The sequence below is a fragment of the Nelumbo nucifera genome, chromosome 1, assembly GCF_055504915.1.
Source record: "Nelumbo nucifera cultivar China Antique chromosome 1, China Antique-T2T, whole genome shotgun sequence".
NCBI lineage: Eukaryota > Viridiplantae > Streptophyta > Magnoliopsida > Proteales > Nelumbonaceae > Nelumbo > Nelumbo nucifera.
The window spans coordinates 176,500,400-176,556,590 of NC_142649.1; the positions used below are offsets into that span (position 1 = coordinate 176,500,400).

The 56,191-nt window shown below is 34.7% G+C and overlaps 4 protein-coding genes, 1 long non-coding RNA gene and 1 other non-coding gene across 9 annotated transcripts; 2 read left to right on the forward strand and 4 right to left on the reverse strand.

Moving 5' to 3' along the window:
• The first annotated feature begins 514 nt into the window (after nt 1–514).
• LOC104587262 (multicopper oxidase LPR1 homolog 1-like) lies at nt 515–6,304 on the forward strand. The gene is made up of 4 exons (XM_010244800.3): nt 515–647; nt 2,053–2,289; nt 4,417–5,883; nt 6,005–6,304. Exons 2-4 carry the CDS (start codon nt 2,071–2,073, stop codon nt 6,056–6,058), a joined length of 1,740 nt encoding a protein of 579 aa, XP_010243102.2. The 5' UTR covers nt 515–647; nt 2,053–2,070; the 3' UTR covers nt 6,059–6,304.
• A 1,983-nt stretch (nt 6,305–8,287) lies between these two features.
• On the reverse strand, nt 8,288–13,169 carry LOC104587261 (uncharacterized). Its single transcript, XR_733565.3, has 3 exons — nt 12,977–13,169; nt 9,773–10,319; nt 8,288–8,926 (listed from the first exon to the last, which is right to left on the reverse strand). It is a non-coding gene; the product is annotated as an uncharacterized LOC104587261 (long non-coding RNA).
• Nucleotides 13,170–24,002: 10,833 nt separating this feature from the next.
• LOC104587260 (small ribosomal subunit protein eS4x-like) lies at nt 24,003–28,594 on the forward strand. Its single transcript, XM_010244799.3, has 5 exons — nt 24,003–24,117; nt 26,187–26,264; nt 26,345–26,525; nt 27,725–27,822; nt 27,906–28,594. The coding sequence occupies exons 1-5, from the start codon at nt 24,115–24,117 to the stop codon at nt 28,338–28,340; spliced, it is 795 nt and encodes a 264-aa protein (XP_010243101.1). The 5' UTR covers nt 24,003–24,114; the 3' UTR covers nt 28,341–28,594.
• A 1,997-nt stretch (nt 28,595–30,591) lies between these two features.
• LOC104587259 (protein NRT1/ PTR FAMILY 8.3-like) lies at nt 30,592–34,094 on the reverse strand. Of its 2 annotated transcripts, none has more exons than XM_088895381.1 (6): nt 33,892–34,094; nt 33,480–33,567; nt 32,522–32,739; nt 31,723–32,280; nt 30,779–31,581; nt 30,592–30,637 (listed from the first exon to the last, which is right to left on the reverse strand). In XM_088895381.1, the coding sequence occupies exons 1-4, from the start codon at nt 33,958–33,960 to the stop codon at nt 32,218–32,220; spliced, it is 438 nt and encodes a 145-aa protein (XP_088751507.1). In that variant the 5' UTR covers nt 33,961–34,094; the 3' UTR covers nt 30,592–30,637; nt 30,779–31,581; nt 31,723–32,217. The 2 variants fall into 2 exon arrangements, with proteins under 2 accessions (XP_088751507.1, XP_088751506.1); XM_088895380.1 differs by having other exon boundaries at nt 33,892–34,069.
• Nucleotides 34,095–45,942: 11,848 nt separating this feature from the next.
• LOC104587257 (protein NRT1/ PTR FAMILY 8.3-like) lies at nt 45,943–50,143 on the reverse strand. Of its 3 annotated transcripts, XM_010244794.3 has the most exons (6): nt 49,905–50,143; nt 49,776–49,822; nt 49,488–49,593; nt 47,951–48,167; nt 47,146–47,702; nt 45,943–46,974 (listed from the first exon to the last, which is right to left on the reverse strand). In XM_010244794.3, the coding sequence occupies exons 4-6, from the start codon at nt 48,158–48,160 to the stop codon at nt 46,290–46,292; spliced, it is 1,452 nt and encodes a 483-aa protein (XP_010243096.1). In that variant the 5' UTR covers nt 48,161–48,167; nt 49,488–49,593; nt 49,776–49,822; nt 49,905–50,143; the 3' UTR covers nt 45,943–46,289. The 3 variants fall into 3 exon arrangements, with proteins under 3 accessions (XP_010243096.1, XP_010243097.1, XP_010243095.1); XM_010244795.3 differs by lacking the exon at nt 49,776–49,822 and having other exon boundaries at nt 47,811–48,167; nt 49,905–50,138; XM_010244793.3 differs by lacking the exon at nt 49,776–49,822 and having other exon boundaries at nt 49,905–50,137.
• Nucleotides 50,144–53,145: 3,002 nt separating this feature from the next.
• On the reverse strand, nt 53,146–53,218 carry TRNAA-UGC (transfer RNA alanine (anticodon UGC)). The gene has a single exon. It is a non-coding gene; the product is annotated as a tRNA-Ala (tRNA).
• Nucleotides 53,219–56,191: the final 2,973 nt, after the last annotated feature.

Genomic DNA, 56,191 nt, shown 5'->3' on the forward strand with positions numbered 1-56,191 from the left:
ATGGAGAGAACATGCTTCGTTAATAGAAGGAAAACTGACTAGAGCTCCCTTGGTTGTCAACTCCATTAATTGAGAATTGATATTTTTTCAGAGGAAAGATTTTGAAAACTGAACCTAATTTTCAATTTCTTTTGTATTAAAAAACTAATAATGTACGATCAATGCTGCTATCCAATAATCAATGACCAATTCAACCCAAGAAATAAAACAATAATAACTCTAGGCATGTAAACAAATTAAAACTCTCATGTCTTAATTTCTTGTCTTGATGTTGATTCCTTGTCTTGACCAAATTAATATCTCTTAATTATCATTTATTATAACAAAATCAAAGCAAAACAAGCATTTGTTCTAGTGATAACCCAGAGGATCCAATGTGGGGGTGCAGCTGTTTACTCATTATTAAATTTCAACTAGATTATATTATCATCAAATCAAGTAGCCTCAGGATCAGCACTGGATCATGCTATGTCAGATTCCTCAACTCTTTAAGTCTCGATCTCAACTCTCAACCAAGGGAACTCAGAAACCAGGTGCCAATTGCATATTTACAGGCTTACAGCTAGTATAAATATATCTGGTTTGATGCAATTAGCCTTGTGCTCACCACACGCCTCATCTTCTTTCCCCTTCCACTGACTACAGAGGTATGTTTGATAGTGATAATCTTTCACTTTTCATTGTCTTTCACTTACTGTCTTAATTTTCTAGACTCTGGTTACAGAAAATTGTGACAACTGAGAAGAAAGAAACTAGGCTGTGTGAATTCCCTCCGAGGAGTTTCAACCATGAAAATTAGGGGGGAGACGAGGAGACTCCTCCTCATGGACTAGAAGAACCAACTTTCATTGTGTCCGGCCCTCGTTCAAATTGCTAATTGCCCACTTGCTCGGCAGCTCGGGCTCAGTAGTACGGCCAAATAGGGTTTTTCCGGCATTCCTGACTCCTGAACCACCAACTTTCATTCTGTGCTGGCAGTTAGGCATCTGCCGGCCGGTTTCTTGTAGTGAAAGTGAGTTGGGGGAATTGGGATCTCCTCCCAATAAACATTCTTCCACCATGTTCTTTGTCCGCATGTGATGTCTCGGTCTCACCATTTAATAGGGATCTGCTATCAATAAAACGCTTCCAATACTGTCTCAAATAGGATATTGCAGTTTGTCATTCATAAGAATATTTTCGATCCCTATGGACAACCATAATGACTTGTTGGGAATTTGTCACAGTAGTTGTGGACTCTACAATTTTGGGTCAAGTTGGGTTGAGAATTTGTCAAATTTTCAGTAAATTAAGGTTATGTTTGGTTTGAGGGAAAAAGTAGAGAAAGGTAGAGAAATTTATATAAATTTTGTATAGGTTTCACTTAGACTTGACAAAAAGTTGACCCAATCCATGAATCCGATCCGACCCAACATGAAAAAATAAGGTTAGGGTCTCATATATTAGCTACTTGAATGTGAGAATGACCCGACCCGATCTAACCCGGAAAAAATTGGGTTGGGCCATGAGTCAATCCGCTGACCCGATTGTCAAGTCTAACTGAGACTCTTTATGCATTGTTAGAAGTTTCCACTCTTTAATATTTTCTATTTACTATTTACTCTTTATTGTTTACTCTTTAAATTATTAAACGTTCATGTTTTTTTTTATTTTAAGGTTAAATTCTTTAATTTTGGCATTTTTCATGTAATTTTTCTTTATTTTTTTTAAATTTCAGTTGTTTTTTTTTTGAGATGACCCGAATTGACCCATGGGTCAACCCTAACCCAAACATTTAGGATTAGGATCTAGCATTTGACAACCCAACCCAAAATCAACCCGAAGTCTTTTGACCCAACCCGGACCCGACCCACCCAACCCAATTGCCAAGTCACTTTCACTACCTTTTTCCTACTTTTTCCTTCAAACCAAACAGAGCCTAAAGCTTAATTCAAGCTTCGTATGGTTGAAGTTCTTCAAATCGTGCAACCTAACTTGAAATTAAAATTAATTAAGCTGTATTTATTAATTGATACTAGACGACTAATCATTTTATCTTGTGCCATTACACAGACAGATCAAGGTAGAAGGATGAAGGAGGGTACGTTGTTTTTTGTTGTATGCTTAATTTTTGTGATATCTTTCAAGGCTCACGCACAGATATCACAAGTGGTTCCGAGCCGAGTAGCTGCGGATCTAGAGTTGTTTGCCGATGAACTCCCCCGAATGCCCAAGCTCCTCGGTTATTCCATGGGATATGGCGAATTTAAGCCCCGCCATCTCACCATCGGAATGTATGACAAACAATGGGTATGAAAATTTCAAATTAAAATATTTTTCTTTAAACCAATTTAGGGTTCTGTTTGGATAAGTTTTTGTTACTTTTGAGCTTTGGATTGTGAAAAATAAAATTGAACGAAAAATTATCTTCAGGATCTCTTTTAAAAACCTAACAATTTGAAGTTCGCGCATCTTTAAGCCTCAAAACACCAAACCTAATTGGCTTTGTGTTTTTAAGCTTTGAACTTTATCCAAATACAACCTTATTTTATTTTCAATATTTATTACTTTTCCAGCATCAAATTTCTTTCTAATCACTTTTTTTTTTATCTTCATCAAAATGATTTTTAATCACTCTTTGTAATGTTAATTTGAACTATATCAGTAATTTGTAGGGTTGCAAATAAATCGGATAGGGTTCAGTAAAGGGGTATATCCGATCTAATCAGATAAAAAATTCAACTGATCCAAATCTGATAAGACTTTGTCCGATTTTAAAGATTATGATTTGAATTCAAATATCTTATCGGATTACTAATTCAAATCCGATTCAATTTGAATTGTAATCAAAAAACTTGGTGATATAATACTTCATAAATTCATAATTAATAATTAATAGATCAGATTGGGTCATGGCGGATTGAATTGGGTACATTTGAATTCAATCCGTTAACTAAAGGGATTGACTTTTCCAACTTGATCTGATTTGTTAGGGTCAAGGGAGATCCAGGTTTAGTTCTTACTAGATTGAATTTGGATTTAAATCAGATTTAATTTGACTTATTTGCAACCCTAGTAATTCAGTAAGTATGGCTGATTTAGTAAAGAAAACTTGCATCACTAACCAGTCCCAATTATTCATCGGGATAATCAAGTCTAACCTAATTAGGCTATATTATATTGGCATCTATCTATGTTAATAACAACATAAAGCTTCATTTTTATAATATAATCCTAATAAAAATGACAAAAAAATAAGAAATTATCTATATGTTAATAAATCAAGTGTTTTCAATCAAAATTATATTCTATATTGATTATCAAGTTTACCTCTTTAGACATAGAATATAACAAAAATTACTAAAAAGATGGGAAACCTTTATATATTGTTAACTCGATAATTGGTTTAAAACAAATAAGAACAAAAAACTGGAACAAAATCACATAACCAGAACCAATATACTGGTTCGGTTGGGGTAGAACCAACTCATTTTATAGCCCTACACTAGACTTATTTATGGGTCGGGTAGCCTGATAGGCTAGCCAAGTTCAGCCCATTCTTTTTCAAAAAAAAATCCCGACTTGATAACATTTTATAAATAAAATACTGTGGTGGTTTTGAAATCATTTTAGGCTCATGTTCCTCTGCTCTTTTCTCACTCCATAATCCATTTCAATATTTTTGAATTTTGAAATTGTTTAATATAAATAAATCAGTTTTGCTATTAAGTAAAAAGAACTTCTTGCCCAATTTCCAGACTAGACTTTAGGCTTTATACGAGGGCTAGGGTCAGGCCTGAAACATGTTCTATTAATATAGAGGCAAAGTCGATCCTGAACCCAGCCCGTGAATAGGTAGTCTACCTGACACAAAATAACACTTTTTTAATCAAAACAACAATTAAGGTGGTGTTCGGCTTCGATGTCGTTTTTTGAGAAAATAACGCCACATTAGAAAAAGTGGTGCTTCAGAAAATGGCCCGTTATTTGGTATCATTTTTTCAAAAAAAAAAAAAATTTACTTCATACCACACTTTAAAAATCCGGAAAGTGTAGTATGAAGAAACACCAAATTCGATGTTTTTTCAGAAAACAGCCCATTACTGTCAGCGGTGCAATAATATTGCATCAATGTGGCATTATCTTGGATGTTGGATAATATGACCACTGCTGAGAACGGTTCTACAGCATTGGTACCAAACAAAACCAATACAGTTTTCCCAGAAAACAGTTTATGTGACAGCTCCGCTTCCAAACAAATACAACGCAGACATACCCAGCACTGTTTTCATGTTCCTAGCATCGATGCCAAATACCTGCTAAATATATAGATGGTCCGGTTCCTTTTAAGTGATCTGGTTTTTTAGATATCCGGTCTGTTCGGCTGATTCCTTTTGTACAAGCTCATGTTTCATTTTCCCATACTTACTCGCACAGAAATTCCACCGCGATTTACTTGCATCGACGGTGTTCGCGTACGGGACATGCCGAGAGACAGCAACAGTGCCGGGTCCCACAATTGAGGCACTCCAAGGAATACCAACATACGTGACGTGGACAAATCACCTCCCTCAAAGCCACATACTCCCATGGGATCGAACCATTCCTGTAGCCAATTTCTCCAGTGGGGTTCCTGCTGTGGTCCATCTACACGGTGGGGTCCAGGATCCACTAAGCGACGGCCATGCCTTTGCCTGGTTCACCAACGATTTCAACCTCACCGGAAAGACCTGGACAAAACCAACCTACACCTACCCCAACGTCCAGCACGCAGGAAACCTCTGGTACCACGATCATGCCGTCGGTTTGACACGTCTCAACCTCCTAGCGGGCCTGATCGGTGGTTACGTCATCCGCAACCCTACGCTAGAAGCAACTCTGAACCTCCCATCTGGACGGGAGTTTGACCGCCTCTTGTTCCTCTTTGATAAGAGCTTCTATTCAAACGGATCCATTTATATGGATCCGGTTGGTAATAACCCGGATATTCACCCACAGTGGAACCCGGAATATTTCGGGGACGCCATTATCGTCAACGGCAAGGCCTGGCCTTATCTCAACGTCCAGAGGCGGAAATACCGTTTCAGGATCGTCAACGCTGCAAACGCACGTTATTTCAGGCTCTCATTGACCAACAATCTTACCTTTGTCCATGTCGGATCCGATTCATCCTACCTCTCCGCACCCGTTGAAACCAGCACCGTATTTCTATCCGTATCCGAGATTGCTGATGTGATCATCGATTTCACACATTGTATTGGCACCGAATCGGTTATGACTAACGACGCACCATACCCGTACCCGACCGGTACACTCATATCCGGGGGTCTTGGATTCGTAATGAAGTTCAACGTTTCAGCGGGAAGTCCAGTCCGACCCGATACATCGACGATCCCCACAACCTTAGTGAATTATGTGCCGGCAACACTACCTGTGAATGTAACAACAAGAACAATCGCACTGTACGAGTACTACAAGAACAATAGTGATACAACGAAACCCACCCATCTCTACATAAACGGGTTAAGCCCGGATGATCCGGTAACAGAGACCCCCAAAACGGGTAGCACCGAGCTGTGGCAGGTGATCAACTTGACTCCTGATAATCACCCACTGCATCTGCACTTGGCTTCAATCCAGATGATCAATTCGACGGCGTTGGCGAACTCCTCGGCGTTCACGGAGTGTATGAAGGCTTTGGGTGATCCAAACAAGTGCGATCTGAAAGGCAATTTAACAGATACAGTTATCTTCACACCCCCTGAAGAGCAGACATGGAAATCCGCACTGAAGCTGGAGCCTGGATACGTGACTTATGTGATCGCCAAATTTAATCTGGTTGAGACTGGTGCCCCATATCCGTTTGATGCTACTGCTGAACCCGGATATTATTACCATTGTCATGTGAGCCTCTAACAGACTAACACTCTGCATCACCCAGTTTCAGCACTTGGGTTGGGCTTTACTGGGTAGCAAGCAAGCCCACAAAGATTGACTAAATTTGTTTTGTTTTTTGTTTATGCAGATTCTGGACCATGAAGACAATGCTATGATCCGACCATTGAAGCTGGTTCCATGAAGAAAATACAGGTGCAAAATTAAAATGAATAACTGGACATTGCTCCAGTATGTGTTGAGCTAGAGTTGATTTCATGTGCATTTCTATTTCTGTTTTGTGTATCATTTCAAAATCTGGTTTTGAAATCTCGGGCTGAAATAAGACATGTTGATGTATAAATTGTTCTGGGTGTAAACCATTTATAGCCTTGTTTGGAAATAAAATATGGTCTCTAACCAGATGTTCTGGTGGTTTGAACTTTCAAAAGGATACAAGGAATTGAATTGATCACTAATTGGACGTGAATGAGAACTGATCACGAACAGGCAGGCTCAACCCGGCTTGACTTCAAATCTAGGTTATTGTTAACAGTGCGGAGCCAAGGGGATTAGGGAATTCATGGTCTTCCATATTACCCAAAACCCCCCAATTAGGGGGTGTTCTATTTTTGAATTTTGAGAGGGGAAAAGTTGGTTCCCATTGACCAAGAATCTCATGTTTTTTTTTTCAGATTAATATGAGGACTAGGGAAAGTTTATTTTCTTGGATATTATTTATCTGGATAAGTGATACCCATCTTCTAGGTGGGTAAATAACTTTCCCACCTGGGGGAAGTTGCCAATACTTGAATGGGACAAAAACGCCCCTTTTAATAATGAACTATATGGTTAAAATGGTCATTGCCTTATTTACTTGGAAAATAAAAGAACAATGCACTTACCTGGCTAAATGTTTCCTAGGAAAAACTTACCCAAGTAATTGTGTTTACTCAGATAAATAACTTGCCGAAAAGCGAACAGGGCCTTATATTATTCCCCCATCCATGTATATTCTCCCCTCCTTGATCCATGTTAGGTTTTGGCCCCCCCCAAAGAAAATTCCCGGTTCCACCCCTGATGGTTGAAGATTTGAACAACCCAAAGGCCCTAAACTTTTTCTATCTTTCTATTTATATGTATAAATATCATATAAATATGTATATATATACCCGTGAATGTATGCATCTAATGATTCACACAAATTTAAGTTTTGTAGGCAAACATTTTCAAATATAAAACTCCTAAAAAGCATCAAACTATGCCCTTTTGCTGTAACATTGTTAAGGTGAGTTAACTTTAACCCCTTAATATTAAGAAGATTTTACTAAAAATAAGTCAATAAGTGATTGGATTGGGTTAGAATTGACTGATCTAACCTGACCTCACATCCGTGTGAGAAAAGAAGAAAGAGAGTAGGAACTAGGAAAGACGAATTACATGTTAGATATTGATTAGGGACAATTCCTTATTAAACAGAAGGATTAGTGACAAGGTGACGTGGGTTTGATAGGGATGAAATAAAGTATACCACAAAAGTACAAGAAAACATGGCTCAACTAATGTACTGCAATACAAGACAATAAGACATGCGTATTATATTTGTGGCTGATCTCAAGGGTTGACTTGTGTGGACCTACTGCTTTAAAAAACAAAAATTGAAAGATTTTTGGGTTGAATCCGATCTGCATAGCTCAGATCCAGCCCCTCAAACTGGACACATTTAGCTTGATCTCAAGTCTGGATTGGTTTTGGGTTCATCAAGGTGGGCTCAGTAGGCCTAATAGGTCCAATGCTTAAAAACATTGTTCTTAATTTATTTAGCATAAGTAATTTCAACTATCAAAAAAGAATAATGTTATTTTGTATGCATTGGTCGAGTTTGGGTTGGGTTTGAGGAGGCTTTGAGCTACTAAGGGCTATGCCTAGGCTCAGCCAAAAAAGTAAAAAAATTAAAAGGCTTTAGGCCCACACCATCCTGAGGATTGAAAGTCGAAGCCCAATCTATCTTAAATTTAGAGCTGGCTATGGGTTCGAATTGGGCCCACTCAAATTCCACCCCTACTACTGTTCTTTACGCCTTTCAGTGGTTTTAATCCAAAAGTCAAGATAGAAATTTAATAGATTGTAAGAATTTTGCCCACCCACAGTGTAATTGTAAGAGGCTAAGGCTGCACTTGCCATTATGAACTTTGGACTTTGAACTGCCAAAAGGGATAAGTCCTTGAAATTAAGGAATGTCAAATGCCAATAAACTTGTTACTTAAGACTGAGTTTTGTTGCAATGCAATTTTATTTGCACTAATACAAATGCATGTAAGTGCAAATGAAAAGAATGTAAATTCTGATTTCATTTTGTTCTGGGTTTTATTTTATTTTGCTTCAAGTCCTATTTTACTTCATTTTTACTGAAATCAAACAAAATATAGTAAAATTTGGAACAAAAATAAATTAAAATTTGAACCCAAACCATTTAAACTACCATAATTTTGCATCAGTGAAAATAAATTTGCATTGCAACCAAATGCAGCCTAAATGGCAAATGCCATAGTCCATCCTGTTCCACGCGACTGCATCATAGAAAGAAGCTAATAGTAGGTGCAATGGTTGAGTATTATTGTTCATGTTGATCGCCTCCCACAGCTTATTACAACCATATTCCAACCACAACTTCTGCTCTTTTCTCATTCATATATAGACTGTAGATAGACGTGTCTTTCTCTTTGCATTTGCTTTTGCACTCGTACAATGCCGTCTGCTCTATTATTATTGTTTCCAGTGCAACAGTATATTGGATTCATTTGGATGTTGCTGCCGAGTTCCCTCCCTCTGGGGGCTTACTTTGCATCGTTGATCAACAAGGATTCTGTAGTATTGTAAATTGAAAGGCAATGATCGCATCAGCAACCTCGGACGGTAATAAGAGTATAAGACTAATGGATGGATCATAGGGAGATGAGACGACTCAGATGCCACATAAACAAACAAACTCTCCACTGTTGGTTCCTGAAATCCTTGGAGCTTGGCCCGTCACCATTCATTATAGGTTGGGAGACTGACGTACACAAAACCACTGGTCAAAGAGAAACAAGTATATATAATTTTTTTTTCTTTTGATAAGCCAAAAAGCAATTAATTTATCTCATAATCTCATAATGTGTATGTATAGAAAATGCGTTTGAACCATTTTTAAGCAAGAGAATTGAAATTTTTAGGATCTACTCTTTCTTTTCTAATAGTTATTACTCTCTATTTTTTTTTTTAGTAAAGCCCTATTTATTTATACTGAAATGCCCATTTCATCTCCATTTTGAGGGATGGTATTGGGTCGGTTTTGGCATGGTCTGGTCCACCCTGGATTCGACTCAACCCAATCCAACTAATTGGATAGGAATCCAAATCCAACCCACCCCAACCTATGAACAGTACCACTATCAAGTGCCCATTTGATTCACGGGAATAGGGGGATCTGGGATCGGTCATTTCAATTCCAATTATTATTTCATTTCCAACTATTTGGTTGGATGGAATCAGAATTCTATTCTCAGTCTTGTTGGAATGGAATGGCATTCTACCATTTGATCAGGTCGGGAATGGTCATTCCCTCTCCCTCTCTTTGGAATAAAATTCTATTTCAATTTATTCCAATTTTAATTCCGATTCCTGTCTTGAACCAAACAGATTATGGGAATAGATTATTCTGATTCTAAAAACCAAACTCACATTATGTTAGTGGGTCAGATTAGGTGTAGAGCAGGCTCAATCCAAATCCAAAACCCTATTAAAGACTGCTCTGAAGCCGGGTCGGGTCAATGCAGGCTTACCACTTAACCCGATCCACTAATATTCCTACCCATTTGATGATGACATATCAGGGTAAAAGAAAGCCATTACCATGAACAGTGAGACCTAGGCATACCTTCACGTTGAAATTAACACGGATTTTCCACATCTCAATCGTGGAATCTGAGTCGTCCGTCCTCTACACTACCACCATCCATGTATCTCCATTATTGAGATCGATATATAACACAGAAATAAAAATACTGCTATCACCATCCGAGATTGCTGATGTGATCATTGACTTTGCAAACTGCAATACTACAGTCTCTATTGACCAACGATGCTAAGTTTTTGCGCCCAACATGGCAACCAGGAGAAGGGAGCTCGACTGAAGAATCATAATGAATCCCATTGTTGCACCAGGAATACTTCTAGTGTACTACTTGGCCAGACAGATTGAGACTCTCCCTTGCCAACTGCTAAAGGTGCAGCTAGCCCACACATCTGACATCTCTCTATATGAATGGGAAAAGAGCGAATACTCTGATGATGGAGACAACAATATATGGAAAGCACTCAAAGTGTGGAAGGTGATCAACTTGACTAACAATACCCACTCATTGCACCTAATCTTGGCTTCAACTGACAAATCAGTGCATGAGTTTGTGAATCCAGACTATAACCTGCATGAGAGAAAACAATAACCATTAATTAACTAAGGTTTGAGCTTAATTAATTAAAAAGCTAACTATAAACTGCAGATAAATTGAGCATAAAGTAAGCAGTACAGCAAGATATAAAATTGATAGTATTATACCCATGTACACGTCATATGCATTGTTAGACATTATTAAAAGAGATTTCCATTCATGAATTTCTAATTAAAGATCTAGACCACTGAATTCATACCTCAACACCAGTAAATTAATCTTAAAAATCTAAGTGATTTATAAGGGCTTCAAGAATGAAAGTGAAGCTCCTCTCCAACAACCCCGTCATCATCGAGGGCGATTCTAAGCTAGTTATCTCGTGTTTGAAACGCCTCTCCAATCCTCCATAGCGCTTAAGGAACATCATCCAGGAATGCTTAGAGCTAAAGAAGTGATTGCTTAGAGCTAAAGAAGTGATTAAATGAGAATATTTACTACAAGTATGTTTACAGGGAGGCTAATCAGCTGCAGATTGGTTAGCAAACTATGAGCTCTCAATGACTAATGGGTGGATTGATTTTGGTCTGAACAACATTCCTCCTGGTTTAGTTTGCATTTGTTTAAGTGTCTTCTGGGGGAGTGCTACCCCTCGGCTTATGTAGCACACCAAGTTTTTTTATCAAAAAAAAAGAATGAAAGTGATGCAATAAATGATATACCAAATTAACACAAAGACCTAGGTTATCAAAATGGTCCATTCTTAAGATGACTGCATTAACTTGAACCATTCAACTGATGTATTGAGGTTCAGCTAATCTAGACTACAAAAAAAAAAAAATGTACTAAATCTAGGCCACCAAAGTGATCACCCAAGATCAATGAATTAATCTTAGCCATCCAAGTGATGTACCGAAAGTTCAACTAATTTGAGCTGTCCGAACAATGTACCAAATCAACCCAAAATATAATCTCTACAAATTGGAGAATTAATCTTAACCATTCAAGCAATATATGAAACTTTCAACTTATCTTGGCCATTCAAGTAAAGCACCAAAATTTAGATAAAGAGATATACAAAACAAAGATTTGGATCATCAAAATAGCCTTTTAAGATCGATAAGTAAATCTCAGCCATATGAATTTTATGATTTCAAACCATCATCCGGCAAAGATTTTAGGTCTAGTTTTAGTAAAATCCAGAAAATTGTCAAAAACCATTTCACCTAATTGGTTGGGCTGTTGACCCATTCAATCCAATGACTAGGTCACAGGTTGCATACTAAATGTGAATGTAAACTTCGGGAAACCATAACTTTGTGCTCAGATGTGTGATTGAGGTAAGCTTTTTTTTTGGTAACTATTCAAGATCTATGTGTCTTAAGGTGCAATAGGTGCCTTGCCCCACTATTTTTGTGAAAAAAAAAAACCTTTTTTGACATTAATTGGAATTTTCAATATTTTTATAAATAAAAAATAAAATAAAATTTAAAATAATATATATTTTATCTAAAATATAATTATACATTATTTATTGACAAAATACATGTTTATGCACACATACTGATGTGGTATGGTCTGACCCATTCCGACCCAAATGATTGAACCAATGACTCATAACCAAAAAGCAAAACGGTTTAACCTCTATGTCAATTTTTAAAACATTGAATGAAAGTAGTCTTCATATGATAAATGAATCAATCTCAACCGTCCAAGTGACACCAAGATTTCAATCAATCTAAGCTGTTCAATTGATGTACCAAATCAATCCAAAAATCAAGAGCATCAAAATGTTAATATAGAAATCGATGTACTAGTATAACCAAAGATCTAGTAGTTTTTCAATGGTATCCATGATAAATCAATGGACCTTAAACACCTGAGAATATATTATCCCCAACAATAACCAACATTAGACATCACTCAATCTATATTTGTGTTTTTTAAAAGCATAAAAATAAAAATGATGTATGGTCAATTAGGTAGAAAGGGGGCTAAATGTCATAAAAAATAATATAGGGATCTAAGTGTCACACTCATAAGGGTTTTTCTGTAGTAACCTATTCATATAATATTAAGATAAAAAAAAAATTGTCGTACACTCTTCTTAATTTTGAAAATTTGTAGCGTTAATGTACCATATGCCTTGTGAATATTCGCACCTAATAATGTGTATACGAATATACAAATATATATAGTACTGAACAGATCCTAATAATCGAACAAGATTCATGTAGCCGAGCCCATATACTTGGGAAAAGGCTTTGTTTGGTTGAGTAATAAATAAAACACAAATTCATTTATGATGTAATGAAACAGCATGAATGTACAGTCTGGTCTAAAAGGTGACTAAGGAACAGCCCCCATTTGAAAATCACATCTGGTTCTGTTTAATTGCTGGAGCCCAGCCATTTGATCCAAAGACCAAGGTGCTTAACCCAAGTTCAACCCATTCCAGGCTAAAATCGAATTAAGCTGTGGGTTGTAGTTTGTGATGATATTGTCAGATCTGGATTCTTACGGGTTGAACGATTAACTAAATCAAACTGCTTCCTTATTTACAGAGACCCCATTTGATTATTTTCCCCCAATAATAGATCTTACCCTCAGAAATTCAAAAATCAAATGGGATTCTGTGATAACGGAACCCAGAAGCTCATTAAACATAAAAGGGGAGATGAATCCAAGCTTACCTAGTCTTCATTTGAAGCAGAAAATGCTCAGATGGATAAGATACGGGCTCTTCTTCAACCTCTAACTATCAAGTAGGTTCAATGCTCCTAGGGAAATGCATTAGTCGAGCAACAATGGTGAATGTATAGCTCAAACAATGCTCTAAATCAAGGTAAATCGAGGGTTTATGGGTGAATAGAAGATCAGAAGTGCAACAAGCAAGGCAAATTCTCCTCCCTTTATATTGTTTGAGAGAGAGAGAGAGAGAGAGAGAGAGAGAGCGCACTTGTAGTTACTAATTAGTACCGTTCAAGTTGTATTGTTGTACTATCGGATTGGTTGTAAATGGTAGCTTTGTACTATTGTACTGATGAGAGTTAGTGGGAGTGCAATCTTCTACAACTGCTACTGCTTAAATTGTACTATCCACATCCACAGTAGACTGTGAGAGATAGGAGCACCTCGATCTCAAATTTGAGATGGATTCCCTGGCTGGTATTAAAAAAGACCCCACATCGTTCCATGATTTTTGTTTAACTTGTTGTAATTTAGGCACGCTATTTCCTTTTTTTTTAATTTATTCCGAGCAATAATGTACTGTAATGCAGGGTTTGAGCTACGATCTATCTGCTAGTAATGTACTAGCATTTATGTGAAGGGATTGTATGAAATTGAGGCTGCTTTTGGAATTGATGTAAATCAAGAATGACTAAAAGTTTACATTAATTCGGTTTTGTTAGTGTTTGGAATAAGTGTAAATGAAGATTGATGTAAAATTTCAATCTGTTTTAGATTTATTGGCACTTGAATGAAGTAGAATTTCACATCATAAATCAATGTAAAACTTCATCAAGCATAAAGTTTTACATCCATTATCGATGTGAATACTACATTATTTAATTGATTTACAGTTATAAAATTTTATATCGAATTTAAACAAAGCAAAGCCTGAGGAACTGTTTGATAATGGCTGAAGCAACTGAACTTAATAAATCATTGCATTGCCTTTTAGTGGATAAGTTATTTATTTAAATAATAAACTTAAGAATATAGTAATCAATCTACCATCTTCATCTAAACCCTTATTCCAACTATATGGATTTGACTATAGAATCATGTTTTGCTATTCATATATCTTTAGTGCCATATTCATTATTATTAAGTCACGAACTCCTAAACCATTTCTTACTATTTTAATTCATATCATTTTTTACGTTTCTCCCTTTTAATCCTACCTTCTAATTATTTATTGATTAAAAAGTTGAAAAAATTATATATATATAAATATATATATATATATATATATATATATATATATATAATTTCGTTATTACTAGCAATCATGGTAGATTGGGTAACATGAGTAACAAAAAGAGAGTTCCCATTTGATTATGTGCTGGATCAACCACAAATGACTACTTTTGTTTCCTTTTTTTTGTCTTAAAATCAAACATGGGCATGGCTCAGATGAAAATGCAACTTGGGCGTGTAGTGTAGGGTGGGCTTAGAAGCCTTAGTTGTAAAACAGACAAGGCCAAGGGCTGCCCATCCCAAGATTTTAAAAATCGAACTGGACATAGAACCATTCTAGGGACCAGTTCTTAGGTTGAACGGATGATCCGTTCTGACTTAAAAAATAAATAAAATAAAAATGGCCAAAACCATTGTTTGGATCGATAAGTCAACTAAATCAATGATTTTTTGCCAAAAGGCTGTTTTAGGATAAAATAGAACCAATTACTTGACCTATTCTTGAATCAACCGGTCCGGCCATCCGGCCTGATCCAGTTTTCAAAACCATGGCCCATCCATAAAGCCTAAGTAGTAGTACAACCCCAGCTTCAAATGTCAATTTGAGAGGGCTTTCATGTTTTCTGCTTTTAGCTTAGCAAAGTGGGGTTCATCCAGAGTGTCGATTAGCAATGTTTGGTGAAAAAATGCAAACAATCCAAACTGACTATCTTCAACCACCATGACTTTTTTTGAAGCTTCTTCTAATGGTTTCTTCAAAGCATGCATGCAACTCAACCAAATCTTGAATCCTTCCAAATGGTTGGCTCAGGCCCAACCTACAGCCCCAAGAATTCCACCCCAACCAGTGAGGTTCAGACTGGGCTAGCCCAAATGCTAGACCCTAATTTTAATCCCGACTCCTGAATTGTCTCTAATGCATTCTATTTCTAGTTTAAAAGTGGTGCAGTTTTTTTTTTTTTTTTTGCCTTGCTGTGCCCTCAACACAAGCCAACTTTCCAATGCAGCATAGATAATCAATCAGTTGACGCATATTTGAGGAGTTGAACTAATATTTGTGTAACTAATCCAAGATGGGATCCGGCTCATGGGTCCTGAGCCTTTACTGGTCCAAAACGTTTTATGGATCCTTAAGCCCATGACCTAGTCTTTCATCTTCAAGTCAATGAATTAGATATTAGTTGGGATTTGGGTCTGCTTGAAGCTCTATAGTCTATCGGTCTACCCATGGCCATCGGCCACCGGGTGGTTGAGACTTGAGAGTACGTTAACGTCACTGCAAATTGGGGACAAAAATGGAAATTAATGGGGGCGGAATTGGTCAATTTGTTGAACCGTCAACCAATTGTAGTGGTAGTACCAAACAGTACGATTACAAATTTACAATACAAGTCTACGAAGATTTCTAGAGCCACGGTTCGGTCCGCAAGGTTGCAAAAGTTTGTCTTTATTAGTTTATAAATTTATTTAATTTTTTTGGGTTTGATTATGATATGGAAAAGATATGATATCAGAAAAATAACTGACCAATAAATTGGAATCATAAACGTGGTAGCAAATCAGGTGTCATTTATCAAAATTTATGGGTCGGTTTTGATTGATCAAAACTCTTTTCATATCATATCTTTCCCGTATCATAGATTTTCCCAATTTTTTTATAAGCCATTAGACTAATTTCATTCATCAACAATAATTTTCATAAGTGTTGGATATTATATTTATAATTACCACAATTATTGGAACTGTGTTTATGGGTTTCGGGAATGATCCTCCGGTAGGAATGGAAATAGGCGGGTTTGGGGCCGAGACAATACTCCCCCTCCCAAATTTTCAACCCCAAGTTTTAAATTAGCCCCCATCTTTGACCTTGATCCCCATAGCCTACATCCCTGATCTTCGACTAAGATGGGTTCTCCATCGGACACCTGAATCCCTGATCTTTTTTAATTAAAAGTTTGTTTTTAATCCCAAATCTACGTAGCATGTAATTTTTACACAAATTAGGCTTGAATTTTTTGTCATTAGGCTGAATTCATATATTAGTTTTGTGTGTTTTTTTTCATGTTAGACCAACTGACCCACATATATATATATATAAAACCTTGGTTAGGTCAATCTAACCTTGGTCCTGGCCTAATCCCAATCCTAATGCATCAAATTTTATTACAGGATTGGGCCTGGGTTGAAAAAATCGGGCTTTACCTCGGAATCAACCTGGGCTCGGGCCTTCGTCCCAATACTAAGGATCGGGCTAGGGTTGAGCTTAAATCCATCCTAAGCCGCCCTGATTACCCTTGCACTAGGGCTGTCAATGGATCAGTTATGTCTGATTGACCAAACTGATTGTGCTAGATTTGATTCCATGATATTTTTTCCCAATTAATATTTGGATCGGTTTTGATTCTTCCTTATTCTGAACTGTTTCAGAATGAGCCAATTATTTTATTAAATATATATAAGAATTTCCTAGTTTTCTCACAATTTTTATTGTATTTATGTCAGAAATGATAAATTTCATAGATAATATTGGTTAAAGTCTTAAAAGACTTGATTTATTAACATATAGATAATTTTCCCGATTAATAATAATTGGATCAGTTTTGGTTCTTCCATATTCTAAACTGATTCAGAATGAACCAATTATTTTATTAAATATATATAAGGGTTTACTTGTTTTCTCACAATTTTTATTGTATTTTAGGTTTGAAATTTCATAGATAATATTGGTTAAAGGCTTAATTTATTAATTTTCTAGTTATTATCATTTTTATTATCAAAAATCAACTTTTAACTTATTATTTAAATAAATAAATATAGATGTCATAGCAAGTAATAATCAGGTGGTTTTGGACCCATATTTTTTCATGATTAATAATTCAGGACTGAGACACCCTCTCTTGACCCAAAGCGGACTCATTGACAGCTCTATCCTACACGACACCAACACATCAGAATTTAATGACACTGATACATTTAAAAGATTGGTCCATGATTTTATGTTGATTAAAAATCGATTTGGGACTGATACACCATATCTAGACCTGGCAATCGGGCAGGGTGGGTCGGGTTCGGGTTGGGTCAAGGTATTTCGTGTTGATTTCGGGTTAGGTTGGGTTTCAGGTTGGATTGTCAAATGCTAGGTCCTAATCCTAAATGTTCGGGTTAGCGTTGGCCCATAGGTCAATTCGGGTCATCCCAAAAAATAATTGAATTTTAAAAACATAAAGAAAATTTACATAAAAAATGTAAAAATTAAAAGAATTAACCTTAAAACTTCAAATATAAAATAAAAACTTTAACATTTAACAATTTAAAGAGTAAACAATAAAAAGTAAAGACTAAATAGAAAAAATTAAAGAGTGAAAACTTCTAACAATGCATAAATAATCCCAATTAGACTTGACAATCGGGTCAGTGGGTTGACCCATGACCCAACCCAGTCCAGTTTTCGGATCGGGTTCACGGGTTGGGTCAACTTTTTGCCAGGTCTAACCATATCCCGACCCATTGACAAGGCACCAGGTGGGAGGGGCAAAAGTTAATAAATATGTATAAACATAAATAAGAGATAAAATATAAGGTGGATATAAATGGGGGTGTGGGGATTTTCAAGTTGATGGGTGAGGGTTCTGATTCTCCTTTGTCACCCTCATTTCCGTCCTAGTCCTTACGATGGTAATTTCCTCGTTCATATTAAGTATTTTGCCTCCTTGACTTGATCGGATTAGGGATGGAGATTGTCTTGGCAAGGACGGGGAATTGACGAAATAGATTGGCAACAGGATTCATGTAGCCAATCCCATATAGTTGGGGCAAGGCATGGATGATGATGATTTATATTATACAAAATATCAAAATATATTTAAAATATTATTTATATTTCAAAATTATACTTTATTTTAAGTATTTTTTCAACAAATTTATTAAAAAATTAGAGATATGGGTCCTTGATGAGAAGCCCGTCCCCGTTGATGATCGAGGATGGAGGTTAACTTTTCTCCCAACAAGATTGGGATTGGTGATGGGGAGTATGGTCCCTACCTCATTGCCATTCATACATACTCTACACAACACCAACACACATGATTTTCAAAACCAGACTGGACCGGACGGTTTTGGTTTTCCCCAAAATCAGAATTTCTTCAAAAACCGTTGATTTTGGTCAGCAAACCGCTGACCCGAGCAGTGAACTATTCGAACCATTTTGGCCGTTTTTATTTTTTTGTCAGAACAGGCCCACCGTTCGACCCGGTAACCAGACCCCCGACCGGTTCAATCTCTGGGTCGGTTTTAAAAACCATGCCAATACATCATAATTTAACAACGCAGGTGTATTGAAGAAATGTGAGATGAACATTTCCCCAATTAGAGAGCAACATAACTGACATGGAAACTGAAAATGCCTTCTAGCAATTTTGGGAGAAGAAAATTTGCTCCTCATAAAGCGCTCATAACACCAATCCTATAGCACATCACAGTCATGCATTGAAAACATCTTCACATGAACGACAACATACAAATATAGAAGATGTTTCCAATGCATGGCCAAAATAACTGTGAGGTTGGTGTGAAAAGCGCTTTGTGAGGAGTTAATGAAAAGGTTTGCTTTCGTTGCACCAGATTTCACCCAAGTTCCTGTTCTGCTCACTCAACATATTAACCAACTTCCTATTATTGTGGTCACAACTCAAGAACAACCCAAGCCATGGCAAGAGCTCTAACGTATTACTATAGCACAAATTGCAGTTAGCCTTAAGCCACTCGAAAGGAGGAGAAAGCCAGCTCTGGACCTCTGGTTACCCTCATTATGATCACTCTGGAATCCAGTATGAGGATGGTGTGCTGCATTGTTGCTTCGAAGAAGTAATGTTGAGGTCGCTCCGATTGCCCTCGTTTTGTTTGTTTTTTCTTCTTTTGAGTTTAGAATGTGTACTTTCTTTCATAGAAAAGGGTTTTCATTTAGTTGGTTGCAGGTTTACTCCAACTCAACACCTAATGACATGTCAAAATGCGATTTGACTCGAAAAGAAAATCCCTTCAAGTCCAAACACACTGAAAAATCACAAATTAGTCTCAGTTTGGACTCAACACCTAATGACGTGTCGAAATGCTGCTTTGTATGTAGACCTGTTCACAGGGTGAGGCGGACTTTGCCTTTATTTTAATAGAATATGCTCAGGCCCGAGCCCCAAGCCTGGCCTAACCATCGGGCCTAGGTCTTGAGCTCGAGCCCAACTCTCATATAAAGCCTGAATCTCAGGTGTGAGCCCGAGCTTGACTAGAAATTTGGAAAAAAAAAATTCTTTTTTATTCAACTAAAAACTATTTTATTTATATTAAAAGACTTCAGGACCTAAAAAAAATAATGAAAAATTGCACTATTACTTGAAAAAGAGAAGAATAATAAAGAAAAATTAATATATATATATATATTATAAAAAATATATTTTTATTATATAATATATTATCAAGTCAGGCTTGAACTTGGACTGGACTTTTTGAGAAAGCTGAGCTTGGGCCAAAAAAAAAATGGGCCCGATGTTTTAAACCCGAGTCCAAGCCCACGGACCTGAAAATCCTGTCTAAACCCGACTTAGATTGAACTGGGCCGGGCCAGGCCGTTGGGCTACCTGGCCCATGAATAGGTCTAATCTGTAAGTTGGGTAGCAATCCAAGCTTGATAGCCAATCCCTATTCCATACTTCCCCTTGAAAAATCACACGGTTTGGTCCAAGTCAATATAACCAGTCAAAGAACTTAACAATTGAGCTAGTTGGCAGCGTTATATGGGTAAAAAGGGAAAAGATGTTTTGAGCATTTGACGAGAATTGCTTACAAAAGACATTAATACTCTGAATTTAAACACTATAACCACAAAACATAAAGCCTAAAATTAGGATTTTGTGTTTTGGGCTTTTGAAGCACAAACCATGAAATTAATACAAACACGATCTAAATTAGGTTTTATTTCTGATTATTGATAATTCACTGTATCTAAAAGAATAGGATCAACACCAATTTAACATCTTGAAAACCGATATATCCAAATTTTTATAAGAAAAAATCACTACATTTACGCAAAAATATAATATACAATTAGGGCTATAACTGAATCAGATTCAGATTGGATTAAGTAAAATCTAAATCTAATCTGATTATTGAAAACTTGTATCTGAATCCGTTTTCAAAATCTGTTTTGATGAATACCTCGGAGTCGAAATCCTAACATACTCGTATTTGATTCGGATTTAATTTGACTCTATTTTAATTTTTTAAAATATAAAAAAGTTAAAATGTTAATTACTTTTCAACTTTTATATATAATATATTAATGTAAATATACATATCAAATTTATTATATATATATATATATTTTAACATATAATATAATATATAAAATATATTTTTATAATTTTAAATATAATTATACAAGGTTTATATATTAAAGTCAATAAATATGATAATATAATCATATTCAAATTTTAATTGAATCAGATAGAGTCAAATTCAAGTCCAATCCAATTATTTAATTGAATTCAGATTGCAAAACCTGAATTTGATCTAATTGCATAAATACATCATCCAAATCCAAAATAATCAGATTAAATGTTGGATCGAACCACAGAATTTTAAGTATCATTAACAAGCCTATATACAACTTATTCAATACATTTTTGTAATGAATTTCCACAAATATATCATTCAAAGATTTGTCCTCCTGAACAATGAGCCGTTAAAGTAAATTTCTTAAACATAAATCAAAATATTTACCAACTTTAATTTAATTAGATCCGGTAACTCATGAATTTTCCAAGCTAAATACAAACTTCAACCCTGGAAAGTATCAACCGCATTCTTGGCATCCGAATACGCAACTAGAAATTTCCATCATTGTTTAGCAAAAAGACCAGCTTTCAAAATGACACACTAGGTTCTGCTTCCATTGGATTATCCACAACTCAGAACATCCGGCCCGATTCAGAATACTATATTATATCATATAGATAGGGGTGCAAGTTGGATTGATCCAAAGTAATATTTTACACTGTTTCGGGCTTGAACTTCAGGTTGGATTCATTTAAACTTTGACAAAAGCCCAATCTGAACCTACCCATGTCACCCATAAATTTAGGGTGCGAGCCCGGCTGGCCCCCTGTCCGGCCATAAGTGTTAAGCCCGGCCCATGACCAGCCCAAATAATAACTAGTAGCTACTAGAGTTGAAAACAATTTCATGGCATAATGATGTTTGCAGGGATAAGCATTTACACCCAGATCGGCATTTCTCGACTTTTGTTGGTCTAAACAGAAGTTCTTCATCCAAGCTTGTTCTGGCCCGGATTTAATATAGTACGTATACTAAATACGGGGGCCAGTATTCTGATTTTTTTTTTATTTATGTATTTTAATAAAATTTGCTTGACACCCTTTTTGTAAATTTTGTTTATTATTTCATTTGTTTTTTCACGTATAGATTATTATTTAATTTAAGAGATTCAACAAAAAAGGGTAAATTTTTTAAACTACCCTTATGGTTTAGCTAATTTACTAAGTGTATCTTTACTATTTGAAAAATGACTAACGCTATCCCTATTGTTTCTATAATTGACTAGCTCTGCCCTTACCGTTAAGGTCCGTTAATATTCCATCAAAACTCATTTGCACGTCATATATATATATTTTTAAATCCAATTTTACCCTTCACCTCTCTCCCCTTCTTTTTCATCAATACGAGGATCCTTGTAGGAGACGATGGCTTTGTTGTACAGGTGGCAAGAGATGGGGTCCGTTGCAACGATGGACCCCAAAGTCCAAACTACCACAATTGCATCTCTCTTTGAATTTGGAGTTATTGGAGGAGTTCCAATGGACAAATGATTTGGAAGTGGACTTTGGGGTTTCCGACTGGGCACCGGAGGTTCCAACGGCGAAGGTTGGCAAGGGCAGTTCCAGTAATGAAGGTTCTAGCGGTTCCAATTTCTTTTATTCTCTCCCTTCTCTTTCCCTCATTTCTCTCTTTTTCCCTCTTTTATTCCCGTTGTTGTTGCCGCTGGCTTCCGGTACCAGCAGCGGTCTTGGTGGAAATGAAACAGACCGGTTGGCCTTGCTAGCCTTCGAGGGTCGAATAACACAGGATCCTCTAGGGGTTACTTGCTTGGGTGCTCTGGATTGATTGGTTGCTTCACCTTCTTTAGATTGCAGCTTTAGTGCTCTGGTTTTAGTCTTGATGAAACAACCACCTTCATTTTTCGGAGGCTTTTGCTGTGGAACTGAATCTCTCTCCAAATGATGACGACGATGAGTTTCTTCAAAAGCATGCAACTTTATCTCTAGTTGAAAACAAGCTTGAATGTAATGTAGTGTAGAATCTCTCTCCAGATGATGACGACGATGAGTTTCTTCAAAAGCATGCAACTTTTGAAAACAAGTTCAAAAGCATGCAACTTTATCTCTAGTTCATGATCATAGTAGTGTAGAGGTTTCTCTGACCGAACTGGTATACAAGTTCGAATCGGTTTTGGCCTCTACGTCGTGAAACCCAATGACCTCGACCTAACTCAGTAAACGGACTCTGCTTCCAAAGAAGAAAACCCACCTCCGGAGCTAGAATTTGAAGAGCATGAAGTGGAATTGAGGAGTATGGAATTTCGATCATTCTATAACTTGAGGTAGGGGAACACCATTGTCTTTCTGCATTTGGTTCTCCAACTTTCTGATCTCCATGTACCATTAAGTCTGCATGTGGGAAGGAATTTGAATTTCATGTTGAAAGGTTTAGAAATAGAGTTCTGGCGTTAACAACTCTACAACGACATTTCAAAGACGGGGAAGGTCATGTTTCTCAAAAGGGGTTGGGGTGTACTCTGCACTGGGTTGTTCAATCCCTTGGATATGACAAGCTTATACCCAATTAACAACTCTGCATTGGGTCAAGTAAAATTCACCACCATTTGGGGTGAGGGGAAGACTTGCTCCACAAGAGGATTTGAATTCGCCGGTTGTGTTGAATGGCGATGGTTTTGCTCGACAACCCCTCTGCACCCAGTTAACAACTCTGCAATTGGTCAACCATATTTGCCCAGCTCCAAATGTGTCCTCATAAATGTGATTTGGGTTTTGATTTCCTTTTTCTTTGCTCTATTTTAAAATTTTGAAGAAGAATGAAGGGTAAAATAGTCTTTTTCGTTGTTCTATTAATAGGTGTTAACTGTAAGGAAAGTTGTAATCAATTGTCAGAAACAATAGAGGTAGTGTTAGTCAATTTTCAAACAGTAAATGTACACTTATTCAATTAGCTAAACTATAAGGATAATTTAAGAAATTGACCCAAGTTTTATTTATAAATAATAGCCATACATCATTTAAAATGAGTTTTTGTTTTTTTTTTTCCTTTTCTACTGAAAGTAATTACCATTCGAGTGAGTAAATACATGTTTGAGAAAGAAAGCTTTTATTTAAGAGTAGAAATAAGTAAATAAATAAGATGCTACTTGTATGGGGGAGAAGCTCTTATTGAGGGCTCTGTTTTAATAATAGCCCACTTTGTGGATATGCATATATGATATAAAATATAATACTCATAATTTATGTATATATATTATAGTATATATGATAAAATTTCATATATAATTTTCTTATTTTTGAATTAAAATTTAGATTAAATTTTAAATTAAAAAATAATTTCATTGGCTTGTGCAAAAGGCCCCAAACTGTAAAGTTTGGGCCCAGGACCAGCCCCATGATCACCCCCAATTCATTCTTTTACCCACTTTTACCAAAATCCGGGACGTGCCCAAATCAACCCTCCTCATATATATTTCAGCGTTTACAACCCTAAACCCGCCTCTTTCACTTTGCATTTGCTGTTGGAAGCTCCGAAGCTCTGATCGGAGAGCCCCAGCAGAAAAATGGTATGTCATTACCCATCTCACCTCTTATCTTTCTCTCCAAACGTGAATATAGAATTCTTGTGTCTGGAATCTATTAGATTCACAAATATGACAAATAATTTTATTGTTTTTGAGTTGGTTATGAGGTTTTTCTAGTTTCTTCCTTGATTTGTTCCCTGGGAGAGGTTATTATTCTATTGGTAGTACCGTTGTGTTAGTTTCTAGTTGATTCGATTCTTATTGAAAGAGTTCTGACTTCTGAGGATGGACTTCCCACAAACGTCTTCTAGTACTTAATGTTGGTCCTCTGTTAATGGAGAAACACTGCATAGATACCTAACAATGATCATATTTGTGTTTTACATCGTGTGACTTCTTGTGAAGAGATGAGCTACTTTACCTGGGCTAGATAGGGATTACGAGTATCTGTTTAGATGTTGAACTGGTTCAACTCCAGAAAAGCACTTCGATGTGTTTACTTATGATCTTGTGTTGAGACAAATGTCTTGCAGCTTACCAATTTGTGATTTTTGGACGCCCATTTGTTGATAAGTTTTTAACCAACTGGTACTACCTTTGCGTTCTTGTTCTAACTTGAATTTCTCCTCATTAACGGCCAACCTTGTTTTAGGTTTAGTTAATCTATGGGGAAACTCAAAGTAAGTTTTGTTTAAACCTCATAGCAAGATACTGATTGGAATATAGGAAATTTTACACCACAAATAATGCAATGCCTTTTGGAAGTAGTTGGAGATTTCCCAAATTTCATATGTTCTTACATCACCAAATAAGAAGGGGATTTATTTTTGTAGCGAAAGAAAAAAAAAAGAAGGGGGTTTATTCGTTCATTTTTTTTTTCTGGGGATGTATATTCATGGTTGATCACTATTATGTTCAATTGCTCCTATTAGGCTAAAAAAACCTAGGGTTGCCCAGATTTTTCTAACTCTTTTAATGGGGTTGTGAGTTGAGGAAGTACTACGAAAACTTATATGTTAGAGCTCTTTTCTTGTTAAAGATGAAATATGCAGTCAATCTATAAAATGGACTTTCAGGAATTAGGGTCTTAATGAAAACCAGGGGAATCCTTCTTTCTCAAATTTTTATATCTTCATCTTTTTTTTTTTTCCTTTTTTTGTTGCCAAGAAACACTTCTTGGATTCTTGGATTTGTCAAATCAACAGATCTTGCAGACAAGTGTCTGTTTCATGTTTTGTTGATAGAAATCGTAGTGGAGGAAGTTATATGGTATTAGATAAGTGTGAACTTGAAATTGATAGGATTCCATTACATTCGGGATTGAATACCAATAAAATTGGTGCAAACATTTTTAGAAAGTAGGTGAACATGTGTTTTGGAAATTTCCAGAATTTAGTGTTTATTTTTTAAGTCTGATTTTGTGAAACAATCTTGACTAGGTGCAATAAATGAGAGCGGTAGAAGTCTAGCCAAAAAATGCATCTATTAATGTAAAGATATCCCGTTGAGTTGTTTGGATGGTCTCCAGCTGATATGCCAAGAGCATCCATGCAGTTGATCTTAACAAATATTTAAAATAAGGGGCAACCTTGTATAAAAGTATTAGATTAAACAGGATAAATTAAACTCTCCCGTAGTCCCATTTGAGTGGTCAGTGGACAAATGCTCGGAAGTTGTTTTCTCTCTTCTGAAAGAGAAAACTTGATAAATGCAGGTATGGTATTTTCATGTTATTCTTGTGTCCTTGCTTTGTTTTTGTTTTTAATAATAAAATAAAATTTCATAAAGAAAAATGCAAAAGCATACACGCATATATGAGCTTTGCATCCCAAGCACCAACATAATGCCCATCTGACCTCCATGTTCACGACACAACTGAAATACAAAGACCCTGACTGCCATGTACCAAGTAAACCTACCCTCCCTTCAGACATCTACATCAACAATGCCTCACAAGTCACAGCTATTTCTCAACAAACACATCAACTTTCAGATTGTGTTTTTGCTTTGGTTGCTGAATCATAGGTTTGGCAAATTTCCAATCATTTCCATGGATTTGATTTTGTTCCTTAATTCCTCTTTAATCTTCAAAAATTTCTCTTGTATTTCAGGCTAGAGGATTGAAGAAACATCTGAAGAGGCTCAATGCCCCAAAGCATTGGATGCTTGACAAGCTTGGGGGTGCATTTGTAAGTATTTCATTTGATAAATGCTTTTTCTGTCTGTCTATTTGTTTTCTGAATGTTAATTTGACATGCTCTTTTTTTAGGCACCTAAACCATCTTCTGGACCCCACAAAGCCCGGGAGTGCTTGCCATTGATCCTCATTCTGCGAAACCGGTTAAAATATGCTCTTACATACCGTGAAGTTATTGCTATTTTAATGCAAAGGCATGTTTTGGTTGATGGAAAAGTTAGGACAGACAAGACATATCCAGCTGGTTTCATGGGTAAGTACTTGCCAACTACTATACTCTGTCCTTAGAGCAATTATACATTAAAGGACTACCTTTTCTATTTTTTCTCTTTTTCTGATTTAATACATGGATAAGTTCCCAATCTCATGGAGTGCTTGCATCAAGATTGTATTGAAGTCATCCTCCATTCCCCCTCGATTGTCTTGTAACTGTAAAACATGTTGACATATTTTTTATTTATTATTCTTCTTCCCATGACAGTTCTCAGATACTGTGTGGTGTGGATGTGGCTATCATTCAGTGGTTTCTCACAAGGAGATAAATTGAGTTAGACATTTCATAGTAGAACCCACTGAATTGTGGAAATGAGAATAACAAGTTATGACAGCATATCTGGTAATGAGTGTTATTGTTTTTGGGAAGGGTCAATAATCCTTTTATGGAACCAACAGATTTGGCCTAATAGGTCAGTCAAAAGATGACTGCAGGTTCTTATAGAATGTTGTGATTCATCTTGAAGGATTTGATGAGGTTTTACATCACCTGGAAATCTGATTCAGAGTTTCATTTGGATTTGGGAGTTTGGAGTAAAGGCATCTATGGACATCGATAGCATTTTCCAGTGAGAAGTTGCACTGGTACAGGTTAATGTTCTGAAAAGATGATGCCAAAAAATGTTGAGAAAAGAGTGGAAGGTCAAAATGGATTTTGTGAGAAACGATTTGGGGTGCACAACTACATATTAATGAAGTTGGAGGATACTGCTCTTTGACAATGTTTCAGGTGAGAAATAGACTTCATGTTGGCATCTTGGGACATCAAATAGTCGTGATGGGGCACAAGTTTAGGTGTATTCAAGCTGAGAAATGCCCAACCGGGATGGCTTGATTAGTCTGGTAAAGAATTCCCACTTCAGATGGTGATGACATTAATGATGAGTTTCAAGAGGAGCGTATTGATACTAGCTGATGGTTTCAGAAAGAGGATGGAGGACAAAAATGGTCATTGTCCAATGTTGGTCCCAGCTATCTGGGGTCTTGGGAGGGGTGGGCTGGATACAGACCTTGGATACTTTTTTGCACAAAGTGGTCACTCACAGGGTTAGACTCAAATGTGTATTTTCACACTTGTTGGTCCAAGATTTTAGCTATAGGTACTTAATATCCTTCTCTTTTTTTATTTATATTTGTTTAGCATTAAATTTTGCTTCTCTTTGTGGTTTTCATTCACAGATGTTGTGTCAATTCCCAAGACAAATGAGAATTTTCGACTTCTGTATGATACAAAGGGTCGTTTCCGCCTCCATTCTATCAAGGATGAAGAGGCAAAGGTATGTTGTATTTTGGACACGTTTAAGATTGTCTAAGAGACATTGTTGAAGATCTTGAAGCAAATTAATTTGCTTTGTTGTAGTTCAAGCTCTGCAAAGTTCGATCAGTGCAATTTGGAGACAAGGGAATTCCCTACCTGAACACATATGATGGTCGTACAATCCGCTATCCAGACCCCCTCATCAGGGCTAATGACACCATCAAGATTGACCTTGAGGCCAACAAGATAACAGATTTCATTAAGTTCGATGTCGGAAATGTTGTTATGGTGACAGGTGGAAGAAACAGGGGGCGTGTTGGAATCATCAAGAACAGGGAGAAGCACAAGGGAAGCTTCGAGACTATTCATATTCAGGATGCAACAGGCCATGAGTTTGCTACTCGTCTAGGGAATGTTTTCACCATTGGCAAGGGGACAAAGCCATGGGTGTCTCTTCCCAAGGGCAAGGGTATTAAGCTTTCCATTATTGAGGAAGCAAGAAAGCGCATTGCGGCAGCAGCAGCCTCGACCGCCTAAATCATTTAATGTAGTAGGTTGGCATCAGTGACTCTTTTTCTTTTAGATCTTTAGTTTTGTTCTTTTTAATATCAATATCATATCTGTAGTTTTTGTTCTGTTGCTGAGGATAGATTTTTATGTGGGGACCTGGTTTTTGCATGGCTGGGATTTGGGGTTCAAAATTTTGTAGTTTCACATTCGATTTTTGAGAGCTTAAATAATTTTCCTTGCTATACTCTCTTGAAGGTATTATGAGGAGAATTTTGCCTTTAGATCCTTGATTGGTCTCCATTGGGTATTAACGATCATATTTATTATGTTTATAGTGCTGGTGTGGAACCATCCATCTAATACTTGTCTAACTAAACTATAATACCTTCTCTTTGCAGTCGGAAAGGCATTTTTAGTAGAGTCTTGTCTCCATTCCTAAGGTTTACGATCTTTGAGTCATTTTCTGGGTATCTATGGTTTATGTTCTATTAAATGTTTTTAACTCAAGGCCGACCTGGCTCGTGAGCCGTTCAAACTGTCACCCAGCCTTGATTTTGGTCTGATGTTTGATCCGAAAACTGTCTGATCCAGGCGGTTCAACTGTTGATTCATTCAACCCAGTCACCAGGTAGCGAGTTGCACACTCAATGTATATGTATATTTTTTGAGACCATAACTTGGCATTTTGATGTCTAATTGAAGTGATTTTATTTTTGATTTTTAAGATCTAATAGTCTTACACCAAATACCCTACTATTTTTTTGTCAAAAAAAAGCCCTTTCTTGGGCCTCATTGTAAAAGTTAACATTTTTAACAAATAAAAATAAAAAATGAATTAAAAAATTCAAATGGTATATTCACATATATTACATCTCAAAAATAGCTGGTTGAACTATACATTCGGTTGCGTTGAATAGTAAAAATATTTAGACTCGACGGGGTGTTCAAGTTGATTATGATATGTTAAGTTAAATTAATGTGACTTGTATAATTAACTTATTTAAAATAAATCGATTAAGCTAATTAATTAGGTAATTTCACAAGTAGAGAGTCGGATTAAAGGATTGCATGTTGGGACTGGGACTTTCTAATTATGGGAACTGTTTAGAGAGAAGGGAATTGTTCACATAGTGAATTTATTTGTTTTCAAAAATTTATAAAAACTCCAAAATTTTGAGGGGATTGGAAAACAAAGGGAGGAGTGATGTGGACACGGTCGGTGTAAAAGGATGCCCATGTTATATTAAGTTTCATGACTGCGAGAACCTCCTATTGGAAAACAAAGGGAGCAGTGATGGGACTTTCGTCTATAGATGACGAACTTCCAAATTCAACATTGGTCAGTTTGTGCAATTAATCTGCGAGAACCTCCCATAATTGGGAACACATCATTTCAACCCAAGTCAAAGATATGTGATGAATAATATAAGGTTTGAAGCTATATGTCATGACTTTTCTGCAGGATAGTGTCTCTGTTTGTTAGCAGTGTAAATTCGAATCAGATACAAATTTTGCGCTTCAGATTTGCAATGTTTGCTTCTAACCATGATTTGAATTCCTACCTAATGCAAGTTTGCACTTTTTTTTTTGTCAAATTTGTACTCGTTAGTGCAGATTTTGCATCTCAAAAACTGATGCAAAATGTGCAGCACCTTCCTTGTACCTTAATTGTTAATTCTACCCATTTCATTTTACTTCCTATTCCACTCAAAAAAAAAAAAAAACCTCCCCACCTTCATTCTCTTTCAAGTGGGGCCACATCCCATCTACTCCTCTCAAACAAACAAATAAGGTCCAATCTGAAATAAAAGTAAACCAGACGCTCAGCCTATTTTCAAAGTTTTACACCATTGCAATTTTCATTTGCATTGCCAAAAAAACAGAGCCTTATTTTCATTGAATCCCGGTTTGCATGCCAGATAAATGCTAGATTCATGTTTCTAGACATCTCCCTTACCATCATTTGGTAAGCTGAACTCTTTAGAAGTACTATTGTACAAATGAAATACTAAAAATTACATAGTTTAAACTTTGAAGTAGTGAGAGAAGACTTGATGACCTATTGTTTAAGAAATGGGAGGCCTTGGTTAGAGGAATGCAAAGAAGAGTTCATTCATGTAGCTAATCCAAAATAGTTGGGAACTTGGGATAAGGTTAACCTATGTTTAATCTTTAAGAAACTCCTACTAGAGAGAATTTAACTCGTTTCTAAGTCTCTGTCAAACTAAAGTTAGTGATTCAATCATAATTACCTTCAAATTGGTAAATCTTTTCTTGAACACGAACATCTTGGCATGTAGATCTTCAGCAAGCTTCAAAATTCTCTACAAAGAACACGTCCATGGGTCACAAGCTATTGAATGATTACACCTTTAATCACATTAAACCAACAAAAGGTGGACCAAGCAAGTGGTTTAAACCAGTGGAGAATTCATTATACAAAAAACTTTCGTTTAAAATTTAACCTTCAAAAACTATGTTTTTAGGCTTGTATCTTCTTGCCCAGATAAGGTGACTGACAAAATTGAGAGTGTTTAATCCTGCCAAAACCCAAAAGAAATAATCAAGGTGCCCTTCATTCAAGTTAGCAGGTATCCAGCCTGCCCTTCCTCCTTGTGTAGTAACCGAAGTGACTAATGTAATAGCAAGAGAACTCAAGTAATTGCCTCCAGATATTGTAAGCAAGGAAAATGCATTACATGTACTTTTCATGGTGTTAGGTGCCTGACCATTAAAGAACTCGAGCTGTCCAACATAAATGAAGACCTCTGAAACACCAAAAATAAAATATTGTGGAAGCTGCCATGCTATGCTCATGGTTTTGCCATACCTTAGATATTCCAACCTTTTTTCTTCCACCAATGCAGCTGTTGACATGGCTAAGATCATCAGTAGATGACCAACTCCCATTCTTTGTAGCTCTGAAAGTCCTTGTCCATTTGATATAAATTTCTTCCCAATGTTAACAAGAAGTGTGTCATAGATAAAAACCCATAAGATGACAATAAGGACTTCAAAGGCAAAGAGAGAGGCAGGTGGGAATGAGAAGCCTCCAATCTTTGTTTCCATTGTGCTGCCTTGTTCAATGAATGTGGTGCTCATTTGGGCATAAGAAACTGAATATACAACGCCACCCGCCCAAATTGGGAGTAAACGGAGAAGAATCTTTAGCTCCTCCACCTGAGACACACTGCAGAGTCTCCAAGGACTTGGAGAATCAGTACTATTTGCATCTGATTCTGACATTGTAGCAGCTTTGTCCAAAAATCTGGAAAGACATTTTATTACCTTCTTTTTATGTAAGAAATCCATGGACTTAAAAATACATGCTCATGAGCAATTTGTGTCTCATTGTAAGTAGTTCTCGACCATTAGAATTGATGTAAGAGGGAAAAGAAGGATAAGGTACCTGAAGTCATTAGTATAAACTAATTTCCAGCTTTCCTTGGCAATCGAGTTCTTAAATGGGACCTCATGTAGGAGACTGTTATCAATGGGGACTTCTATGTTTGCTTTTCTCAGAGCTGCAACCAGAACTTGGAGAATTCTTTTTAGGGGACTCCCACCTGGTCTTTGTATCCTATAAATTGGTGTCCCATATAGAAAGGTTCCTATTGCTAGGGCCATGAAGAATGTAGAAATTCCAAATCCAAGTGCCCAATCAACATTCTCTTCAACCCAAACTAAACTTGTGCTTGAAATAAGAGCACCAATGTTGACAGAGAAATAAAACCAATTGAAGGACTTTTTCTTTTCTATTTCAGCTGAATTTCTATTCTCAAATTGGTCTGCACCTAAGGGCAGCAGAGACGAGCCAACACCTCCCCTTCCAAAGGCAATGAGATATAAACCGAAGAGGAGCACTAGCTTTTGAGCTTCAATTACACGAGGGCAGTGATTTCTTTCACAGAGGACAGGCTTCAACAATGAAAAGGCAGGCAGCTGAGAAAGTGACAGTTAGCATCCCCTGTTTAAAGATATGAAAGACAGAGAAATGTAGTTATACTCCCCTTCCAAGGGAAACGGAAATTTTATGCATTCTTTGGACACTGATCAAGAAAATGGTTGGAAATTAATTCATGTGAAGCTGTAAATTTGTCTAGTTAAGTAAATTACTAGATTGGCTAAACCATTTAAACATAGGACATGATTACTGTGGTAAATTCAAGAATTGAATTGCACATATAGTGAATTTAACTCAAGCATACAAGAAAATAGACCAATGCGAAGACCAAAATGGTTTTGTATCTGCCCCAGTGGGAATCAGCTATAAGAGCTCCCAAGAAGGGTGCAAGGTAGCCAGTTCCAGTCCATGTGCTGATGCATGTTGCAATTGATGCATTTCTTTGATGTAAGATCTTGCTGAGGTAAACGACCAGATTTGTAGCAATGCCAAAATAACCCAAGGCCTCCAAGCATTCTACTCCTGTGAATTCAATGAAATTATCAATATGACAAGTATGTGACAGAGGCATTTCTTATTTCTTGTTTATTTTTGATAAGTACAACCTTAGTTCTTCTTAACAGATGGAGGAAATAAAATGCAAGAAGTAACAGATTTCTAATTGAAAAGATGATCTGTAGAGAGTTTGTTGCAGACTATCCCCCTTGTAACTACTATAATTTCTTTTGGACTCCCTAGTCCACTTGCAAAGAAATAACAATTTTCTCAATATTTGTTTAAATCTTGAATGAACTCCATGGCAAGTCTGGACATTCCAACAAATACAATCCAAACAAGAATAGTCAGGCAAATTGTGGAAATAAGATAATGAAGAAACTTCCCCACTTTTTCTGACAAATAGTAATTGGATGATCACCGAAACCTCATTTACTAAATACTAACGAAGGCCCTACCCCCTGCTAGAAAGAAAGAGAAACTTGGAGTTAAGCTTACAGATTGAGGTTCAAAACTTGATCTTAACCCCCAGTAGGAACAATAGTCTTTGTATAAATCTTGAAAAGTCATGGTCGATGTTTATCCTCTAATGCTTGTAGCTCTAAGTCATGTCATACGATTGAATATATGCACTTTCATTGATCAAACAACAATTTTTTAAGCTGCTGGGTATTAGTCCCTGAAGTTGCTTCAAACTAATTGATACAGTTGGGCTAATTAAACGAGAAAGAACAACACCAAACATATACTCGATAAAAAATTCTGACCCAAAATTATGGTGGAAGCTCTTGAACCTCCAATCTTTCCCTGAATATCCACTGACCGATCTTCCGTTTGTTCTATGTTCAGTTGCTCCTTCAACGAAAAAAATCAATAAATAAATAAAGCAAGAAAGGGGGAAAGAAACGATAACCAAGAAGCAATTCCAATTCAAGAGAGGTGTTTTCCTATTTCTCCTAATCAAGAAAAAGTGAAAAGCCCATCAGCTTCATCTGAAGAAAGAAACGATCAGTTGGTTTTCAGCTGGAGGAGTACAGTCATACTGTGGCAAACCCAACTGTACCTTTAATGAAGGTTGCTTAGGATTAGCCCCATACCAAATTGAAGTTTAATTAAGCTCTTAATCAGAAAGTGTAGAAAAGCATGACTTTCTTTGGTATTGGGAAGCAAATGTATTACCTCTTTGTTTAGAAAAGGAGTGGTTTCTCCTCTCTCCGACGAACCCAGATGAACTAAACCTTCTTCCATGGATGATGGAGCCACCCCTTTCTCTTTGCAAATCCCAGCCAACTCAGACCATCAAAGAACGGGCTTTGTCAAGTTAGACGAGGGAATGATCGAATTGATCGACCAAATGAATGAGGAAAAAGCATTATTTGATGAAAATGTTGGAAGCAAATCTGGAGCACGAGAGGCACGTTGACTTTCATTGCAAACTGTAAGGAAGAAGCACGTCACACGTGGACTTTAATAGTAGTAGAGTACACGTGCATTCCTTCACTCATGTTGGAACCGTGTTGGACAGCTTTTTTTTACTTTTGGTTATGAGCAAATCCCAACTCGGCCATGGGAGGGCAGAGAGATAAGTCACCTGTGAGAGTCTTGATCTGCTCTTAACAAAATACATTCCAGTCTCAGTCTCACGGTGACATGTGTGTGATCAAATAATGTTGGAAGCGTATTGGAATGGATTTTGTTGGGAGCAGCTCGAATTTAATAAGGGTTATGGCTCTTAGCAAAATACATTCCAGTCTGGGTCTCACAGTGACATGTGTGTTATCAAATCATGTTGGAAGTGTATTGGAATGGATTTTAATTTGTTAGGAGCAAATCTAATTTAATAAGGGTTATGGCTCGAGCTCACCATAAGACTCGACAAGCGTGGGCAGGAGTTCCGGAATCTATATACACACACTAAACTATAGTAGTTTATAAATTTTCTCTTTTTCTCTTTTTTATTTTTCTAGGAAATTGTTTAAAATCCACTAATCACTTTTTATGAATTCTCTTAAACTCACTACAATTTTTCAAAACGTTCAAAACTTACCATGTTACTAACTTGATGTTAAATAGATTAATGGGAATCAACCCATTACCATTTTACCCTATATAGAAAAAATATAAATATATACCTATATATTTTAATATTCTAACTACAAAAACATGAAAAAAAGGAAAATGTTCAAAAAATATTTTCAAATATAAAATACATAAAAACACAGAAATTATAAAAAAATAAAAACTATAGAAATTGAAAACTAAATCAGAAAATAAAAATTGTAGAAAAACATAGAAATTGCAAATAAATAACAAAAATACAGAAAAATTTATAGATTGTAGAAAATAGAAAATTGTAAAAAACAGAAATTATAAAAAAGCATTAGAAAATATAGCAAAACACTAAAAATGCAAAAAAAAACAAGAAAATTGAAAACTAAACAAGACAAAAGAAACTTGAAAAATATAAAGATTGGATAAAAACATAAATTGCAAATATACATAAAATGATAAAATCTCAAAAATTATATATTATATAAGAAAGTAAAAAATTGTAAAAAAACACAAGAAAGTGATAAAATTTTCAAAAAGATAATAAAAAACCACACAAAAATACATAAAATGATAAAAATTTAAAAATATCAACTAAAAAAAGCAAAAATAAAAAAAAAGATTTTTTTAATTATATATTTTAGAAAAAATAAAAAATGAAAACAAACTAATAAAATCATAAAAATTTTCAAAAAATTAAACAAAAATTAGACATTAAATCCGAAGATTGTTGCAACAAATTTTCAAAAAATTTTTTAGACAATCATATAAATAATTACAAAAATATTTTTTGCATAAATTTGTAGAACCCTCGATGGGGATTTACATTCGAGATTCAAAAGAATGCATTGCAAATGTTTCAAAACATCAAAAATCTTTGAAATTTATGATCATCTTCTTTCAAATCTTCAAACCAATAGATCGTTTTCTTCAAGATCTGAGTGAGAGAGAAGGTGCTACGGTGGCAACAAGATCTGAGCAAGAGAGAGGGTGGTGCGACACCTTCAAGAATGAGAGAGAAGGTGGTGTGGTGGCCAGATCTGAGCAAGAGAGAGGGTGATGCAGTGACTACCTTCAAGATCTGAGCAAGAGAAGGTGGTGCAACGACCAAATCTGAGTGAAAGAGAGGGTGATGCAATGATTACCTTTAATATCTGAGCGAGAGAAGGTGGTGTGGCAACCAGATCTGAGTGAGGGAGAGGGTGATGTAGTGATTACCTTCAAGATCTGAGCAAGAGAAGGTGGTGCGACATCCAGATATGAGCGAAAGAGAGGGTGATGCAGTGATTACCTTCAAGATCTGAGCAAAAGAAGGTGGTGCGGCTACCAAATCTGAGCGAGAGAGTGGGAGATGCAATGACTACCTTCAAGATCTGAGTGAGAAAAAATGGTGTGGTGGCTAAATCTAAGCAAGAGAGGTAGAGCAGAGAGAGAATTTCGGTCTAACCCTAACCTAAATGACCCTTTTCCCCTAATTCGCCATTCAAGGGTAATTTGGTCATGAAAAGTGTTATTTATGCTAACATGGCCATTTATGTTAAGAAACATTAACGGTGCACTAACGGAAGGTGAGTTTTGGAAAATAAAACTCATTTGACATTGTGAGTTTTGGACGTTTTCAAAAGTTGTGGTGAGTTTAAGAGAATTCATAAAAAGTGATGGTGGATTTTGGACAATTTCCCTTTTTTTTACTTCATGTCATTTTTTTAAACAACCAATGTGATGTTTTCCTTTCCCATAAAAAAATACTTGAAATCTCTTTCTCACACGTTCCCAATAACCTAAATAATATCCTCTCTTAAACTACCTCCCCCCACTACCCCCACTTTCTCCTAAATTATCTCTAATTCCTATTTCTCTCCTAAATTGTCTCTAATCCATTTTCATCCTCTCCCCACTTTTTATCTATATCTATCTAAAGAAAGTTTAAATTAAAAATTAAAAATTTATTTAAATATTCTAACAAAATCATATAATAACTTTAAAATATTTATTAAAAACACAAAAAATAATTACAATAGATTTAGGCCCCATTTGACATGTCTTTTTGCGTAGTTTGTCGGCTATTTACAAGCCTAGAAGACTACGATTCGGTCTTTTCCATTTGGTTTGTAGTAAATCCACCTATCAAAAGTCGATGCATCGAAAAGATGAGAGAAGCCCAAATCGGGTGATTTTCGGAAAGCTCCAAATGGAGCTTTTGCATTTTTTTTATTCTTTGCATGGAAAGATGCACAAAAAAACACACCTTAACCAAACGGGCTTTAGGCTACGTAGATCTTAATGCAAAAGCTCAATGCGTCTTTTGACTATAAGAGCTACTAGAAGATCTTCACAAAAAGACTTGCCAATAATACTCATATTATTAATAATTTTATATTTTTACAAAATTCATCATGAAATTATGTACTAACAATTTAAATTATAGTTTCCTAGATTATTCAATGTAAATGTTATTCAAATAAAAAAAAATCTAACAATAAACATTAAATTTCAAATATTTAATATTATGTGATGACTTTAAAAAATTTAAAATTCAAATAACAAGAAATTTTAAATATTTTACATAATATTTAAATATTTAAATAAACAAACAAAATATTTAACATAACTAGATTTTAAATAGTTAAAATAATGAAATTATGTAATGAATTAAAAAAATTCTTAAAACTAGAAAAATAATTACAATATAATATTCAAATTAATAATAACTTAATATTTTACAAAATTAATAACAAAATTATGTAATAATAGTATAAATTATAATTTTATGGATGATTAAATTCAATAAATAATTAATATTTTAAATTTAATTAATGATATTATTTAAATAATGAAATAATATTCTAAATAACTAATTTCAGTTATATAAATTAATAATTCTAGAAAATAACTTTAAGAAAAATTAATATTTATTAGTAATAATTTTAAAATCTTAATCTATATTTATTATATATTTATACATGCTAGAATTAATATTTACTGTATTTTAAATAATTATTTATTTTTTGTTCAATAATTATTATATTTATAAATCTATATTTGTTTTTTTTATTTAACAGAAAATTTTAAATAATTATAGGAGATTAAATGACCATTGTTTAACTTTTTAAATTTAATTTATTGTATTTTTGTTGTAATTTATTAATTAAAGTTTATTAGAGATTAAACTATTATTTGAGATTACACTATTTATTGATTAATTTAATACATTTTTTTAGCATTTATTGTATTTTTATTAGTTATTTATTGTATTTTCATTATCAATATATTTTCAATAGTTATGCATTTTCACTATAAATTTTCAATAATTATTAGAGATTAAACCTTTGTTATTTATTAGACTATTAATTTAGCTAAAATTGGGAGTTTTCATGGGTTGGTTTGGTTCGGTTGTAGGTTGTTTGGCCAACCAAATCGACCTAGTTAGGTTGGGGAGCTGGTCAATCAAAATCAATTGGCCAATTCGGCTTGTATCGTTTTGGGTTAACTTTTTGGTTTGGTCAGTTGGTTCAAAAGATTTAATTTAAAAAAATTACAGTGGCATTATTAAAAAATAAATTTATGATATAAAATATTCTAGACTTAGAAATATAGGAAAATTTTCACTCTCCCATATTAAAAAATTATATTAAAAATATAAAATATCAATATATATCTACAGTTGGTTGTTCGATTTTGTTCAATTAACAAATGACCAAAATGAAACTGATCAACCTAGTTGGGTTGGGGAATTGTTGAGTCAAACCAGACTAGAAATACTAGAAAACTGACCAACTTGGGTCAAGTTTGTCGGGTTGGTCGATTTTATCAGTTTGATGAACAACCCTAGCTTAAATTAATTATTGTTATTTTTGTATTGTAAAAATTATTAAAAGTAGTATATAAATATAATGAAAAATGTATGATGTGGAAAAGATATGGTATCAGAAGAGTTTTGACCAATTAAAATCCACCCATGAATTTTGATAAATAACACTTGATTGGCTACCTCATATGATACTTGTTGATTGGTCAAACCTAAAATATAAATAATTATTAATTATTTCAAAGTTAAAAATATAAAACAATTGTATACTCTTGTGTGTTTCTATTGTTTATCTTTTGCTTAACAAATCCCATGTATTGCACGGGTCCCCGCTAGTACTATATTTATAAAGCAAGGTTTTTCATGTTACATGGACTCTTGGACTCTCTTTTGCCTAACCCCTTCATACATTCTCCTTAATTCTCTCTCCCTTTCCTCTCCCACTACTTGGATGATACTTAGCCCATTCAACAAAGACTCACCCTACAATCAAAACACTACTAAATGATATTTTCATCTTTTGGTGCATATATTTCTTGCAGTAACTATGTGCAACTTGCTACATTGGGCCACATAATGGGGGTAGCCCATCCTGGAAGGTTTTTAAAACTGAACCGGATAGGAAACCATTCTAGGGTCTAGTTCCCGGGTAAAATGGTCTAACCATTTGAACCGAACGGACGACCCATTCTGACAAAAAATAATAAAAAAGTATAAGTGACCAAAAACTGTTGTCGGGTCAATGGTTCAACTACCCAAGTCAATGGTTTGCTGACCAAATCAACGGTTTTTGGACAAAAGCGATTCTGGGCTGAAACAAAACCAATCAAATGACCGGTTCCCAGTTTTTCTGATATGGTCCAATTTTGAAAAGATTGCCCAAAAAAACCACCCCTCCCCTAACCTTTACCGGTAGTGGGATTCGATTCCAAGTATCGGTCAAAATAAACCACAGAACCAACAACCTAACAACGAGCCCCCACTAATTAGTAAAAGTTCTAAGGGGATTCAAAACCTAAAAGTTGATAATGTCAAATTATATTTTTTGGACTTCACAATAAATGCAAACCTAGTATCTATGATCCAAAGTCCACATTTGTTGACCACAATACATTGTTGTCCATAATAAATGTTTTGAACCTCCCATATATGATAATATAAAATACAAGAAATATTCCTAATGTGTAGTTTCCTAGTTGATATCAAAGTTATTAGACTTGGACGGTTAGACCCAAGGGTGTTAGCGGTATTTGAAATCTGATTTTGAATTTGAGATTCAACATAATCGAATTGAATTGGGATAATTCGAATATTATAATCAGTCAAATTTGGATATGATTTGATTCGATTCAATAAATATTTGAACTTAACTAATTATTTAATTTTTATATAATATATAAAATATTTAAATGTTTTATATAATTTATATATTTATATAAATAAAATACTTATTTTATATATTTATTAATTACTTAAAATAATTAATCCATCAAATTCAAATTGAATCTAATATTCAAATATTTAATCAAATTCGAATTCGGATATTGTTTGATTCAATTCGAATTCGATCCATTTACACCAACTAGATAGTATGGGTGATCATGAAAAACCGAAAACCTGGACCAGCAAAACCAAACCAAAAATTTTGGTTAATTGAATCAATAGGTTTGATTTCAATTCAATATTTTCAAAAAACTGAAGGTACCGATTTGATTTTGGCTAACCAATACAAAAAAACCAATGGTTAATTCTAGTTGATGATAATGATAGTAATAATATATCCAATTTTTTTTTATAAATATGTATTTTTATTGTTTATATGTTTTTTGTTTTTTTACTATTAATCAAATGCATATTGCGAAATCTAAATCTGATTATATAAACACCTCATCTAAATATGTTGTAATCGGATCAAGTTGTGAAATTTCAAGTATCATTGATGGGTCTACTTGCTTGGCTAAATTCTTATTTTTTATAATGTTTTATCTTTTTGATGTTTTTCCTGTTCATTTATCAAGTAAATGTAAGATTTAAATAGAAGGAATTGAATGAGGTGAAAAGTAGTAGTTCAATTTACAATTTAAACCTCACAATTAAATAGGGACTAAATTCAAAAATGAGCATTTTAGTCAAAAGAAAGTTCTACAATCTTATTTATATTTTTAATAGTAGTGTAAATATAGAATTATAGATGTGTTTACTTTTTTTATAATTTTTTTTTGTATTTTTATGTAAAAATAATTCTGATACGTCACACTTACTTTTTTTGTTTAATATGATAATTAATTAATATTATACATGTGCCTCAATTTTTTTACAACATTTATGTATTTTCATATTTTATTAATTTTTATTATTTATTTATGACATTAAATGTTAACACATTTGACCACCCAAAAGTTGAACTATATTGATCTTTGCAAATATTAAAATAATTTCATTTTTGGTTGTTCTAAAGTAGGTATTTCATTTTCATTATTAATAAAAATAATCATTTTTATTACACTTATTTTTTAATTTGATTAATAAAAATATCATAAATGTGTCTATTTTTTCTACATTTTTGTAATTTTTTATTTTTATTTCTATTTTAAAAATTTTACTACCTAACTCTGACTTTATAGGTTTATCAATTTGATTCGGATGGTTGAATTGCTTAGCCACCTCTTGGATAAAGAATGGTTTTATTTTTTAGCCAGTTTTAAAAGTATGGGTTTATATTGTTAAAAATATTAACTTATTGGTGAAAAATAACTTAAATGGAGAATTTTATAAGAGAAAATGATAGTTAATACCTTTAAGTATAAGAGGATTAAATGAGCTGAAAAGTAATAATTGAAGTTACATTTTCAACCCTTACAATTAGAGATATAATAAATAAACAAATATGCGCATTTTAGAAGCCATCAAAAGTTGGCATTAAATTTGTAATAAAATGACTCATACCCTTTATCAAACAAAGAAATAGAGGGTAATTTTAGTCCAAAAAATTCTACTTTGCATCTGCACTTTTATATATAGTATAAATCTTTTTTCTTTTACTTAGTTATCAAAAAAAAAATTTAAGATTTAAATAGAGGGAATTGAATTAGGTGAAAAGTTGTAGTTCAATTTACAATTTAAACCTTACACTAAATTAAAAAAATGAGTATTTTAGTCAATGTTTTAAAAATCAGACCAGACTAGATGGTTGGACCGTTTGGCCTAGGAATTGGTCAGGTCATTGGTTTTGTTTTGACCCTAAACTGCTATTTTATAAAAAACTGTTGAAATGGTCAGGGAACTACTAATCCGGACGGTTTAACTATTAAAATGTAACGGTTCTCAGGTTGCTTTCAAACTAATTCTAATTTTTTATTTATTTTAATAATAAAAATTAGAAAATAAAAAAATGATAAAAGAAACTTTCATATATCAAAATCATGTTTGATTAATCTCAATGGCCAAAATTAGTTAGGGTTTTTAGTTATTCCATTTTTATTTTGACTTCTCTCATTTATGTGATTATTTTTAAGTTGTAATAACAAAAAATTGCAACTTCAATGAAGAAATTGAAAAATTGATGCAAGAGATGAGAGATTAAACATTAATCTTATATTAAAATCTAAGATACACCATATAATTTGGGATTTGAGAGAGTTAGAGAGATAGCAGCTTAATGATGAACAAAGAGATAGTCGCTGCTGATGATTCCTTCTTCTTATTATTAGGGCAAACAATTTTGCAACAATGCTCAATGAACATGGTGACAACCATCTTCGAAGACGCTTCCTTCTTCTTCTTCTTCTTCTCACTTCTTAACTTGAACCAGCCGCCTCATTCTCAAACTCTCACACTCCCCTCTCATAACAATGCATATATGTGGTGGACTTTAATCTAATCCTAACCTAAGGGTCAAAATAAAAAGTTATATTATATTTTACATCTTATTGATTTGACTCGCTTAAAGTGGATGGTTGAACCATTAACGAAAGTCAAAGTGGTTCCATTTTTGGGTCGATTTTTAAAACCTTGATTTTATTCAAAAGAAAGTTCCACAATTTTGTTTATATTTTTAATAGTAGTGTAAATACAGAATTATAGATGTGTTAAAAAATTCTATAATTTTTGTTTGTATTCTTGTGTGTAAAAATAATTATAATAAGTCACACTTACTTTTTTTTCGATATGATAAAGACATGACATTATACATGTGCTTGAATGTTTTTTTTTTGTAAAACTTATGTATCTTTATATTTTATTAATTTTTATTATTTGTTTATGGCATTAAAGGTTAAGGCATTTAACCCACAATTTGAATTATTTATTATTAATTTTATATTTCACTTTTGGTTAGTTATAAATTTCGTATTTCATTTTCATTATCAATAAAAATAATTCTTGTTTATTATACTTTTTTAATTTGATTAATAAAAATATCATTCATATGTCTATTTTTTTTACATTTTTTGTAATTTTCTATATTTATTTCTATTTTAATTTTTATTACCTAACTATGACTTCGTAGGTTAACCAATTTGATTGGATGGTTGAATTGTTTAGCCACTACTTGAATAAAGAATGATATTGTTTTTGAGTTAGTTTTAAAATATATGGGTGTTAAAAATATTGACATAAATCTAATTAGTAGCATTTATTAGTGAAAAATAACTTAAATATAGGATTTAATACCTTAAGTATAAGACTTAATGAGAGAGGATTAAATGAAGTGGAAAGTAATAATTGACATTGCATTTTCAACCCTTACAATTAGAGATGGATTAAATGCACAAACATGACCATTATAGTAGCCATTAAAGCTAACATTAAAATTATAATAAAATGACTTTTATACCCTTTCTCAAATAAAGAAATCGAGGGTAATTTTAGTCTAAAAAAATATTCACACTAGTAAGCGTGCACATTTAAATATGTATTTTTATAATGATAATAATATATAATTCTAGATGATGGTAATGATAATAATAATAATATATCCAAAAAAAATCTTTCACACTACATCCACACTTTTTGTGCTTTTTTTGCTTTTTATTACAAATATGTATTTTTATTTTTATTTCTATGTTTTTCTATACTTTTTGGTGTTTTTCTACAGTTTTTATTTTCTGATTTTGTTTTCCAATTTCTGTAGTTTATATAATTTAAAATTAATTTTTTATTTTCTTTGTAATTTCTATAGCTTTCAATATTTTTTGCAATTTATGTGCTTTTATGTATTTTATATTTGAAAATATTTTTGAACTTTTCTTTTTTTTCATGTCTTTTTAGTTAAAATATATATGTGCTTATTTTACATTTTTTTTGTAAAGGGTAAAATGGTAATCTAGTAACACCCATTAGTCTATTTATGGTCAAATTAATGGCATGAGGTTCCCTAGACGTTTTGAAAAGTTATGGTGTGTTAAAGAGAAATGCTGAAAAGGCATGGTGAATTTTAGACAATTTTCCTTTTTTTAATTTGATTAATAAAAGTATCATAAATGTGTCTAATTTTTTCTATATTTTTGTAATTTTCTATGTTTATTTCTATTTAAATTTTTTTTACCTAACTATGACTTCATAGGTTTATCAATTTGATTTGAATGGTTGAATTGCTTAGCCATCACTTGGATAAAGAATGTTTTTGTTTTTTAGCCAATCTTAAAGTATATGGGTATATTATTAAAAATATTGACATAAATCTAATTAGTACCATTCATTGGTGAAAAATAATTTAAATATAGGATTTAATAAGAGAATATAGGAATTAATACCTTTAAGCATAAAACTTAATGAAAGGAGATTAAATGAGGTGAAAAGTAATAATTGAAATTGCATTTTCAGCCCTTACAATTAGAGATGTAATAAATAGACAAATATGAACTTTTTAGTAGCCATCAAAATTTGGCATTAAAGCTGTAATAAAATGACTTTCATAACCTTTATCAAACAAAGAAATATAGGGTAATTTTAGTCCAAAAAAACTTCCACTATGCATCTACATTTTTATATACAATATAAGTCTTTTTTCTTTTGTTTATTTATCAAAAAAATGTAAGATTTAAATAGAGGGAATTGAATGAAGTGAAAAGTAGTAGTTCAATTTACAATTTAAACCTTGCAATTAAATAGGAATTAAATTAAAAATGAGTATTTTAGTCAATGTTTTAAAAATTGGACCAAACTAGATGGTTGAACCGTTTTGGACCAAGAATTGGTCAAGTCACTAGTTTCATTTTGGCCTTGAACCGCTATTTTACAAAAAAAGAGAGAAACGTTGAAATAGTCAGACAACTACTAATTCAGGCGGTTTAACTGTTAAAATGTTCAACCCGGTTAACGGTTCTCAAGTTGCATTCAAACTAATTCTATTTTTTTTTAAATAGAAATTAAAAAATAAAAAAAAAATGATAAATGAAACTTTCATATATCAAAATCTTGTTCGATTAATCTCAATGACCAAAATTAGTTAGGGTTTTTAGTTATTCCATTTTGATTTTGAGTTTTCTCGTTTCTGTGATTATTTTTAAGTTGTAATAACAAAAAAAATTGCAACTCCAATAAAGAAATTGAAAAATTGATGTAAGAGATGAGAGATCAAACACCGGTCTTATATTATAAACTAACATACACCAATGAATCAAATGATCTGGGATTTGATAGAGATTTAGAGAAATGGGAGAGATGTAAGAAAAGGGCAAGCGGTGCTTGCAACTCCATCTATGATAGAGGCACTCTGATACCCAAATGCCCTCCAATTCTAAGTTATGGGTGATTGTAAGAAATCGAAAAACCAAAAAACCAAACCAAAATCAATAATTCAAACCGAAAAAATCCAGTTAATCAAAATGGGTGGCTTCATATTTTATTTTACAATTTTTTGGTTTTGGGGTTCGATTTCTGTTAATGGAAGTATTTAATCAGAATCTATACTAGAGTCACTCCGATACCTAAATGTCATCCAATTATGCTCATGATAAACCGAAAAAACAAAAAACCAGTAATTTGAACCAAAAAAATTCGGTTAATCGAACTGGTTGATTTTGTATTTTATTTACAAAACTTGTGAAATTAAACGGTGAAAATCTCTCGTAGTTGGGAACATATATATATATATATATATCCTTTCAACCCAAGTCAGAAATCCCCCCTCTTCTTGTTTCAGTTTTGAAGCTATTTGACATAACTCTTCTGCGTATAGTGTCTCTACTTCTTTGCAGGGTGTGGCTGAGAAGTTGAGTGGTTTCGAGGTTGTTCTGATGTTTTTCCTCCATCATGTGACTCCTGGTCACCTTTCTAATAACTTCGTTTTTCTTTTAATATTTTTTTTTACTTTATCTTCAAAAAGAAAGTGATTGAATGATAACTAAATTACCTTCAACTTTGGAAAATCCTTTCTTTGAACATGAACATCCTGACATGTAGATCTTCATCAAGCTTCAATATTATTTACAAAAAAGAGGTCCATAGCTCACAAGCTATTGAACAATTACACCTTTAATCTCATCAAACCCAAGAAAGGTGGTCCAAGCAGCGGTTTAATCCAGTGGTGGCAATAAGGGAGTAATAAATGCTGTGGAGCATCCATTATGCTATAACTTACAATTGAAATTTAACCTTCTTCAAATACTAGATATTTTTATGCTTGTATCCTCTAGCCCAGATAAGGTGACTGAGAAAATTCAGTGTGTTTAACCCTGCCAGAACCCAAAAGAAATAATCAAGGTGTCCATCATTCAAGTTAGCAGGTATCCAACCAGCCCTTCCTTCTCGTGTAGTAAAATAAGTCACTAATGTAGTAGCAAGAGAACTCAAGTAATTTACCTAAAGACATTGTAAGCAAGAAAAATGCATTACATGTACTTTTCATGGTATTAGGTGCCTCATAATTGAAGAACTCGATTTGTCCAACAAAACTGAAGACCTCCGAGACACCAAAAATAAAATATTGGGGAAGCTGCCATGCTATGCTCATGGTTTTGCCAACCCTTACACATTCCAACCTTTTTGCTTCCACCAATGCAACTGTGCACATGCCGAACATCATCAGTAGAAAACCGATCCCCATTCGTTGTAGCCATGAAATCCCATGTCCATTTTCTATAAATTTCTTCCCAATGTTAACAAGAAGTGTGTCATAGATAAAAACCCATAAGATGACAATAAGAGTTTCAAAGGCAAAGAGAGAGGCAGGTGGAAATGAGAAGCATCCAATCTTTGTTTCCATTGTGTTGCCTTGTTCAATGAATGTGGTGCTCATTTGAGCATAGGAAACTGAATAAATAACGCCTCCCACCCAAATTGGGAGTAAACGGAGAAGAATCTTTAGCTCCTCCACCTGAGTCACACTGCATAGTCTCCAGGGACTTGGAGAATCAGTACTCCTTGCATCTGATTCTGATATTGTAGCAGCTCTGTCCAAAAATCTGGAAAGGCATTGCATTATCTTTATAGTTTTTACGTAAGAAACCCATGAACTTAAATACATGCTCATGAGCAATTTGTGTTTTAATTGTATGTAGTTGTCAACCATTAGAATCTTGGAGTTAATTAGATTCTATAAGTTTGATGTAAGAGTGAAAAGAAGGATAAGGTACCTGAAGTCATTACTATGAACTAATTTCCAGCTTTCCTTGACAATCAAGTTATTAAGTGGAACCTCATATAGATGACTGTTATCAGTGGGGACTTCTATGCTTGTCTTCCTCAGAGCTGCAACCAGAACTTGGAGAATTCTTTTGAGGGGACTCCCACCTGGTCTTTGTAACCTATAAATCGGTGTCCCATATAGAAAGGCTCCTAGTGCTAGGGCCACAAAGAGTGCAGAAATGCCGAATCCAAGTGCCCAATCAATATTCTCTTCGACCCAAACTAAAATTGTGCTTGAAATAAGAGAACCAAAGCAAATAGAGAAGTAAAACCAATTGAAGAAGGATTTTTTCTTTTCTAATTCATCTGAATTTCGATCCTCAAATTGGTCTGCACCTAAGGGCAGAAGAGACGAGTAAATTCCTCCCTTTCCAAAGGCAATGAGATATAAACCAGAGAAGAGCACTAGCTTTTGAGCTTCAATTACAGAGGGACAGTGATTTCCTTTACAAAAAATAGGCTTCAACAATGAAAATGCAGCAGAGAGAGTGATTGTTAGCATCCCCTGTTTAAAGACATGAAAGAAAAAGAAATGTAATCATACCCCCACACCCAAAGGGAAACAGAAATTTAGTGCATTTTTTGGAAATTAATCAGGAAAGAAGTTAGCAACCTATAATTGCCTTCATTCACATGGAGGTGTGCACATGTATCTGTTTAAGTAAATTACTAGCTAGATTGACTTAATAGGGCATGAACACCATAGAAAATTCAAGAATTGAGCTGCATATAGAGAATCTAAGTCAAGCATACAAGAAAATAGACCAATGTGAAGACCAAAATGGTTTTGTATCTGCCCCAGTAGGAATCAGTTATAAGAGCTCCCAATAAGGATGAAAGATAGCCAGTTCCATTCCAAGTGGTGATGCTTGTTGCAACTGATGCATTGCTTTGACGCAAGACCTTGCTAAGGTAAACAGCCAGATTTGTAGCAATGCCAAAATAACCAGGGCCTCCAAGCATTCCACTCCTGTCAATTCAACAATATCATCAATATGATAAGCATTCAACACGAGCATTTACTATTTCTTGTTTATTTTTTGATGGGTCCAATCTTCATTCTTCTTAACAGATAGAGAAAATAAAATGCAAGAAGTAACATAGACCTCTAATTGATAGGACGATCTATAGTCATAGAGAACTTGTTCTAGACTATTCCCCTCGCAAACATTGCAATTTCTGTTTGGACTCCCTAGTCCACTTGCAAAGAAACACCAATTTTCTCCATGTTTATTTAAAACTTGAAAAATTTCAAGTTAAGTCTGGACATGCCACAAAATACAATCCAAACAAGAATAGCCAGACAAACCGTGGAAATAAGATAATGAAGAAACTTTCCCACTCTCTGATAGATAGTAATTGGAAAATACTGGAAAATCACTGAAGCCCCATTTACAAACCAATGCCCCACCCCCTGTTAGAAAGAAAAAGAAAGGTGTGGAAGGCGTACGCGTGGAGGTGAGGCACTCCCAAAATGCCCTGAGGCGTATGCCAGAGGCGCTGACATCTCTGAGGCGTATGCCTCTTGTGCTTTTTTCATGAGGCGTGCTAAAGGTGTACGCCTAATGCACCTCATGCACATCCCATATAAAAAGACAAAAAAAAAGGAAAGAAAAAGAAAGGAAAATAAAGGGAAGGAAAAGAAAAAGAAAGAGAAGAAAAAAAGAGAAAAGAAAAGGGAAGGAAAGAAAACATAAGGGGAAAGAAAGAAAGATTTTTATTAAAAATAAAGAAAAAATGAAATTTCCCCTTCCTCTTCATCCTCCTCCTAGCCCCCCTCCTCTTAAGGAAAGTTATGCCTCCTTGTGTTCGGGAGGCCTACGCCTCTTGCATTCTGAACTACTCGTCACACCTCTAGGTAGTGGAACGCCTCGCATCACGCCTTCTTGTTTTAAAACATCGAGAGAAACTTGAAATCAAGCTTACACGTTCAAATTGCTTATTCTTTTTTATTCGGCAAACGCTTACAGATTGAAGAAAACTTATTCAGAGCCCCCAGTTGCAACAATAACCTTGTATAAATCTTGAAAAGTCATGGTCCATTTTATCCTCTATTGCTAGCTTATTGAGGTTTAGGGCTTAAGGCTTATTAAAATTTATAACAAGAAGCTCTAAGTCATGTCTCACGTTTCAATATATGCACTTCAATTGATCGAACAACAAATCAGCAAAAATTTTAAGCTGTTAGCATGACTCCCTATAGTTACTTCAAAATAATTGATACGGTTCGGCTAACTAAAAAGAATGATGCCAAACATATACTCGATAAATATATATATATATATCTTACCCAGAATTACGGCAGAAGCTCTTGAACCTCCAGTCTTGTGCCTAAGTGCCGGTTTTCCCTCAATATCCACTGATCCATCCTCCGTTTGTTCTAAGTTCAGTATCTCCTTCAACCATAAATTCAATAAATAAATAAATAAAGCAAGAAAGGGGGAAGGATAGCCGAGAAATAATTCCTACTCAAGAGAGGTGCTTTTCTCCTAATCAAGAAAAACCCATCAGCTTCATCTGATGAAAGAAAGAAAGTTGGTTTTCAGCTGGACGAATGTTGTGGCAAATCCAACTGTACCTTCAAATGGATTAGCTCCATCTCCATGCCAAATCGACGTTTTAGTCCTTGGCCACAAAGCAGAGGGTAACGATGACATGGACTGGTATGAACAAAATATTTTGGAAGAACTTAAAGTTTTACTATTACCTTTTTGTTCAGCGAAGGAGTGGTTTCTCCTGTCTCCGACGAATCCAGATGAACTAAAATTTCATCCATGGAAGAACCTCTTTCTCTATGCAATCCCAGCCAACCCAGACCATTAAAGATCCGGCTTTGTCCGGCAACACAGTCACACAGAACGCTTCCTGGGCGCAGTATAAGCTTTGGGTGCAATGAATGGCCAAAGGGTATGGTAGATTCCTTACCGAAAAGTCCAAAACCAAAAGGAGGGGTGGAGCCAGGAGTGATCAAATGTTTTTTGAACTGTTTGTACTTTGTGCAGAGAAATGGTGGATTGGCACACTGAAGATAAGAGACATTACGTTCACAACTGAACCATTCACCGGGACCCACGTCGGCCCATGCTGATGAAATTAAAGATACCATTGTTTGTGAAATGGGGGAATGATTGGAATATTCGAACGATGGCAAAGCCATTATTTGATTATTGTCAATGGATGAAGAATTATTGATGGGAAGTAGGCAGGTATTCTTCCTCTAATTTTTTTAAGGCCCAACCTGACGTGGAATCCCAAGTCCCAACATAAAAAATAAAATAAAATAAAATCATGTGGGCCCAACCTGATTTGGCGTTTGGTTCTGGAGATGGAATTATCCAGCCACTTGCATATATATATATATGGAATATCTTTTCATAAATAAAAAAAATATATAATAATTGCAAGTGGCTGTAAATAGGGTTTGACTTGACTTATGAGCACCATTTTGTAAATTACATGAACTGACTGACTGATTCACCAGAGCCCAGCTTCAAACAGCCTCGCATGTCCATGAAATAAAGTATATCAATACGAAGATATTCTCAATGAATGGTTGTAAAGAGTGTTTGAACGGCTATTGCACTAACTGAAGTTAATCTCGACTCAGCAGGCTGTGGAATTAATTAATACCACTTCACACCAATCACAAAAATACATATTATTTATTATTATCATCATCAGAATTGACACATTTTACATGTATGGAAATAGAAAAAGAATTTCTTTTGGAATTGTAGGGGATTAGAATTGAATTTATTCCTACAAAGGAAACTGAATCGGTCGTGTTGTGTTTCAATAGCCCCAACTTCTAAAAGAGTTGGAAAACAATACAAAGAGGAGAGAGAATAAGGTGACATGCTCATTTAACAATGCTAACAAAAATATCATTATCAAAATAAATTAGTGTCCGACAAGGGGGGCACTGGTGGTGGAGGAAGAAAAGAGAAAAATAATCATATTTAGCTAGAAATGCAGGGGATTGAACCCTGTACCTCTCGCATGCAAAACAAGTGCTTTACCATTTGAATTACATCCTCTTTTATTTATATTAAATAAATTGTTATATGTAATTTTAAGTAGGCATAATTCAAAAATAAGTGTGACAAATAAGAATGGTTTTTATAGATCATTCTTATTTAAAATAAATGTGACATACTCATTTAACACTGCTAACGAAAATATCTTTGTCAAAACACGGGCACCAGTGGAGGAAGAAAAAAGAAAAAAAAAAAAAATCATGTTTAGCTGGAGATGCAAGGGATCACCCTATAATTCTCGCATGCAAAACAAGCACTCTACCATTTGAACTATATCCCTTTTCATTTATATTAAATAAATCGATATATGTAATTTTAAATAGACATAAACTGCTACTCACAAAAAAACATTTTTTTATGAATGACAAGGGAGATGTTCTCAATCTACAACTGTAATGTTTCATGGGTGGGGATGTGAGAACAGGGTGTGGATAGCAGATCTAAGCCCTTTTATGAAGTGCTAAGGTATTGCCTAAGGATAGTCAATTAGGGCGGTCAGTTCCTGGGCTTACAAAAGAACAAAAGAAGTCCTATATGGGAGGTACAAGTCTGGTTGGGTTAGCTTTGGTCGAGGTCAATCTTAATCCAACCCAAGTTGTTGAACCCCCAATCCAATTCTTCAGGTTGGACTCTGGTTGGCTAGGTTAGAGACCTCCATTTTGGTTTCTGAGCAGTGGTTTTATTCTTCTAAACATTGATGTGGGTCTTAACCTGTGATGAAAAGGACAAAAAAAAATTGTGAAATGGTTAAAGTAAGCAAAGAATTCAGATAAGAATACATGTGCAGTTTCAGTGGGTAACTTATAAAGTCTATGATAGTGTGTCCAATCTTGTCTATCAACTAACATGCTCAATGCTAGAAAAGGGTTGTGTAGGAAATGCATATATATGACATAGGATTTCAGCTTCATTTACCTTGTGAATTAAAGGATTCAATGAGGAAGATTCCAAAGCCCCCAGCAATAGCTATATCAAATAGGTTTCTTCTCATTTGTTTCATTCATAGAGTAATTTTGTAACAAGTTTTAGGCTCAGTTTGGTTCGTAGTCAGAATCGGAATCGAAATGGTCCATTCCCATAGTCTATTTGGTTCAGATAGGAATGGGAATGGGAATTAAAATCAACAGGAATGAGATTTAATTTCCAAGGGAGGGGTAGGGAGTGGCCATTCCCTCAAATGGGAGAATGCCATTCCAACAGGAATGGGAATGGAATTCCGATTCCGCCCAACTAAACAGTTGAAATCGAAATAGCCCATTCCGATTCTGATTCCAAACCTCTATTCCTGTAATTCAAATGGGGCCTTAGGTTGACATTTCACCTCTAAGCCCAAAATGGTTCAGAATATTCATCTGATTGGATTGAACCTAGTCCATCGATAATGAATTCATATTGGACTGGACTGGACCGGATTATGTCAAATCAAGTCTAATTAACTACTGTGTTCCCAAAGGAACCTACCCTAAATTGCTGTCTTATATATCATTGATTGATTTTGCTCATATTCCCCTTCTAATGTCAGTCCCTGGAAAATAGAAGAGCAATTTAGTGTCTGAACAGCACAATAAGCCAAAATGGGTCAATTTGATTCAACTTTGCGTCGTTTGTTAATTTGAACTAACCTCAAATCAAATGTTGTGGACAAAAACTTAATACTTTAAAGAGAATATTCCACTGGCATAAAAAATATATATTTCGCTTAAAATGTTGACCTATTACAAAAGGGGAAAAAGAAAAAGAAGAAGACCACACATGGAATTTGCACAATTTCAAGAGGGAGCAAGTCATTGAAGAGTTCACATCTGCGCCGCCCAACAGTATCTCACAGCACATTCCCGCCGTCAATTGGGAACATCTCTCGATGATAGTATCACTCGTCATTGAATCATAAAAGCAATTCAAAACCTTGAATGGAGATGCAGGGTATCGAACCCTGTACCTCTCGCATGCAAAGCGAGCGCTCTACCATTTGAGCTACATCCCCTATTTAATTCAAGTTTTGTATTTAATTAATCTATCGATTCCACGTTTCAAAACTGAGTTTAGAAACAACCCTTTTTTTTTCTTTTTTTTTTTTTTCGTTTTTTCCGCTAGCTAGGATAGGAGAAGGAAGGAGGGGAAAAGGTTGCAAGGAGATTGAAAGGGCTTTAATGGAGTTTGAGGGCAAAGCTTATGCACAGGATATGGAATGCTTGAGGATAGCTTCAAGTCTCCCCTATTTATAGAGAAAGACCTCCAAACCAAATAGGTTCCTCAAAGAGAAAAAATTTGTTAGTCGGTTATTCTGAGACATAAGACTCAAAAGTAGGGTTTCACCATGTGTGTCATCATGGGTGATGTCCCTTGATCTCTCAAGGTTGGCATGTGAGCACAAGCTCAACTACAGCCTTGCTCCTAGAAGCCCCTTTGCCTTAGACACTCAGTTGAAGTGTTGACATATTGTTTGTTGGGTTATTGTGTTGCAACACCCAAGCAATGGGTTGTCGCAGGCTTATTTGAGGCGTCCCAATATCAGTGATGCTGATTGCTGATATATTTAAGTTGTGGAATGGGTGATGTCTTGGATTAGGCCCGATTGTGCTGCACTAAGTTTCAAGAGAAAAATAGTTACAAATTCATCCCATTATGCCCATTACCACTTGCAAAAGAAGCCAATTACCAAGTATATATTAATCATATTTAGTAAAATGTAATGCTTATGATAATGGGGGACGAATGTGAACAACTGCTGCTGTCGTCTAAGGTCTTCTATATCGGTGTATACTTCACAAGTAAGAAGTTACTAAATTAACACACAAAGTTAGCTCATCTTCTATCCGTTGAGATCCTTTCTAGAGTAAGATCATCAATTGGTAATGTGTTAGGAAAGAAATTTACTTGGTTGAGAGAGGAAACTTTAATTTAGCTCCATTTTTGAAACTTTTAACTCATGTTGTTCAGAGAAGTGTTTTAAAAATCAATTTGGAGGCTGAACCGTTTTTATCTTTAGATCACAGGTTGCCGGTTCAACCGTTCAGGTCGAATGGGTCAACCGTGCCATGTCAATGTTTATATATTTTAAGTATATGTATTATTTTATATTTAATTTATATTTTTAATTTTTTTTATGCATAAAAATGTTAAAGATTGCAATTTGAGACCAAAAATAGACTTTTTTCACAAAAATAGCAAGACAAGGCATCAAAAGTTACTCAAAATCAAAATAATCACCTCAATTTGAAAATCGAAGTATAAAATTATGGCCTTATAAAATTTGCATACACAGTTAGTATGCAACTTGCAATCCAATGACTAGGTCACCGGTTTAACGATTCAACCATCTGAGTCGAGGATTTTATTGACTTTTCAATAATCTTTGGGGCAACACCGGGTTTTATAAGAACCGAAACGGTTCAACCGTCGAAATCAATGGCAGGTTAAAAAGAGGTAAGCTAATAACAGTGTCTAAGTGATCAACAGCAATGATAAGAGCTTGTACTGCATTAGGCCGTCCAGCACTTTGGTACAATTTACATATTATTTCAAAGAATAACATATGGGAGCAAAAAAGTACAGCAACGCCCATGTTTGTCTTTTCGGTATTTGACAATGAACTTATACCTCCCTTGGTAGGCTGTCATTCTAACGATAGATGTTTTTATAATTGATATGTATGAGGGTAAAATACTTATACCTCCCTTGACATTTCTCAAATGTATTTATGCCTCCCCTCACCTTTAAAAGTTGCAAAGACCTCCCCTCATTTTTGGTGTAAAAGTTGCTTATTGACCCCTTCCGCTAATTCTAATGGATGGAGAGTAGAAAATTCCCAAACTACTCTTGTGTATTTATCAGAAAAGTTAAAGTTACATATTACTAAAATTACCCTTCTAGGATTATTCTGCCATCACTTGAAATACTTCCCACTTAGTTCCTATTTTCAAGTTCTGCCACCCAATTCAATATTCTCAAGGATTTTACAAAAACCCTGTGTTCAAACAAAGAATACCTACTTGTTGAAGGTGATTTCACACAATTTTCTGAGTTTACTTTGATCTTTTTTTTTTTTAGTTTTTAGAGGTAGCATTTTTTCATGCGTTAAATACATTGTTAACCTAAATGGTGTTTAGAAGCGTGGGCGCTTTTTGGGACCGATTTTCAAGAAAAAACGCACATGCTTCCAAGACCTGCTTTTTCACAAAAAAAAAAAACACTTTTGCCACGTAGGCAGTAAGCAACACTATGTTGTTTGGTAAGATGATTTTCATCACTGTATTTTATATATGTGCTGACAGGTAAGCACCACATAGGATACACATCAGTCAACCGTTGGGGGAACGGTTTGGCGTTTCATGCATCGGTGGGGTCCCGATTTTCGAGGCATGTTCAATTTTTTAATAATCGGCTGAACCAAATAATGAGATACATGGGCGTTTATTGAAACATCTATATGGATCCGATGTGGCACCGTTTTTTTGAAAAACGGCCACGGTTCCAAACATCCCCCTAAGCTTTTTGTGTTTTTTATTCTTGATTTTTCTTGATCTATTATTGTTTATATAGAAAATAGGGCGATTAAAAGGTATATATAGATTCTACTTAACAGATAATACCTTGTTTTGTTATTTGTTATATAGGCAACTTCACTGTTTGTTTAATACCTAGGTCTACTCGTACATGATGAGTCTTTTTTTCTTTTTTGTTGCAGAAAGTCTGATGGTACAGGAGTCTTCTTCTCTGTTAAAGAAAATTTTCTATATGTTTAATGCCTTTTAGTATTAAGATGCTTAGACTGTAGGAGACAGAGGCCCCTTACCCTATTGTTGTTCTATTGGTGTCAACTGTGAACACATTAATATATTCGGCATGCCAGTGGTCTCTCAACCAGTAGGTGTTTGATGATGGTCCTTAATCAGGGTCCATTGGCATAAAGACTGAAACAACCCCTTATAAGCAAAGAAAAGACACCCTGCAAGTT

What these genes read in the sequence shown, in the direction of transcription:
- LOC104587257 (XM_010244794.3), bottom strand. Translation starts at nt 48,160, where the DNA reads ATGCTTGGAGGCCCTGGTTATTTTGGCATTGCTACAAATCTGGCTGTT. An exon ending in TCACATTGGTCTATTTTCTT is followed by an intron (nt 47,703 to 47,950) that starts GTATGCTTGACT and finishes GTCTTTAAACAG; the next exon opens with GGGATGCTAACAATCACTCT. An exon ending in GTTCATAGTAATGACTTCAG is followed by an intron (nt 46,975 to 47,145) that starts GTACCTTATCCT and finishes ATGCCTTTCCAG; the next exon opens with ATTTTTGGACAGAGCTGCTA.
- LOC104587259 (XM_088895380.1), bottom strand. Translation starts at nt 31,940, where the DNA reads ATGGCCCTAGCAATAGGAACCTTTCTATATGGGACACCAATTTATAGG. An exon ending in GTTTATACTAATGACTTCAG is followed by an intron (nt 31,582 to 31,722) that starts GTACCTTATCCT and finishes ATGTCTTTCCAG; the next exon opens with ATTTTTGGACAAAGCTGCTA. An exon ending in TAAAAACATAGTTTTTGAAG is followed by an intron (nt 30,638 to 30,778) that starts GTTAAATTTTAA and finishes TGTTCTTTGTAG; the next exon opens with AGAATTTTGAAGCTTGCTGA.
- LOC104587262 (XM_010244800.3), top strand. Translation starts at nt 2,071, where the DNA reads ATGAAGGAGGGTACGTTGTTTTTTGTTGTATGCTTAATTTTTGTGATA. An exon ending in GAATGTATGACAAACAATGG is followed by an intron (nt 2,290 to 4,416) that starts GTATGAAAATTT and finishes TTACTCGCACAG; the next exon opens with AAATTCCACCGCGATTTACT. An exon ending in GATATTATTACCATTGTCAT is followed by an intron (nt 5,884 to 6,004) that starts GTGAGCCTCTAA and finishes TTGTTTATGCAG; the next exon opens with ATTCTGGACCATGAAGACAA.
- LOC104587260 (XM_010244799.3), top strand. An exon ending in ATATCCAGCTGGTTTCATGG is followed by an intron (nt 26,526 to 27,724) that starts GTAAGTACTTGC and finishes TTTCATTCACAG; the next exon opens with ATGTTGTGTCAATTCCCAAG. An exon ending in TCAAGGATGAAGAGGCAAAG is followed by an intron (nt 27,823 to 27,905) that starts GTATGTTGTATT and finishes GCTTTGTTGTAG; the next exon opens with TTCAAGCTCTGCAAAGTTCG.